General features: G+C 37.4%; 2 protein-coding genes across 3 annotated transcripts; one reads left to right on the plus strand and one right to left on the minus strand.

The window, feature by feature from the left end:
* Positions 1–5,961: 5,961 nt before the first annotated feature.
* LOC121430945 (poly(U)-specific endoribonuclease-like) lies at positions 5,962–39,808 on the minus strand. Of its 2 annotated transcripts, XM_041628381.1 has the most exons (13): positions 39,691–39,808; positions 35,533–35,638; positions 34,299–34,418; positions 32,310–32,444; positions 23,591–23,719; positions 21,709–21,837; positions 17,000–17,128; positions 16,067–16,186; positions 15,090–15,206; positions 13,252–13,405; positions 9,956–10,155; positions 8,367–8,593; positions 5,962–6,776 (listed from the first exon to the last, which is right to left on the minus strand). In XM_041628381.1, the coding sequence occupies exons 2-13, from the start codon at positions 35,621–35,623 to the stop codon at positions 6,552–6,554; spliced, it is 1,776 nt and encodes a 591-aa protein (XP_041484315.1). In that variant the 5' UTR covers positions 35,624–35,638; positions 39,691–39,808; the 3' UTR covers positions 5,962–6,551. The 2 variants fall into 2 exon arrangements, with proteins under 2 accessions (XP_041484315.1, XP_041484317.1); XM_041628383.1 differs by lacking the exon at positions 23,591–23,719.
* Positions 39,809–59,222: 19,414 nt separating this feature from the next.
* On the plus strand, positions 59,223–60,391 carry LOC121430617 (galanin receptor 2a-like). The gene has a single exon (XM_041627934.1). The coding sequence runs from the start codon at positions 59,223–59,225 to the stop codon at positions 60,330–60,332; it is 1,110 nt and encodes a 369-aa protein (XP_041483868.1). The 3' UTR covers positions 60,333–60,391.
* Positions 60,392–72,089: the final 11,698 nt, after the last annotated feature.

Genomic DNA, 72,089 nt, shown 5'->3' on the forward strand with positions numbered 1-72,089 from the left:
AGGATGCTCGTCTAACTTGAAGCCTTCAGATAGGCATTCTAACTGTCTAGGGATGATAAAATACCATAAAACAATTCATTTTTTAACCGGGCGCAAAATTACTAATACTCCTGATTTTAGTGGGTCTTGATATAGGTGAGTAGGTGACCCCCTCAGGCAGTGGGTGAGGGTGGGGAAAATTAGAACCCTATCATTTCCTGATAGATTGGACCCAAGTGAATAATAAAAAAAAAAACAATTTCGGCACAAAAATCCTGCAGGAGCTGTGTCATGATATACCGTACCACACTAATATCATCATGATAAGTTATGGCGCCCTCTAGTGTTGTAGTTAGGTTTTCACTGCATAAAATCCTTAAATGGGGTGACTTTTACATTTATTTACCAAGAATAATCATATAAATTACATGTGATGTATTCCTCTGTTATTGGACTGTACAACAAGATATATAAACTTTATTTTGTAATCTTTTTGTCCTAATTCTAGTGCCAAAAAGGGGGTAAATTATATTTTTGGGGTAATATTTTACAATTTTGGGGCATTTCGCAAAATCCGCCCCCGTATGGTAAAAGTGAAAATATATTGACATCACAAAATCATCAAATATTAATTCTTGTACACCTCAGACAACTCAAAAATAAAATTGGCGAGGAAAAGTGAGAAATAAGGTTGAAAACAATGGATTATGCTATTGGGCTTTGTACAGGCCAATATGGCGCCAAAAAGGACCCCCCACTAAGGGAAGGAGGGGTCTGAAAATTTGAACCCCATCGTTTTTGGTCTAAGGGGACCCTATTGAAGCCAAAACAACCCAAAAATCAATTTTGGCACGCTAGTCCTACGGGATGACACACCATACCCCACTAAACCCCGTACATCTATAAATTGTTGTTCATGACATTCTGTTTTAATATACTTCGTCTTAAACTTTTAGAATCCTCCTGGAGTTTTCTTCACGAACAACAATAATAAAGACATAAAGCAGTAATCTCAGATTAGATGAAGAAAATGAGCACGCAGAGATTTATTGAATAAAATAGAAAGGAATATTGAATGAGAGAAATGGCACGCCACTTGATGCATAAAACTTTTATTAATAATGCCCCTGGTAAAATCACAATATCATGGAAATTTCCAGGTTGCTTTTTTGGACTGAGCCCTAACACCGATTCCACCGACCCTGAAGAAGCTGTTTGCAGAAAGTTTCCCCCGTATTCATGACATTCTTCTAGAATTTCCTTACCTATCTGGCATTTATTTCATCTACTTTTTTTACCTTGCCACTAAGTAAGATCAACAGTTACTGCACCACTAATACATCGCGACGAGTGAAAAAAATACCCTGGAAAATCGAGTTTACTCTTTCTGTGTTTGTGGAAATTTAACACATTTCCTTTTTTTTAATTATTTGACTCGTTATATATTTCTTTTACAGTAGAATTTTGTAACAGGCCTTTCGGTAATAACGAAAAAAGGTGAGATGAATGGATATAAAGGGTGCGGAACAAGAGATCGAGAGTGAGGGAGAGATATGGCCCCAGATAGAGAGAGGGAGAGAGGGAAGACGTAAAGGGAAGTGTGTCGAAGGGGGCTATGTGGATCCGAAAGCGTTTACTCTTAATACCAACCCATATTCGTCACAAATAAAAGATCTCCGTAAGAAAATGCTGTACATGTAGATAAAGTACGTTCAGTTTAGTCGAAAAATAAAGTAAGTTGTTGTCAGGAGATTCAATTATTGAATAAACTCCACGAAAAAGATATAGCTGTAACAAGGTTGTATTATTTTCATTCTAAGGTACAGGTGTGTGCATATAAAGTTAAAAATTGACATTTTTTTGTGAATTCTGGCTACCCCTGGTACAATCATCCCCGAAACTGTAGGAGGAACTGAAATCCAGAAAATTTATTTTTTTTCTCAATTTTTCCTTGTCTTGTTTGGGTTTCTTATTCAAACCATGATTAATAGATAATACTACATAATCTGAATATTTTGAGAAAATCCAGATTCTATCCATGCTTTGCATTCACATTACCATAAAAACCTCAGACCAAGGTTTGGCATTGAGATTGAATTGATATTTCCTCATGCGTGCAATTTTAGACAACAACGAATCAAAGTAGCATAAATAATTAGAAGAATAGTATAGAAATTAAGACAGAAAGGCGGATGCTTCACACAGTTTTTCGTACATATCCGTTAAGAGGGACATTCAGAACGACTGATAACCTTTCTTGCGCGCTAAATAATCGCCAATTAAATGGTGAATATGATTTCCTGCTAGAAAGGATCACTGGTCATTCTAAACGTCACTCTTAACTTACGAACTACCTGTTTCTGACAGATTACATATTTTGATACTTATTCAAACTTAGAAATTTCTGTGAACCACACTTCTTACATTTTGTTTTTACTATTGCAGCAACAAAGATGCATATACTCTTTTTATTCTACATTCGTTCCTTCTTATGCCATTCCTAAATCCCCCCCCCAAAAAAAAAAAAACAAAGCCTGGTTTCAATTTTTTTTTTCTTCAATATCTTGCTCCTCCTCGTCTTTGAAACAAATTCCCTCCATCTCTACGAAACATTTTTTTTTTCTTTTGACCCATTTAACAAAAATAAGTATGCACATTAACATGTCTATGTCATTTATCCTTGTATCCTTTAGAAAAAGACTATATTAATGCATTTATGACTATTATGATTGCTGTTATCATTGTTAATTACTTATTATTATCATTATTATCTTCATTAATATCATATTATTATATCACCATCATCACTGTCCTCATTATTTACATTGAAGAGCAAGAGCCCTCTGCAGAAGGACTTGCGATTAAACACATGGAAATGAACCAACTTCAACTTTATTCCCAACCAACTGACCAATGAGACACACACATAATTTACCTGCACCTGATTTATAAAGGTACCTTGATGCCCTAATAATACCGGGGAGAGCCATAATGCCCCCTCCCCATGAATGCTTCGCGCGATATTTCCGAAACCGCAAAAAGATAGTGTCGCGAAATTTCATTACTATTCTTTGAAGGCCCGCGCAAGCATCGCGACGTCAATTGACTTTTTACGAAACAATGTCATACCAAAAATGGCTCATTTGTATACCTTGTGTACAAAGTCCATGGAAGATGAAATTCATAAAAGGGTAATTATTTTTTATTATAATTGGTATGTTTAATCAATTTTTGGTTTTAATTTATCTATTGAATGGTCTGTAATAATGTCCATTCGAAAAAAAACATTGAAAAACATACGACGAAAGAACAAGGAAATACATAAGAAATTCTAAAAAAAAAGAAAAGCATAAGGAAAAAAATGATTTTCGCAATATTTCTTTGTGGAAACATGCCAAATTATTGTTGACGAAACGCCGACGTACGTAGCCTACGTTTTCTCTATTATTGTGATCATCCCTTCGAACGGATCACACTATGGAGACATCCAAGATCCTGACCCCGTCTTACAAAGAGCTAGGATTTATCCAATCTATCACAACTACGAAAAGTCGGCAATGTCAACATCTAAAACGATGTTTGTTCAAAATATATTTTAGATAATATAATGTACAGTCAGACATTCATGGTTTTCTTGAAAGTTCAGTGTCTCTTTTGTTTATAAACTTGCAAACTTCCTTGGAGGGGGGGGGTGACATGGTCGGATATCCATATAGTTCGGGTTGATCAGATCAATCGTAAGTCTTTGTAGGACGAAGCGCGAAATTATTTTTCCCACCGCAGTTCCAGACATCAATATGAATATTCATGACTTTCGTATTCGGACTACGCATGCGCGTGGTCTTCGTTTGCATTGCCACCAACACCCTCAAATTATACCCTTACATTGGCCTTAGGGTTAGATCGTTATCTAAGATCCAATTCTTAAACACTTATCAAAGTGCAATTAGAGAGAAGACAAAATACTAGGATATGGGATTTATTTTTTTAAATTTTTACATTTTATTTATTATTTATAACTTTATTACAACTCTGGTCCTGTCTTATGCCTACGGCCGACTAATGCCATGGTTAGCTCAGAATTGGTTAATTCAGAACTTTACGTTTACTTTCACAAATGAGCTTGGTAGCCTTACAGTTGTAGTTTAATAGGTCTTGTCCGTATACATGTAGAACTGATAACACAATTGCATATTTCGAGCACGGGAAATTACAAATGTATTAATTTGTAGAGAAGATGCTTATCGATTAGTTACATTTTGTTGATCAAGCGAGATTACTCGGCGATTGCAAAAGCTTTTAATTGCAGAGCAGCGCGTTTACATTCGCATGCATGTTTTGCGCACAGACGTGAATTTGTGCCTGACGTTAGACGTGAGTGTAGATCAGAGTGGTCTATCAAGATCTAGATACCAGACTAGATCTAAACTAGATTTATTTAGATCTAGGATTAGTTGTATATACGGACAAGACATGTCAGATCAAGGCTACCAATCTCATTGGTCTGTCTAACGTAAGTAAACGTAAAGTTCATCAGTCGGCCGCAGTCATTAGACAGGTCCAGATTTGAGATAAAGTTAATGCCCTAGCCTAGGCTAGCCATAGCCAAGGCTAACTTGTTTGCCTTGTTATTAATGGCAATTTTATAAGTGTTTAAGAATTGGGTCTAGATAAAGGCCTATAGGGTACCGGCAATTTGAGGGTGCTGATTCATTCATGTAATATAATATAATATAATATAATATGATATATAAACTTTATATATCTATTATATTATATTACATGAATTCCTGCGCTCTATAACTTCAAGTTATAGAGCGCAGAAACTATTCCACGAAGTGTGTATTCTACTGCGCTTTATGGGACTCCTAAAATATTTGTTGAATAGATGACATTCATGGCATGCAACGCACATGCGTAGTCTCATTTTGAAGACGAAAATCATGAATATCCATATTGATGTCTGGAACTGTGTTGGGAAAAATAATTTCGCGGGCGGGGCAGTTCTTTTCATTTACGATTTTTTTTCTTCTGCCGTTAGCCATGTCGGTTTAGTTATACCTGGTTGTCGGAGGTTATACCAGCTAATTGATTTGAGACTGAAATAAATTTTAATTACAACTTTACTTCATCTCTTCGTTCGAACTTGTTATTCATTGACTCCGTCTTTCTTTGTAAGTGGGCAGGCAAGACGGCGGGTAGCCACGGACCGTCTTGCAAAGCTTTAAGTCCCGCTACAAAAACGATCGGGACGAGGCACCCTATAAAATCCCTAACCGGACTTTTCGCATTTACTACGGAGAACACTCTCTCCAACGTATCGATTCCTTTTAGAATGCAATCAAAATCACAATGGAGAGCTTAGAGGCTTTTGTCGAAAGTTGCTGGACTGGGACAGCAGATCATCCGGAGATTCGCACCGGACGAACAATTACAAATATGTCGTTGTCCAGAGTCAAGAGATTCCGATGCTGTCTCGGTCCACCAAGTTTGGACACAGGCCTCTCAGCTCCTATTGTGATTTGACTTACACTTTCAAAGGAATTGGTGCGTTGTCAGTGTTGTCCGTAGTAAAGGCGACAAGTCCGGATAAGTCTCTAGGGAAGGTTCTTGTGAATAGCCAAACTATTAATTTGGTCTCCAAATAGCGAAAATTTGAAAAAAAATACTTTATTATGAAAAAGCATCTTTGTCCCTTTTACGGACTGCTTGGAAGTTTCACTGCATGAGATTGCAGTAATAAATATCATGTTTGCGTGAACTCCAAACTTCAAACCTTGTTTTCTCCATACTTGGTGAATTTCCTCTGCATTCATTCAATTCATTATGAGGGCTGTTATAAATTATATCTTTCTAGTTCAATGAGATGCGACAAAGATTTGACTATTTACCTTTGCACAACTCTTTTTATTAGACTGAAAATTAACCTCACATATGTATTTTTGCTAATTCTGATGATAATATAAACTTTTTTCCATGACATTTCGTGTGATACTGTCAATTTAACATATGCAATGCTCTTCCATGAAAAGGAAACATGGTCCACGGATACAATTCATAAAAAAGAAACAGTTAACGTAAAATACTGACTTAATGAAGGAGCTGTACAAGTGTGACACAACACATTATGGCTGTGATCACAATGTGTTCACATTGGAGACTACAATGAAATTTTATTACACGGTGGGAAGACATTTTTTCATACTGTGGCACCTCGACAGTGTGACTGTTCACAAAGGAATCACATGGCCGCTATGTGAATTTGTAATTCACACTGTTAAAATGCTAAATTTAGCAGTGTGAAGGAAAATTCGCAATGTGTTAGGCAATGTAAACACACTATGGCACACACTGTGGAAGATTCTATTCTTTCAAATAGGGACCTCTTTCGCCTTGCCGAGGAAACGATGAACACATCATTAGTACTCTCAACATTGCAATGCTTGTAAATATATTTTATTTTCATATTTTCATTCCCCCCAAATCTTATTAATTTTTCTCCGCTTCAAACCTACCAACTTGTCTCAAGAATTTCGTTCTCTTTTGAATCACTTTGCGTTAATTGGAACGAGCTACACTACAAAGTAGGCAGATCCGATGTATCCCGGATCCCGGATTTTATAAGTTTGAATCTTGGATGGCGATCCGTCAAGTGTGAATTCGCATTGGGATCCACCTTTGATTCTGAAGCAGAAAGAAAACATGGCAAACTCAAACTCGGGACTAGCACCGATAATTACAGATCCCAGTTCCTTTACGACATTCTTCCACTCAAAGTTAAGTCCCATCTGATCAGGCTGTGAGAAAACAAAACAAAATAGAATACAAACGAAATGAAAAATAAAATATATGGGTATGAGAATTAAAATCATTACAGCGATAATGAAACTTGAATAATATTAGAATATCCAGAAACCGAAGTCAGAAGGGTTAAAAAAAATAAATGATAGCAGGAGACACGGTAAATTTAATCTAACATTGCGAGCAGATCCAGTTCACCGATAGGGGCAAAATTTATCTACATGCAAATTTTCCCGATCGACCACTATGAAAGCTGGAATTTTGGGGTTCTATTTTGCAAGTTGGGAAAATTAATCCACTGAGCTACAACACATTCACACCTATAGTAGTCATGAAATGCATCTTTACCCTTTATAATTCAAATACGGCATTTCATTTTCCGGTCGTTGGGATTTAAGTATCATAGTACCCCTCTCTCGATATCTCTTTTTTTATAACTTATTTGAAATAGCTCCTTGGGCAATTACTTTTACATAATACCTAAAGTTACATTTCCCCTACGGCGGCCGTACGGCGAGTAAAAAAAAAAACCCTGCCGTTTTAACGTTTTTTTTGTATCAGCTACATATAGGTGGTTGAATAAAAATAAACATTAAAAACGGCTGTTTTTGACTCGCTGTACGGCCGCCGTAGGGGTAATGTGACTGAAGTAAACACGGTAAATGTTAGAGAGATACCTAAAAGGATGACATCTTGAAAATGTCATTGATTGATTGATTTTATTTGACAGGTAACTGAACAAGTACATGAAAATATGAACAGTAGTGTATACCTTGACATGATTGCCCATGAAAGCCGAGATGCCTTATTTCGATTAAAAACGGCTATGCTTTAGATTTCATTTATTCAAACAAAACAGAAATTCACACTTACTTTGTTTTGAGTGAGCAACCGATTTTGATGTAAAATCATTTAATTTATGTAATTATATAAAACCCGCTTTGGGTATTTATTGTATTCTTGTTTCACAATTCAAAATCACATTGCACAGGCAAGGGTAAGACATAGAAATATGACATGTATTCAAATCAAGTGAGACATTAACAAATAAAATAAAACTTACATCACATAAATGAAACGTTTTAATAGATTGCTATACTGCTTCTCACTGTATGCATATATATATATATATATATATATATACTTTTTTTTACATATTTGATTAATATTATAAAGCACATTCTATGGTTTTCATTACTTTACACCAAAACCATTTCGGAACCAATGCATTAGTACAATCTAGTAATGAATTATGACATGCATTTTTTGGAGGAAGGGGGGGGAGGGGGTAATAAAACCAACGATATGCCTTATTAATTCTAATTTGAAACTCTTCACGGAATTATCTTTTTTTTCAAATTATTTGGAAGATTGTTTCATACTTTCTGGCATATTTGGACATTTTTTTTCTCCTCGAATGTTTCTATCTTAGGGTTGGGTAAAAATACATTTAGGAAACTTGCATTTTTAGTATAAAAACTATGACGATCAAAGACCGTTTCATATTTTGTTTGTATGTAGAAAAACATACAACACGTACTAAGAACATGCAATACCTGTGTTATTATTTCCGTGGCAATACTTACAGAGTTCTCACGTACGTAGCCGTAATAGTCTAATTGCCCTTCCTTTTCTTGGAAGTAAAAACGGAGCCAGTTGTGGAAACCCGTAACGCTAGAAGTTTTCGTCTCGCCCATGAACACGTGTTCAAATCCAGACGAATCAAAGAACGGGTCAGATTCCTTCCTACTGTAATTTCCGAACCAAACCATTTTCGCCCACTCGCGGTAGTCAGTTTCATCTATGAACTGACCTGTGATATAAACAAAAATATACCAAAAAATGTACGAATTACATAATCAACCAATTGACCTTCCAGTGCAGACCCCATTTTCAGCAAGTACGGGAGGGGTGCTGCTTAGTACTGTCCGTTTGCTGTCTCCCGATTTTTTGTCAATATCAATACCGGTACAAACGGACAAAGAAAACTTTTTGCAGCATTGTAACTTTCATTTTACTAAATCTTTCTTATTGGTTTGACATTTACAATGCAAAGCTACTTCAAGTGTAGCCAACTTATTGAATATTATCATGTATGTCCCCTTTTCGTTAGCTCGCTTTTCTCCTCCATGAAATAAAAAATATATATATATATATATATATATAAAGTAACCATTAATTATCGTATTCTATAATCAACACGGGCAACCCACAATGTCAATTATGCCAGGGGTATTGACTTATCTAATATGTGTATAAGCTTATTTAAATGCAAACAAATTGAAATAATTTAGGGAAATTGTACAGTATAATCTTAAAGAATATTTAGCGAAGAATCGGAGGCAAGTATACTATCTTTCTAAAAGGCAAGCATTTTATAAAGCTAGGAGGCGTTGCTTCCCCGAATTATTCCCATCGAAGCGTATAGCACTCTTTATTAACTTGTTAGGCTTGTTATAGTTTAGAAAGTGCCTGTTATTTGCAAGATTGGGGTCCTGTACTTGCAAGTTAATAATAAAAATCATTAAGCATTAAGTTAAATGATTTCTCAAAGGGCAGCAAGCTGAGGGACGCAGGAATGCGATAGAAATGCAATAGAAAAATAAGGGAAAATAATAACAAAATTATAATTTTTGTAGCAAAGAATAAAATATGCACTGTAAAGTAGTGACCTCGAGCCGGATCCGAAACCGGCATCGGTGGCGGCTTTAAACCAGTCTATTAGGGGCCTAAGTTGATCGTGCTGGGGGGGGGGGGGTGCCAGAAGCACATCCACGAGATATCGCTTCCAATGGTGATGGGGCGTAGGCTGGAAGCCGGAATAGGTATATCCGATAAGAAATCGTGAAGCAAACACACAACGCCGCATTGGCAATGCCATATCGACATGTCACCGGCTTGTTACACCATGTAACCCATGTAACGTTGCACGACTCTTTTTCAAGCCAATAATTACTGTGATATCTTTGATTGCTTGTGTGTTTGATGTTAGAAATTGCACAAACTTAAGATTTCACACTTTGTACCACACTGTGATCAGGCAAATGGTAAACAGCAGGACATATATATTCCCATTATGGGTTTACACACAGTTTTAAACGTATGGTGTGACCCAGACGTAAGGTCTACTGTCTGTGATAATCTCATTGGAAATTATTCATTCATTTTATATCACCTTTGTCTATGAAGAAATCTGTGGTTGCAGTCATGACGTCAGATTCGAAAACGGCATCGAGAAACTCTTCAATTTCTTCTAGTTCTTCCAATGTGTAGACCTCCTCTTGTCTTGTTTCAGAGATATAGTTGTCCATTAGAGCAATAAATGCTTGATAGGTTCGACTGGAGAGGGCAGACTCATTCAAGCTGGTGAAAAGTCTAAGGAGGATATAATACGTAAGATCATCAATTTTGTACTTCCTCTGTATTTTTAATGTAGATTATTTTTTTCATAAATAAGGAACGTTAAGAAATACCTGGCAAAAAATGTTATAGCGCATGTTTACTTCCCCCCCAATAAAAAAATGGGGGGGGGGGGCAAAACGAGATTTTGCTCCCCCCATGTGCCCTCTAAAAGTAGAAAAATTATAGATTATAAAAAGGACAAAAGTAAACGATGAAGGCACTTTTCTGCCTAAAAATTGTCATTTCCATTGTCAAAAATGAAAAAAAAATCGCCACTGACGGGGCAATTACATATCATAGTAGGCCTCGCGTCTTTGGACGAACATGTCCCTCGGTGAAATATACCTTTCATAAAACCATTTTCATTTTATTACAGTGTGATAACGTTTAACCTTCTAATGAATACATTTCAGACTAAAAACGAATGGTAAATTGAAAATGGTTCACCAATGCATGCTGGCTGTGTCAACTAACAAACGCGCGGTCGCCCAGAAACGCTCAGACCGATCCCGAAATCACTAACGCGCGTGAACGCTAGTTACTCGAGCAACATGGAATCTATGTCATGGCTGTCAAGCCCAGAAACCATAACTTCTCATGGTCGTCAATGTCTCATATACTTGTTGCCTGTGTAAGTCATCCCTGAAATAGTAAGTATAGATTAATAAAGATATAGATTTAAATTATGAAAACTTATTTCAATTATTTCATTTTCAACTAAATATAAATTGAGTTAATACAATGATAACAAGTCAGTTCCCTAAAGAGAATACCAAGGTCATTTCAACTCAATACAGACATGATATCAGAAAATTACACACAGAATAATTTTGTGTAGAGGATAATAATTTATAATTTGTGAAAATGGTGAATCCCACTCGAAAGCAACTTAGAACTATCAACTGTCCACTTCCTTCCCTATCATTTTCACTTCTTCCTCTATCCACTTTTTTTGAAGCTCCACATGGTGTACCGTCAACCACATCCGCTTTTGGAATATAATTGTTTTCTTCTAAATAATGTTCCATAATGTACATTATGAACTGCGGTAGTTTGTAAATCAGTTCATGATTATTTACAAATGAATAATTCCTGGAATTTGACATTCATCATTTCCTAGTTATGGTCACATTTCCCCCAGAAAATATGTAAAGAAAAAAGAAGATTTGAAGGATTCATCCAAAAGTGCTTCCCAGCCATACAAAACATGCAAAAGGAAACACATAAATCGAGTTATGTTTTAAACTTTAATGATTTTCAGAAAAGTTTTCAATTGTATGACATTTAAGCTTGTCATATTTCTTTTTACTCCAGTTACAAGATATGAAACGTATTGCCCATGCATGGATAATCAGGGACTATCTGCAATGCTGATGTACGAATGATTTGCATAGAATGGGGATTTAAGTGCTTATCGACGTCTGCCACGTCGAAACAGTATGACATTTTAAATTTGAAAAGACAATCATTAGAATTTCTTTTGTTTCTGTTGTTACGCTTCTTCTGCTTAAAACACTCCTTGTTCTGACAGTAATTACTTGAAACTTATGATGATTGTGGTCTCTCGCGTCGTCCGTATATGTAAATGTGTCTATTGCATGAAAAAATGCAATTTCTGGTATTTTGAGTCAATAAAAGCGTAATACGTAATTTGATTGATCAGACATGAAAACCGCATTCCTAAGCAATCGTTTTGCGCGTAGACTTCATAAGTTCTCATAAATTATGACTATAGTCTTTCTTAGTAGTGAATTCTGTGTTTAATTCTCAATAAATTTATTTTGAATGATCTTAGAAACGCAACTTTTATACTCCATTTTTACACAAAGTCCTTACCGCGGGGGTCCCACACCCTATCCCGCTTGATCGCTTCGGTATCTCACGCTGTTAAAAATATTGTGCCCCCTTCGGGATTTTGCCCCCCTAAAACTGAAAGTGTTCCGGTGCGCCTAAGCATTTTAGAACTTGATTGAATAAGTCATCGAAAGATAATTGTAAATAGGTAATGGGCTCTAATTCCAATAACCTATTTCATTGTGAAACATATTTTTTGTTTGTTTTGTTTTGTTTTATTTATTTATTTTATTTTATTACTTTTTACTTTATCTTATTGTATTTATTTTTTATTTACTTTATATCTATTTACATTTTATGGGGGGGATTCATACATTAGAGCTTCCTAGAGTCGGAAAGGTTTCGTAGCCACTGCTGAGTTATGCCACCCATGTCAGCGTTGACGCAACCCTACGCTGTGTCTACGTCGGACTTCGTAACTGTACGTCAAAACTGGGAGCCTGCCTATCTTTGTGACGCATTATGGATATCTTTAAAGGAATTTTCGATCTGTATGTTTATTTGCAAACAGTTACGTGCATTTTTCATAATTGCCTGATTGTTGTTCACATCATACAAATGAAGTTTATGGAGAAAAACAACAGCGACATAAAGGGCATGCACATTCACCAGCTGGCTTGCGGTCACCTACTATGGAAGACGATATCATTTTGGGCGAATCCACGAGCATTTGCTATTTCAGGCAACGCTAGTTGTGTTTCGGTATTTTCAGTTTCTCGCATTGAGTTTGTGCAACGTAACCAGATTATCGTGACATATTAAGCAGTCATAAGGAACGTAGAAAGCACCTAGTATAAACCATAATGTACATACATGTACCATAATCTATTGGACTTATGAGAACGTAAATAACACATTCATGCCGCGCCACGTAGTGGCCATTTTCTAAATTGTTAGTTTAGCTCTAGCAGTTTACGTCTGAAAGAGGCTAGAACGAACACTTAGGATTTTTTTCTTTTTTACTGTAATCTAAAGTAGATATGGACTGATTGCAGACGACCTTACAGTTAAGATCATGGGGGTTTACGATTCATGGCAACAGCCTCCTAGATGAGAGACTTAACGACAGTGAAATGATTCGTTAGCATGTCTTGGATGACACAGCCGTGCCCAAATTCCCAAAATATGTCTATCCACGAATACACAAGGTACATCAAGGTCTTAATTTCCCTGTCGCACTTACAAACAAATGTGCCTATGATTATCGAAACTCACGGATCTGTTGACCGGTCGACGTCGTTTCCATCATCAACTAAAGCTTGTTTATTAATGACGTAATCGCTAGGGGTCAACCTGTTGACATCGAGTGTCCACAATAGTTCGGCCAGTTGTGTGATTTCTGATTGGTTGATGGGTTTGGGTGCAGTTCCTGTCAATGAAAGTGTTGGACATGTCTTTAATGAATATTCTGAAACAACGGCGAACCCTTGACATGAGACGTAATTACTTTTCCCAGTCCCCAGTTCCCAGTCCCAATGTCCAATGAAGTGGTTTTTGGTGTACACTCTATTGATACTAGACTATATGAAAAAAAATGAAACGTTAAATGTTCTTTTACCTAAAGATATGTTTTATTATGGCGTGGAATGGGATAACTTGTCCTTTAATCTTCAAATTCGAAATCTCTTGATAATTTTAAAACGAGTATGTAAGCGCCAATATTTTATTAATGTTTGATTATTCCTCTCATAGTTCTCTCTGTCGCCCTCTCTCTACCCCCATCTCTTTCGCCTTTCTTATTTTCTCTTCGTTTTCTCTTCCTTATCATTCCTGTTCAGGTAATGCTGTGATCTTTTATTTGTAAATTTATCTTTAAATTATTTGTAATTTCTTTATAATGATACATTTGATATCATTTTAATGTTGATATTGATATCAGGACCATGGTGTAAACAGACACTGGCTGATCGATGTTATTTCAACCTGACTAAATATGTTATGATAATTAAAATGTAATGTTATCCTACCAACTGGTCATACAACGATAACATGGGACCCGTTTCATAAAGAGTTACACCTGTTGTAACTTTGCCATTATGCTATTATGGCAACTACCATGGCATCAGGGCTCAACGGCCAATCATAATCATGGTTACCGTTGTAGTGTCTATAATGGCAAAGTTACAGCAGTGTAACTCTTTATGAAACGGGTTCCAGAACTACAAAGGGATAATTCGTAGCTAAACATTTCGGTGACATCATGAGTGACAATTGGCCTAAGGCTCACAGTAAAATCTTGGTTTAACCGATTTCAGCAAGTCGGTCAACAGTTCAGTGGCATGCTCAGAATTAATCATAATGAAAGTGAATATAATAATGGATTATTTTTTCCCGCGCAGCCCATATCGCGTTACCATGTTATGATGTTATGTTTCTATGCGCTTTCACTTTGGATATTATTACCTATGCTTGAGCCAAGTAAGCCCTCTACAACGCATAAGCATTTTGATGAATCTATTCCTACATCATCTATATCTTCCGGAGATGTGCTCTGGCTCTGTGGATAAGTCTCCAGATATTGAACCACATGGTTCAGGTTTCAAATCCCACCGCAGCAATCGCGTCCTTTCCTAAGGTATTTAGCTATATTTGCCTCTCTCTACCCAGGTGTAGTAAATAGGTATCCGGTAAGAAGAAATTCATTGCATGCTTAAGTATCTGATCAGGGCAGCCATACTAAAGCCGCGGTAACAGTAAGCGGAGCTTAGAAATACTTTTATTTCAAATCGCTATATGTTTTATATTTTTATTATTGCTATAACATCATGACCTCACAAGCACTAGCGTATCTACGGGGGGGGGGGCAGTCACAACTGATCCCTGGCCAGCTGACCTTTCCTTTTTTTGCTCGTCTATTTTCTTTACTGGTTCGTAATCCTTTATTTGTAGTTGAAGACCTTTTTTTTTGCTTGTCAATTTTTTTTGGCGGAAGAATTTGCCCCCCCCCCCCCTGTGGAAAATCCTACGTACGCTACTGCTCACAAGCATTAGGTCTATATACTCACTACAAGTTTACTTCATCTATGTCATATATAATCAATACGTAGTCATACCGTTGAGGCAGATTTCATTGTAATCGAGGCAGCAATCGCCATGTGTAACACAAGCACTGTTACATTGACAAGGCTGGTCTCCGTCAAACGGGTTATCACATCTCCCATCACATGACCCTGTTGGGAAAAATACATCAAATCATAAACATACAAATGATCATGGTCGCAAACAATATACCACTGTTGACTATTAATACTATCATGTTTGATAGGTAGTTACTAATGTAATCTTATACCATGGTCACATTTGCTCTACGGGTTACCGTACCATATAGGTGGTTTGAATTGAAATTAATAAAACGGCTGTTGTCGACTCGCCATAAGGCCGCCGTAGATCAAATGTGACCAAGGTATTAACATTAATAAAGTTGATTTTGTCACTGATACCGATACTGGTAGCAATGATATGAATAGTAAAAGCAATGGCGTAAATGATATTGGCAATTTTCATCACAATACACGCACAAAAAAAATAAAGCTACTACTACTACTACTACCACCACCACTACCACTACCACTACTACTCCTACTACTACTACTACTGCTACTACTACTGCTACTACTACTACTTCTTCTTCTACTGATAATACTAATAATTCTAATAATAATCATACTAAAAATACCAATGATGACAGTAATAATTGAGTTAGTTAATAGTTACAGTAATAGTACTGGGAGTTACAAATTTCAGCACCCCGAAGGTTCACCTCCCTATGGCAGATCCAGGGACGGAATGCAAGGGGAAGGGCGGGGGGGGGGGTAGAAGGTAGTTTTATCTTTGCTTGTCAGATATTAAGGACAGCTTGAAAAGCTGTCAGGAACGACTAATGATCCTTGATTCTGCTCAATCATACATTCATATTATGTAACTGACATAGCACCCAATAGTATGTTCCAGTTGTTCGTAAATTGTATGTAATTCACGAGCAGCTTTATAAAATATTCACATGAGATGCATAGCTGTAGGGGGTACTCACCTGAGCATTCCGATACGTAATCTGGACAGCAATTGAAGTACGTGGGACATTGGTCGTTGCACTGGCATGGTAGAGATGAATCATAGTCCGTACCACACCGTCCCTTACACAAATTTAAGTCTTACCATTTGAGAGAGAGAGAGAGATGGGTACATAGTATGAGTTAAAATATTATTATTATTATTATTATTATTGAAATAATTTTTCTATTCATGCTCTCCGCTTTATTTTGGCAAGTGAGAGAAAGGTGATTTGAAGAAAAACGACATGCCCCAGATTAATTCTATTAAGATAATAAATAATTAAAGAAAATTAAGATAATGAAAAAAGAAAAAAAAATCAGAAATAGCCCACTCCTCATAAATATATAGAAGATGAAATAAAGAGGCATACCTTTGGACATGCAGTGGTGGATCTTAGGGGGGTGGGGTAGGGGTTTAATTTAACCACCCCTTTGGCTGACAAGTAAAAAAAAAATGACCTACATTTTGAGGCAAACCCCAACTCACCTTTGTTTTGTAGAGAAACCTTTTTTGTTGTCTATTTTTTCGGTACAACGACCTTCATTTTATAGGAAAGAACGCTTTTTTGGCTTGTCAAATTAGTTCTCGCTGAAACTCCCCTCTTGAAAAAAAAAGAAAGATAGATCTGCCCCCTGGCATGTCATACGGGGGTGACAGGACAAAATTGTGAGTCAGGGTTAGCCCAACTAGAATATGAATACATTTGTTAATATATTTATGAAATTCAAACGTATTAATGTTAAACAAAAATACAACAAAAATAAGTTGAAATAGTTGGATATAGTGTAAGTAAATGCTTAAAGGGTATACATACTACCTGCAATGGCATGCACATATGAAATATAACACATATCTGCTCTGTGAATAATGTACCAAATAATGGAAATATAAAAAAACATAAAAAAATTACCTTCCTCAACACATTGATCTTCATAATCATCACAACAGTTGCCGGAATTTCCACATTGGTCATCACATTGGCAAGGGAGGTCAGGATCGTAGGCAATATCGCATCGCCCGTCACACGTCAATAGTGGCGCTACACCAGATCAAATGTCAAAATAATACAAAAAAAAAGCTTTCCATTAAAATCAGTTCAGGGTCAATGACCACAAATTGTATGAATATAGAGGTTGATATTAACGATTATAATTACAAACAACATTAAGTGACCATCAGCATGTTTTCTTTATCGGGAAAGTAGCGCTTTCCGCCTCGAGGAGACCTTTTAACTGCCTTGTTCAAGAAATAATTACTCGTGAATATCATAATTTGTTTTGCATTTCTTCAAGATGCTCTTTTATATATATATATACAATAAAAACTTTATTGGCAATGAAAGCATTATCTGCAGCAAAAAAAAAAAAGTTTGGAAATCTGAGTTTGGTCATTAATTTCTCCCAGCTCCCAATTTTACACAATGCATATTAGACATCATTCAAAAGATCGTTTAATATTCTTTACAAGGATGCCATGCTTGTTATGATCATTCCATCATAAAGTGAGCAGGATTTGATAGTTTTGGATTAGGTCTGAATTGAAAAGCTGCAAAACGAGCAAAAAAAGTTGGAAATCTCAGTTTGCCCATCAATTTCTCCCAACTCCCAATTTTACACAAAACATATTTGACATCATTCAAAAGATCATTTAATTTTCTTTAAAATGATACCATGCTTGTTATCATCATGCCATCACAAAAAGAGCAGGATTTGAAAGTTTTGGATTAGGTCTGAATTGAAAAGCTGCAAAACGAGCAGAAATAGTCATGAAGGGTCAATACAGAACATGATTCTTTTGTCTGTGTCAATAGAGATGAAAATCCATTCAAATCTAGCCCCTGCTTCTTCATTTTGTTATGTTTTGTTGTGGTTTATGTAGTGATGGCTCTGTGAGATGGTTTGAGTCGTGGTTTGAAATGCCCATGCATGTCTGTTTGTTTCTTATGTGTTTGCTTGTGCAGAGGTGAGAAACTCACTCATCACCACGGAAAAAAGAACAATGACCTTCAATTTTGTGTCATTTTGCAACTTTTGAATTTTGACCTTGGCCCCCATTTCAAGCGACTGCACCTCCATGTAAACCATAATCATATCATGTTTATGGCATCATTTTAAAGAAACTCAAATGATCTATTCATTGATATTAACTACACAATTCATATTTGCTAAATCCGAGGAGGGATTATTGACAAAAGTCAAAAGAAACCGCTAATAAACTCACTCATCACCACGGGAAAAAAGAACAGTGACCTTCAATAATGTGTCATGCTGCAGCTTTTGAATTTTGACCTTGCCCCATATTTCAAGGCACTGCACCTCCATGTGAACCATAACCATATCATGTAGGGTATCATTTTACTGAGAATTAAATAATTCATTCATTGATATTAATTACCCATTGATATCTACTAAAACCGGGGAGGGATTATCGATCAAAGTATTGAAATTATCCAGTTGTTGGATCATACACTCAGAAGAGACAAACCATGCAAACGGTACATCTGGACGAGGAAATGCACCAAGTCTTACCTCAGCCGCTACTTGACCAGGGGGGTGTTTCACAAAGATTTAAGTATGACTTAGAGTCGCACTTAAATACCGGGTTGCGTACGGTATGAAAGGCTTGACCGCATTGGTCAGATCGTCTCAAGAGGACGCGCACTAATGCGTATCTATCAACGAACGTAGAGGGCAGCAATACACAAGCGTGTTGCTCTAAGGAAGGTCAACTCCGCTCGAATTTTGTGACCACTCTAAAAAATAAGGGGGACTTTTCGGAAATTTGTCGAGTTGATTTTTTTCATTTGTTAAGTTCAAATATTTTTTAATGAACAATTATTAGATCGGTTATTCTGGGTAGAAATTTTAAAAATACTAATTTTATTTTTAAAGAAATTATTTAGCTTAAATAATCATGATTTTGACATTTTTTCTCATTTTGGAATATTAAGTCTATGACGAGGATCCCTCTTATCTCTTATTTTCCTCTGCTGAATTTCGCTGCACCACTAATAAATGCATAGACAACCACCGTAATAATCGAGGTCATTTTTCTGGCCTGGGTGCGGCGAGTCTGGGCCGGTCGCGTAGCTAACTAGTGACGTTAATGATGCGCTGGGCTTCAGTCGACTCGTCATAGATCTTCTAGCAACATAGACAATGACATCTAATTTGCCTGGTCTGATTTGAAGTGCAATTGTTTCAGGGCTGATGTTTATCAACGATGATTGTTCAAGGTCAGATTTCAAATTTTAAATTGCATTTGACTTTTAAGTCTATAAATCTTAATACAAGAAGCTGAATCCCCGAAATCCGGGTCTAATTTCAACTTCGAGTCCGAGACTATGGACGGCGAAAAAAAACCCATGCATCGGATGCATTGCATTGGCTGCGCGCTGCGCTGCAGCTGAGCTGCACAGCCATGCAGGCGCTGCGTCGCGTCGAAGGTCGATAATCATTGAGCAACCAAACTTCCAAAGCCAAATTAAAGCTTGAATAAACGGCCACCTATTCACATTTTCCCTGGTTTTCTTCAATAATTTCTAAGAAAATCAGCCAATTGAGGGAAATTGATTGCAATGTTACATCGTTTGCAGAGTGCCATCATCGTTTTGCGTTAGACTTAACCTTAGTTATAGATCTAGGCCTAGACTAGAAATGGGGGCTAGATAGATTAGACCATCTTAATTTCTGATTTTGGGCAGAAAGTAGACTTGATAGACAGCATCCATATCTTAATTTGACCATTGATTCTGTGCAATCAATGTTTAAAGACTTTTACATAATTTGTTTGCCATATTGCAATTGGTAAATTTTCCTGGGCCTGCATGGCCTGGGCTTGGCTGGCAGAACGCGTATTTTTGTTTTGAGAAATTTCGAAAGTGAAAGAGCAAAGTGACTGAGCTCGTGATTTTATTTTTATGCATTTTCTAACTGAATTTTAAAGATTTCATGCCTAACGCTAAGGCCTAACGGTAACTTGTCAACCATATAATCTTCTAGTTCTAGATCTAGACTTTACCCTGTAGGCATTTAACGGACTAAAAAAATCATAACCTCCTAGCGGCTAGCCCATGCAGGCTGGCCTTAATTGAACCAAACTTAGCTTGCATGGACCAACCCTCAAATGGTCTAGATTTAGGCGTCCTATACTATAAAGACAATGTGGAATTCGTCTGTTTTGAGTTGATTATTATTTTAGTATTTTTTTATTTCTTCATAGACTATCTCATACCAACAAGTCGTGCTAGATCTATTCTAGATCTACTTAGATATCCAGTGTGGAACAACATCTTCAACAAACAGATCGAGACTGGTCAAAGCATTTGTCTACAGTCTAGTTAGACAAATAAAGTTTTCTAGATCTTTAGACTTGGGTCTATCGATCAACTAGACAGGAATAACCGTCGTTTCTGGGGATTTATTCAACAATTTCTGACATTTTACTATAATCTCCATAGGTGAGTGAGCCAGCGCAGTTCAGCAGAACAACCAAAATACAGAGACTGAAGCTTTTGGTCTATCGATCAACATGATCAAGATCTAGGTTAGATGTAGACTTCACTTATTACTGATTGGAATGTATTTCTAAATTTATAAGTTTTGGGGAAAATGGTGAAAAGAAATGATAACATACTACTGATAGATACGTGAATAATTTTTTAATACCCATTGGCATTGCTGCCGGCTCTAATAAATAAATAAATAAATGAGTCACGGACTGCAGATAAATGCTGATCGACGCCTAGCAGAACAAGTACCAGTGCTAGACTAGGGGGTTGAAATCTAAGCAGACGACGGAGCATAATGTAGCTTAAGCATAGAATGATGATGGGTTCAGCGAAGAGCCCAGAGAAAATAAGGTGGCTATATTCAATCCCGAAATGCTTTGCGAGTGGTCACAAAATCGTCTCGGCGCAAATTACCTAATAATTATAGCCGTCTGGTGAAATCGCTGATAAAAACAATCACCGATTTGGTAATGATTTTTGTTTCCTGAAACCATTTGTAAAGTTTTAAATATCAAAGTATGTTTTCATATTTATGTATATCCCTCAACATATTTTTTAATGTTATCTTTGATATCGTTGTAGTCATATTCTTTCATATTCGTTTCTTGATCACTACTAATTTGTTGTTGTATTGGATCGGCATTTGATTTCGTTGTCATGAACAATAAAATATGCGCGCAGCTCAGTTGCATGCGCGTATCGAGTTGACCTTCCTTAGAGCAACACGCTTGTGTGTTGCTGCCCTCTACGTTCGTTGGTATCTATCAATAAGATCGCGCGTTGCATATCTTGTACGCGTCGGCATTTAAGTGCGGCTTAAGTCATACTTAAATCTTTGTGAGAAAATACATACAGCAAATTCAGGAGGCCTTGTCAAAAGGTTGTGATCATTGAGACATAACTCTTGCTGCTTCAATGAATTTTCTTACGTATATATATATGTTTTACCACCGCTTGAATCTAAATAAGTCAATTCAAAGAATCTTGGATACGGTTTGATGTTTTTAGTAGGATGACGAAGCACGAAGGGGGATGATACAAATGAACTCAACCATGTATACTGGGATAAATACAGAAACGCATATATAATCTTGGGATTATTTAATTACCAATACACTTATCGATGTAATCGTCACAGCAATTATTGTACGTCTCGCATTGATCGTTACATTGGCATGCTAGGTCTGAATTATACCCATCACTGCATCTTCCTTCACATGTCGAGCCCGGGTCAACACCTAGGGATAAAGAATTACGACTTTAGATTTTAAAACACCAATAATAAGAAACAAAACCACGAATATCCCATAGGTATAAAGAATACATCATTTGATTTGACAACAAATACTTAATAATAATAAAAGACATTTATATAGCTTCATCTATCTAGAAATATTTTATTCCGAGGCGCGTTGTTATTTTTATTATCAACCCGGCTTTAACTCGAGCTGCCTTTCAGCGCTCATGCATTCAATGATAGTCCTGCCGGGTACCCATTCACCTCACCTGGGTTGAGTGCAGCACAATGTGGATACATTTCTTGCTGAACGAAATTACGCCATGGCTGGGATTCGAACCCACGACCCCCTGTTTCAAAGTCAGAAGACTTATCCACTGGGCCACAACGCTCCACTTAGTGAATCGTTTACGCAATGCGTTGGGAGTAAAGAACTGAGGCATATCAGAAACAATTTGAGCAGAAACCTGAATCTGATTCCACTCTCATTTTCAGATAAATGAACGAAACTACAACCACAAAGCAAAAAAAGCCGTTTCTTTCTTACGATTTGGTCTCCAACCCCCCCCCCCCCCCCCCCCCAATGACATAAATTTTACTCTTAAGTACTTGGTCTCAAATCGAAAAAGATATTTCATTTTATTAATGTTAAATGTATGACATTAACCTATTCAAATGTTGTCATATCTGGCTCTAAAGACGTGTTTCCTTTTTGTTGGAGACACTGCATATTTGAGTCAAGACGATAAGGTATATGTAAGTTTTTGTGTGAGGCACTAATAATTTAACCCAAGATGCAATGGTTACGTTTCGTTTGTTAACCAGTCAGACTGCATGTCCCTACATGTATGCTAAAGATAAAAAAAGCCATATTCATCCAAATTATCCCGTGGCTGAGTCTTTCTCCCTGCAAAATCGCGTGAACCATGAAATGTTCTTTTCATAAACTTTTCCTTCTTTAACCTCAGGTCAATTCAGATATCATTGCACAATCGAATAGAGTTAATATTACTCTTTCATATTGGTCATTTGATTTGTATAAAATATTTCTATGAATACATGAATTCCGGGACTGAAAATGCGCCTCAACAGTGAATTTTCTTAATCTGCTTTTTTATTGCAAATTGTGCAAAACCTTGTTTGGAGCCTCAATGATATGCATTATTTTCAACATAAAATTGACATTATGTACTTTCTCACGATGTCACATTTTGATCGGGTCAAGATCACACTTTTCCAAACCAAGCAGATATCTAGCATTTTGGAAAAGTATGATATCCAAAGTTCTGATTGGCTGGATAAGGTTTCAAACCAACAGGCGCGGGTAATTTGAGGAGATTACCACAAGGGGAATGTGGCATTTTAAACAACTTCGAATGGCAAGCATGATGTTTTTTGTCTCATGGAAGAATTGTGCGCTCGAAAAGCAGATCTATAGGGCCTATAACACAAAATTCAGCAATGCTTGTAGAACAGTTTTCTATGTTTGATTCTATTGGCTATATTATACAATCGAAAAAATTGAGTGTATGATTAATCGCTTGTGTTACCGGACCCTAATGTCGAGTCCCCAAGGTTTGCGAAATCTCGTCATTCTCAGGGGAGGGGGGGGGTCTATTTTTGCATCCCTTAACATGAAATATAATCATGTACTCTGACGCACATAATGTGTGTAAACGCATACGTGCACGTGCACACACCTGTACATACACATAAATGAACTCATGTGGACATAATATATTGTGGTTAGTTACCAATACATTTGTCAATGTAATCGTCACAACAATTATTGTAGGTCTCGCATAGATCGTTACATTGGCATTCCAGATCTGAATTGTATCCATCACCACATCTTCCTTCACATGTCGAGCCCGGGTCGATGCCTTTGAATAACAATATCGTGATTGTGGATTAAAATGAATCACAAAGAAAAAAAAGGAACAAAAACATGAATTAGGACAATAATGCATGGATAAATCAATTCTAAGTAGGCAGTGGATATATAATCAAAGAAGCAAAATAGTTTTTATTCTTGTTAATAGCAAATTATGATAGTCCGAATATTCCCGACATCACTCATTAAAAAAAAACATGGAATACAAGTCCGTACTTCTGCGGATGCGCATCTATTAGTACTGCGCTCTTTGATTCGTTGATATACAGAGAGAGAGAGAGAGGTGTTACTCTCCACAAACCTTTTTTTTCCTTTGAAATAATTATTACGATTTCGAAATTTAAACATGGGATAAATTCGCATTGAAACAATTGAGTGCCGAGTCAGGTAGTTCACGTGAGCAAGTCTTACATGAAGTAGCCGATAGTCGCTTGAGTGTGCATAGATATTTATTTGTCCTTCACGATCGAGGAATACTAATATTGATATCCCCGATTTGCCTAACAAAACTTGAAATTTTGTTTCGCCTGTATAGTACAACGGTACTATCATGCGCCGCTTTTCCGAAATGGCGTCGTCAAAATCATTATCTAAACCGAAGGTACGTTTTAGAACTGTTATCGTAACTTCAGAAATATAAAGGTATATATTATGAACCTTAGACGTGAGGGCAATCAAGTATCACACATGATTTTGTATTAGTTTCGGATCACATGCTGACGGTCAGATGGCAGTCAGGGTCAACTGAACTCTAAAAGTGCTGGGGTGTCACCTGTCAACATTGACATCTATCAAGGTATGGTGTTTGAAATGCCATTTTAACTTTGGAATTACTAGTTCTATTTCACGAAACTGTGTAATCGAGTATCATTTTACAATCAGACATGAGTTGCGCTAATGGACAAATGTATTTTTGGCAGGCCAATGCCATGGTATTCAAGGATAACAGACTTACGACTTTATCATCAAATGACACTTTTTTTTCCTGATCGTACTTGTCATGCCGCTATATTAAAATGCGAGACTACCAGAGGCGTTCAACCTGTTTAAGGTAAAAGATTTCAAATGTTTAGGACACAAAACCTTACTCGTTAAAAATAGAGTACTCTCTTCCTGAACATATCAACATAATACAAGGCATAATCGATTTTGTATCTCGTCCACTTATGAAAATAACCAGAAAAAAATGGTGTTTTGTGAGGACAGCATCATAATTGTATCAACACTTCATTGTGAAATAAATCGGACGGATTAAAATTTTTCATAAAAGAGTCTTGCAAGTAAACTTTAATATTGACCTCAAAGTGAACTTTGACCTTACCATGGGACCTCCAAGTGCAACATAACATTTAGGTTTCTAAAGTACACCTACCATCCAAATTTGGTTGAAAGTGAATTGCGGTTGCGGAGTTAATATGTATCATAAGAGAGTCTTCCATGTAAACTTTAACATCGACCTGAACATAACCTTTGACCTTTCCATGTGACCTCCGACTGCAGCATAACATGCAGATCCCCTAAGTGCATTTACAATCCAAGTTTGATTGAAAAGTGACTTGCGGTTGCGGAGTTACATGTATGGTGACATTATTGTTATGCGAATGAAAAATAAAAGGAGAAATGTGTAGGGAAAACACATAAAAGCACAAAGGAAGGCACTTGGTTGTCAAAATATTTTGTACAAATATGTTGTTTTCAGTAGAATTAGAATTATGCCAGAAGACACATTCCTGATATATGTGCATGTTATTTGTGCGTGCGTGAGAGGTGTTGCCAGGCCCCCGAAGCTACCGCCATTTTGTTTAATCCATTAGAAGCTAAAATAAGCCCCCATTAATATTAATTTCGTACGATGCTCCCTCGTCAACTGTGGTTTTGTACGTGTATTAGACAATACGCACACCAGCGCAATGACAAAGGTCAACTTGGCAAATTTATTAATGTATTCATTTTGTTACGCGCTCGTGACGCGAAGGGTTCAGCGAATCAAGCAAGCGCAAATCTGAGACGATACGTTGCGCTTTATAAAGTATCGATATCACAAGCGATATCACTTAAAAACAAAACAATCGGTTTGTATTACGTCTTATAGGCCTATGCTAATTTCTAAAAGGGAAGATGAAAAGAGTAGATCAAGTCGCGATTAGGTAAAAAGGTGGAGGTGGGGTGGGGGCAAATCATGGTTATTACAATGATGGTATTCATTTTCACTGGTTGAGTATGAATACTGAAAAAAATAACTTTCACCACTAAAAGAGTCATTTCTTGATACAAATTTAATTTGGAGAAGTAAAAAAAAAAATCTTCATGGATCCCCGTGCCTGCTTTCTTCTGGCGTCCGTTTCATAATGAATTACACTGAGCTATTTAAACATCGCTATTGTTGTGATAACTGTGGGAACCTTGATTATGATTGGTATTCGTAGTTACCATACTTGTAACTCATGATGAAACGGGCCCCAGTTTATCATGCTCAATATATTTCCTGTCCCCTTTATTCTCCAGCATTTCTTACTCTGTTTTTTTTTCCATTTAATCATTTTTCCACCATGTTCTTTTGTGCCGCCCTTCTCCTACATATGAAGAGCTCACTTTTAAAAGGGGTTAGGTCCATTTTTAATCAAATTTGATTTTTATGTCTTAATTGATTTTTAGTAGCTCTATAAGATGATACCATAGAAAAGTTGAAATTCCCATAAAAAAGTGAACTAAAAAAAGAAAATTCACTTTTTTCAAAAGGGGTTAGGTCCATTCATAATTTTTCTGGAAAATAATATCTTAAAAAATATGAAGATAAGTAGATTTCTTTTATACCCAATTTTGAATTTCTAATGGTAGGGTATCATGAAAATTCATTTTCGCATAAGAATATTGCAATATGGGAGAATTAAAAAAAATGATTTTCTTGGAGTGGCCCTAGCCCCTTTTGCAACTTAACTTTTCATATATTTCCTTCTTATTTTCCCACTTGTTATCTGTCTCCTGGTTTCCAAAAATCTCGTCTTATTTCTCTTCCACCCCTTTTGTTCCTACTTCCAACACCAGCTCTCTCACGTACCCCCTCTAAATTATCTCTTCATAATTATGTGCCCCTCCATTTCTTTCTCATCTCTTTTCAACCCACTTCTCATCACTCTTTCCCTCTCTCGATCTCCGTCTCACTTTGAATTTTGCCAATTCCAAATCCCTTTCATTTTAGCTCAGTACAAATACTATATGAACACAAATGAAAGACATGAAGGAATTTTCTGGTTAGTGGTGAATTTTATTAATTATCCAGAAAAAAAATCACATTATCAGAGGATTAAGCTTTACCTTTTTCTTAAGCGTATGTTAATAGTTTGAACCAAAATAAATATGTTTTTGTATGCTGGGGGGGGGGGGCAAAATTCCCCCTACTTTTTGAAGCACTGAAAAGTGCCTTTTTATGCAAGAAAATGCCCCCTCACGAACGTGTACTGTGTCCCTTTCACCTGATGAGAACCTGTTTTAGGTAATACCAATTAGTGCTCTTCCTTATATGCAATTTTTCACCCAAAAATGCCCCCCACGTGTTCTGTGCCCTTCCATCTGAGAGCCCGTTTCATGTAATACAAAGTGCCCCCTCGCCTTCTTGAAAGTGCCCTTTCTTGAATCACTGCCCCCTTTTACCCAAGAAGGGCGCTTCTAAAGAATTTGTTCTGTGCCCCTTTCACTTGAGAAGGATCTGTTTTATGGTCACCATGACGAGTGCCCTTTGAAACAAGAAAACAATATTTTCATTTCTATAATATACTTCTGAAGGAAATCATGTGTGCATTAAGTTTAATAATTCATGTGAGTGGGGTATATAAGCAGGTTCGTACAGATGGAGGGGGGGGGGGGCTTGAAGGACTCTTGCCCATAGGCGGTGGAAGCGGTGGGATAGGGGGACCTGTCCCCCCTAAATTTGAGGTGGGGGACAGTCCCCCCTCCTAAATTTTTTGTTGAGAATCTTTTTTTTTTGCTCGTCAATTTTTTTTCCTGCGTCCCCCCTAAATTCAGGTAGACCCCCCCCTTAAAATTGTTGTGCCCCCCCTAAAATTGTGGTTGACAACCTTTTTTTTTGCTGGAAATTTTTGTGGTCCCTTCTAAGATTTAGGTGGATAAATTCAGGTGGACCCCCCTAAATTTTTGCCTTCCGCCGCCAATGCTCTTGCCCCCCCCCAAAAAAAAAAAAAATCACGACCAAGGGGAAAAAAAGAAAAAGGAAAGCAAAGGGTGAAATATATCATTTTGAATATTTTGTCGAAATCTATCACAAAATTGGATATTTGTTTTTAAAATGTCAAAATTTTGCTTGCTCGCAACTTTTTAAAAATTTCACATAAAACAGCATTTTCCCTGTGCCCCCCCCCCCACTTTCAAGCAACTTCAATCCGCTGCTCCTATTTGTATGTTTATAGCTTCTCTTTTTGCAACCAATTTTAATGAAAATCAATAAGAAATTTCATACGTCATGAATTTGGGTTGTGATAATTTTTTTTTTTAATTGGACTTGGAAAAAAAAAACCTTTTCCATCTTCATCACGTGGTTCCTAAGTCTTCAATGTTGAATAGTTGGATTTCTTGAATGAAAACATCTGTTACACCAGTCCTGCAGATTGAAAAAAATAGAGAAAGAAAATCAATTAAATTGTCATGATTTATAAAACAAATGTTTTAAGAAAAGTGAGACTATGCATAGGTATATATGTTTCTTCAACACCTACCATAGGAAATCTTACTTCTAATTATAAAGTTGTACTTCTATAAAGCATATCACTTAAACATGTTCTCTGCAGTTTACATACCACTCTCCATTCTAACTACATGTACTCTTCGAAAAAATGACAGAGATTTCTTGTAAATATGAATATATAAATTAACATATGTAAATTATATGAATAGTCAGAATTAAAGTTGATATGTTTTGTTGCACAGAACATTTTGATCTGTAATTGAAAACGACACTAACTATAATCTAGAAACAAAATTGAAATGGGTTTTTCAAAGGCAGGTCTATTTGTTGCCAAAAAAATGTGAACAACCTCCATTATCAAAAATAATCACTAACTAACTCACTCACTCACTCACTCATATAACTGCTGTAGTTTGTATTTCTCTATGTGGTCCAGGCACTGTTCTATTAGGCCTACTTCACCAATTATTTATCATCATCAATCACCTCCATGGAAATTGTCAAATTGCATCATCCTATTAGACAAAATGTAAAACCAAAAAAAAATCGTAAATCTACAAATATGAAATATGAATATCACACTAAAGAATGAATAAAATGAATTTTATAAAATATAACTCATGAAAAATAAATATTGCTTTGTTTATAAACAAATAGGAAATAAAAAGGCAATTTAATTACTAGTAGATCAAGGACATGTCCTAATTTTATAAATTTGCCCAAAGTACATAACTTTTGACATTGGTTCGACTTTAGACTCAAGAGCCTGTATATTTAAGAAGTGTATGTTCCGTACAGATCCTACCTCTTTGTGGCTCAGGTTATTTTTATTTAATGTAAACATGGTTAACATTCAATGCATGTAATGTATCTGTAACTTTGAATGGGTTAGTTTAACTTTTATACCTGGATGAGAATCTGCAAAATGATGCATGCACTTATGATCATCATCTTGAACCATATAGGTAGACCTCTATACTGTTTTTCTTGTCCTTCAAACTCAACCTGTTTTTCTTTTTCTTCATGCAAACTCAACCTGTTTTTCTTTTCTTCAAACTCAACCTGTTTGTGAAAGAAAAGAGAGTACAATAATAAGAAGTGATATTTTTCATGGCCGTATGTATAGGGGAGGGATTTGGGTAAGAGATGAAATGTGAAAACCTTCATCAAAAAAAGAATTGCATGACATCCTTCAATTTTATTTTATAGAAAATGCACAAAACGGCCATAGGTAATATTGGTTACTTCTGGCCCTCGCTTTCTGAATTTTAGGTTTCTCTAAATTTTTTCAAATGTCTGCCCTCCCCCTAAAAAAGAAACATCTGCATCTTTTTATTTCCGAATCTTATTTCATTTGACTTTAACATAATTTCATCTCATGCACTAGGTCTAGATCTATTTGTAAGAAAGTATAGATCTAGTCCAAGACTCAGAGCTGTGCAAAAGCATTCGCGTATCTTAATTACTCGTAGGTCTAGATCTACATAGTAACGATGGACTCTCAATCTATCTAGACCTAGAAAGTAAAGCTTTGGTTCTAAACTGAGATCTAGGCCTATATGGATTTGATGTCTTTTATTCCTGGCTAAAAGTTTAAAATTCATTGCCATTATTGACCAAGATTAGATCTAGTCCTTGGTCCACTGACACTGACAGGCATACTCGTACATGTAAATGGAGTCGTTTAGGCCCAGACCTAGATCTAGGCCTAAATTACAGACCTAGATCATAAGCCCTGGGCCTGGGGTAAGTGTCGCGGGTTGGGAAAGTATAATTTAGATGACTCGATTTGAATTAGGTTGGCCTAGAATTAGAAAGCATCGATGAATAAAAGTGAAGTACCGTAGGCCTAGATCTAAGTCTAAAATAATATTAATAGGAAGCAACAGTAACACTAGGCCTAGATCCTCTGTTAACCAAGTTAGAAATTAGATCTAACGTTAGGCCTATCTAGATCTAGCCTATTGATAATAAGACAAACATGCATGCAGAGCAGCATATTATTTCGTATACAGGAATAACCGTCGTTTCTGGGGATTTATTCAACAATTTCTGACATTTTTTTTACTATTCGTGAGTGAGCCAACACAGTTCAGCGGAACAACCAAAATAGAGAGACTGAAGCTTTTGGTCTAGGAGTCTAACTATAGACCCTATTTATAAATAACAATAAGTTAAAATGGGTGGGGGGCTAGATGAAGAAGCCTGAAGTTATGCAAAATAAATTTGATATCTGAAAGTAACTGAAAGTGAGGATTGACACAATGACAGGCAATATATCTTCATCCACACTCCACTTCACAGTTTATTCCTGACTGGGTTTCGATCTACTGAAGATAGATGCAGATCTCCCTCTAGATCTAACGTTACAGTGTACAAAAAGAAGCTTCATTCTTCTTGCTTTAATCAATCGTGGGTTGATCCTTGTTAATTGGAGGTGAACCAAATCGGCCCGAAATTCTCTCGATGCCCAATCGGCTAGGAGCCCGTACAAAATACATGTGGTTAACACAGCGGCATAACCGCAACACTGCAAGCAACATACAGGCTGCACTGGGCGACGATGACAATCTAACTTCAATTTCAAAGACCAAATTCTGCTTTCCTTTAACAGAAGAATGATATTAAACTCTCTAATTTGGTAGAGAAATAACCTAAGATCACAAAATACAGTGTGAAATTTGTAAATAGTCCACTGAATTCATGTGGTTATATCAATTTATACGTACTCACCGGAGTGTTCGTAGGTCCATTTTTGTGTGGAAAGAAAAGTTTCAGAATGAATAAATTAGATGACGTAATGAGGTCAAATGAATAATTACTTCTGTAACACGATACCACTAGTATCGATGACAAAGAATCGGGGAAATCGCGTATTAATGACGCTCTTAGCCAATGACAAGGCCGGAATATGAATATATTTACGCTCATGAATGTCAATGGGGGCTTATTTTTGTCTTCAAATGATCGCGGTAGGCGGAGCCTAATCTCATTTGTTTTGTGCTGAACGCGCGCGCAGCTTTCGGTCTAGTAATATATTATAAGGTCTTTGGGTGTTGCATCCGCAGGTGTTTGTTAGCAAGGTTAAGTGTTACAGTGGGATGTGTGAGTGCTTGAGGAAGGTCCATGCTAGTACCTTATGCATGCATAAGGATTTGGTAGGAGAATGAATGAAAAGCATATGGCATAAATACAAAGGAATCAAGTAAATAATGGCTGGCTCCCTTCGAACGCCAATGCATGCATGCCACGATGGGTGAGGGTGTATGCACGGGGTGTTCGACGTGCCAGCAATATGATTAACATTGCAGGACTTAAAGGGGAAGTTCACCCTGACAAAAAATTTATTGTAAAAATAGCAGAAAAAAAATAATGAAAAATATTGACGAAGGTTTGAGAAAAATTCATCAAATAATTAAAAAGTTATTAGAATTTCAATTATTTGATTTGTGACGTCATATGCGAGCAGCATTCCTACATAGCGAATGGTAAAAAATCAATGAAATGTCATTTTCTCAGAAAATTGAAAATGTTTTTCACTGTACCTATTGTATATCAATAGACAAATCATTTCACACCCGATCATGAATAGAAAACACAATTAAGTCATCAGGAACCATAACAAATTTGAAATTCATGCATTTTATATTACATAACACACGAAGCAGCTGCTCGTTTATGACGTCACAAATCCAAAACTTTGAACTCCAATAACTTTCTTATTCTTTAACGGATTTTCCTCAAACCTTCACCAATAATTTTTACTATTTTTTCTGCTATTTTTACAACAAAGTTTTCTTCAGGGTGAACTTCCCCTTTAATGGGTGTTAGAGGATAGTCGGGGGGGGGGGGGACTCTTTCAAAGAGCACCTTTGCTTACCACCATCACAGAATTGAGAGTAGTCATCGCAGCAATCTCCATAGCTGACACACCCACTATTACACTGACAAGGTTTCCCCGACAAGAACAATCCACACAGGCCCTCACATGAATCTTCAGCTACTGGTGTAGTATCTGTAGGAGGTAACGGGCATAAGATATATCAAGTTCATGTAAATAAAGTAGGTATACCAATAATGATGAAATAATATCACCAAATTTCAGATTACGTGCAAAAGCGACCAAAATATCAAACGCGTTATTTTATTGATTAATACGCGTTTGCGCGCGTCACATCAGCGTGATTCTGACCAATGTGACGATGCGTACGTTAGGAGAAATTTCAAACACGGCATTTGGTCAGACTTTTCTGAAATCTTTGTGTAATGCTTCAATGTGATACATGTGGATCTACGAAAAAATATCCAAGAATCGTATTTTTTTCGTCGGTATGGCGTGTTACAACCGAAATGTTGTCGCAGAGAGTAGCATGCGTTCGTGTGACATTTTGCATCATTATACGTATTACCGGTTGTAACAGTGCCTTCAAGCGAACGCCACGTCACCATCAAAGCAATATTCGTCTTAAAATTTATTTCTTTTACATATTCAATCCCTTTTTCAATCTTGCGTTTAGTCTATCGATTTAATTAGCCAAATAAAATGACATTTCTTTTATTAAAGTAACTGGTAAAGGTAAAATGAGAATCTGATATGGTAAGTTGAAAGATTCTCTTGATAGCACATTTGGTTTGTCCATGATAGCGAGTTTTTGACGAGGACGGAGAAGATCGCAATGGACAGCTGCAACGTCTTGGTCGAAAGTCGGTGAACAGGGACAGGAGATCGACGTAAGACTCTGCGCTGACGAAAAAATGCAAAACAAAAATGAAGAGTTTCATTCCAAAAGGGACTAAATCGACTAAATTTGATTTTGCGATAAAGTGTATATGTATCACGTTAGACGTATTAATCGGATGGACAATATTTGCCTTGCAAAAGAAAGTGAAAAAGATATACAAATTATATTACTTAACATAAATTCATGCATTTAACGTTCTAGGTACATGTTCTGGATACAATTTATAACCATCAGTGCAGATTTTTTTTATAAAATGATAGAATTTTATTGTTTTTATGAATATTTTGGGGTGAACTTCTTTTAAGAGTAAAATATAGAAACTCATCGTCTTTTGAAAAGCTGAAATAAATATATTTTGATTTTTAATGGTTAAACATTAGGAAAGATTCAAAATGCACTGTGCTAGCAATATTTATGTGAAAATGTTTATTTAACAATATTAAACATGTTTAAATGAGCAAAAAATGGACGTTCGACTTAGATCTATTCCAAAAGGAGCTAGATCCATGTAAAATGGAATTAAGAAAAAAATTAAAAGTTTATATTGAATGCTAGGTTTTTATAAACATAATTCAATTGAACTTAGATGATTGCACTATCATTTTTTAAAGTAAAATAGCAGGGAATAAGGGAATGTGGTAAATTAGAAAAAAAAGTTGCACAAAAACGCTAAAAGTGGATTGAACCCCTTTTGCTATTTTGGAATAAAAATCTTCATATGTCGTTTGTCCTGAGTCCACTGGGAAACTGCTGGGTTTTTTTTTTTTACCGATTTTCGACGAAGAATGTTTTCTCATGAAGGGCTTTTGACACTATATCTTCTATGTTGCAACATCCGTCCCCGTTGCTTTTGCTAAAACTCCTGTCTGTTGGTTTGAAGCTTTTTTTATGATACTGTCATGGGTTGACAACACATATCAATAAATTCTTGCCGATCGGAACGGTATTTAAATCATATAAGACAACGTCACTAAAAGATTTTTAGAAATAATCAGAGTGCCAATCATTGTCAATGCAAAATATACATAATGGGTTTTCCTGAATTTCTGCTTGTAAACAGGGTGAAATGACTGATACATATACACAAGGGAGCAACGCCATGCCAAAATAACTAAATTGTCACTTACCAACGCAGATAAAGTAGAAATCCAGACAGCAATCCCCAAATAATTCGCAGTTATCCGTGCACTGGCATATGTTGGTCAAGTTGTAGTGATCAAGGCATCTGTCTTGGCATGTGTGTGTTCCTTCCATGAACAAAAAATGAGAATATGATAATCAGGCGAGTTCATTATGTATGTGGTGCAGTCAAGCCCCTTTCACGATTGGGGGTGCGAATGCTTTCAACCGTTGGGATAATGTGCATCATATTGTGACTAAAACGATCGGAAATGATCCCACGAGCAATCGTAAAAACCCTCGGCTAGGTTTCCGAATCTACATGACTTAGTGCATAACTTAAAAGTATAGATAAGAGTTCAGTTACCATGATTTTAACACGTTCGTCAACAATGCAGCAACGGTATTTGAATTGGGGTATGGCTACAAGAAATTTAAAGGCTAAAGCTAAACCGCTCGCTATAGGATTTCTGTATCTTACATTTGGGTTTCATACAGGGACCATTCGGCTCCATTAGTAAAATGGGATAAGCGATATGAACAGTCATTCAAATCTTATTCTTAAGACCATAGGCGATCTAGTTTAAATAAAACCTCATGTTTATATGTAGGCCCTAGTCAAGAACAGACCTCCCCCGTCAAAATCACAATAGAGAGTGATTCATTGGTATTTGTAGTATGTTGCATAATATCGCTTTACAATGAGGCCGAGATAAGCGAGAGGTGTAAAGACCTTCCTCACGGAAGGGGGGGGGGCTTCAGCCCTCACCCTTTTTCAAAACCGTGTACAAAAAATGTAAAACGTGAAAATATAAAATGTGATATTTTGGATATTTTGCATTGTCAGCCCCCCCCCCCATTGAAAACAGTTCCGCGGCCCCTGATTCGTAAGATATGATTTTATACATAGTTAACAACCTGCGTGTCTTATCATGGTTATTGGGGTTTTCGCCCTGTGCCATTGCTTGCCCCAACAATGTTTAAGAATTTAAAAGAAAAGAAAAGAGATTCTCCTCAATTCTTTGTCTCATTACATCGTACAGTATCAATACACACAACGTTTTGATCTTATTTCTACACACATCCGCCCGACTTATTATACTCGTCGCTAAAATACCTAATTTTGAGATTAAAAATCGTTAACGCAACGCAATCTGAGAATAATGACTAACATTACGTCTACAGGGACCAGGGTTCCTGTTCCTGTACTGTTGCTTTTGTTGAATCACATAGATACCCTACCTGGTGTAAATGTTATACCCAAGACGGTTGGAAGAAAAAACAGGATATACAATGAGTATTTCATTGTGTATTGAGCTTCAAACCATGGCATGATAGATACCGTTTCCTGTAAGGAGATGCATGCAAATAAACAAACGAATAGATAAAGAAGGATGGATGAAGTGTTTGACCATGCAGTCGCAAATCATGTCTAAATGAATAAAAGCGTATCCGGACATCTACCCCCTGGACATCTACCCCCGGACATTCACCCCCTTAGGACGAGTACCCCCTAGGACAAGTACCCTCTAGGACATCTACCCCCGGACATCTACCCCCCGGACATCCACCCCCCGGACATCTACCCCCCGGACATCTACCCCCCGGACATCCACCCCGGACATCCACCTCCCGGACATCTACCCCCCGGACATCTACCCCCCGGACATCCACCCCCGGACATCTACCCCCGGACATCCACCCCCTTAGGACAAGTACCTCCTAGGACAAGTACCCTCTAGGACATCTACCCCGGACATCCACCCTCCGGACATCTACCCCCTCATCTTTAAATTGATTTTGAATTGATAAGATATATATTTCTGCTCGTCTGTGAGCGATCATAACGAACGAGCAATTTGACAAAAAATGTCAGGGGGTAGATGTCCGGGGGGGGGGGGGGTGGATGTCCGGGGGGGGGTAGGTGTCCGGGGGTAGATGCCCGGGGGGTAGATGTCCTAGAGGGTATTACTAAATATGATTCGCATGAATTTACGATGAAAACGCATGTCGTTGAAAATGGTGTCTTAATGATCAAAATGAGCTATATGATTGAAAATGCACTTCAATAACTTCAATGTACAAGTAAACGTTGCCACACCAGAACAAGTCATAAAGGAACAAAGTTTACATTATTCATGGTATTTTTCATATCATATCATATTAAACACATTTATGTGTATAACTTTATCAACATTATGAACATGCAAAATATAGATGGGCCCTTGAAACACAAGCGATAAAACGGGACTTCGTTCTGTTTGTATATTTGTACTTAACAGCAAATCAACATTCCCGTCAAAGCCTTGCTTAGTGATAATATAAGAGCGTAGATTAAAATACGGAGACATATTTTTCTTTTGGTCATTAATCTACGACAGCTCCCCCAAATATTTTATCTACATGTATGAAAGATATAACATTATCAGGGATATGCAAAATATCTATATGCCCATAGAGGAAATGGTGACTATGCACATGCCGTAAATGTACATGTACGCTAAAATAGTTGTGGCATTGATGCACTATTTGCCAATAAATGCTTAACTGAACTATTTTTTTTCGACAGTCGAACATTCGAGTTCAATAAAGCGTTTATTGGCAACAACATGAATTGTCACTTATATTTTGTTATTTTATTCGATCGAATACCTAACAGTGTAATAATATTTTCCAACTGTATATATATTAACGATATAAAGACAGGTCAACCCATATAAATTCAATGAAATACGTTCCATGTGAAAGTTTTTGAAAATAGGGCAGGATTCTCACTAATTAAAAGGTATTCCAATCGATATTTAAAAGTAGGCGTTACACAAGACATTTCTATTTCAAAACTATCCTACATTATATCAGCCATTAATTATGGCATTTTGGCATGGGGTTGTGCAATCCAAACATAATTAAAAGGATACTGTTGTTGCAGAAGAAGGCCCCTAGACATGTTAGACTAATCTTTTATACTCATTTCAGATCATTCCAAAATTAATACAATTAAACTGAATGATTTATATCTTTTACAACTCGCCAAATTTATGTATAAACTAGTAAAGATGATCTCCCCTCATTTTTCTTTCAAATATGTTCTGTAAAAACTCCTCCATACATGATTACCCAACGAGACAACGTAATTGTTGTCACCTACATGTACCCCATACCCGTACATATATTAGGAAAAAACTATTGAACCAGTGTATTGAAATTCACTGCCCAATGACTTTAAATAATCACAAAGTATTAATATTCTAAAGCGCAAACTTAAAAAAAATACAACACCAACAAGTCAAGCTAACATATAACTGTAACTAAAAGTATTAAAACAAAACTATCAATGAATTTTCCAAATATTATTCATTCTAAATAATGTCACTACAGTGCATAATGACTTGTGTGTATACCTGTCATGTTCCTCCTTCCATTTCAGTTCTATTTTCACCATCCTTTTCTCCCTCCCTCTTTCCTTTGCCTCCCTTTTGCCCTCTTATAATTTTTACTTAGAATTTGTCATTATTATCGTTATCATTACAATTATCTCAATTACTTTCCATTTTTCGCTGTCGCTTATTCTCTCTACTTTGGTATTTTGTAGATTACTTATTTTAAGCTCGTTTTCCGTCCGTCTTTGGTGTATCGGTTAGTATTGGAACTAAGATTAGAGAATTGCCTTTTTTACAAGCTCTGCGTTTCTAGGCAAGTTCCTCCTCCGGTAGGTTATTTTAACTTCAATATTTTTATGAAATTTCTTTTTGAACTTTATGTATTATTCTGAACATGTACTTGAAATGTTACTCCGATTAAGTTATTTTGTTGAACGGAAATAAATAAATCTAAACTATCACTCATATGGTTAAACAATTTCGTAGTCTTGAATAGTGTCTTGCTGGAATGTCAAATAACTCGTATGCTGTATCGACATTTGCATCTTGATAATAAATCTATAATTTAAAGATTTGAATGTGAAAATTGTAGAAACCAGGTCAGTGACACAATGATGATTCTGATAAGAGATTTGCAAATACGTTTACCCTAACTCTTAAGCCTAAAGTACAATGGTAGTTTAACGCATGGTTTTGCAAATATATAGATCTACTTAATCAAGCTGACAATCTCGGGATGTCTATATAATTTAGAGCCATCAGTAATGATAAATATTCTTGACGGAGCGTAACATGTGATTGTTTCTATTGGGATTATCACCTAATGATCATTATAAGGTCTAGGTTCATGGTTTATGCAAATATCTCTTTTCTTTCTGGCTCAAACTTCAAATAAGTCAGTTTAAATCAAACAACTGTGTTTGCATTGGTTATAAAAGATCAGTGCACTTAGAATTGATAAAATAGATAAAGCATTGTAAAATTCGATACATTGACCTGATATTAGCACAATATGATTGCACGAAAGGACTGAAATTTTGAATTTCTTAAACGAACAGAGGTTATAGGAAGACTGTGTAATGGATACAAAACAGATTAAACGGGCTAAATGTGTATTGGAAAGTTTCATAACACTAGTGCTTTCCATGATTAATTTAAAGGTGTAAGAAAACATAAATATATCCGTGTATTATTTAGATAATTAGAAGTTGTTTAATGACGTATTTATATGTTTACATTTTCTTGTATGTTCTTGTATGAAATTAATATTTATATCTCAATTGCGTTGATCAGTTCAATTTATAGGCTGTGGGTGATGGGGTGGAGGGGGTGGGTGAGCGTTGCTCTTGACATCAGCTGTACGGAGTCTCTATATTTGCATGGATTGAAATGTATACTATTGTGTTGGTCTGAGAACACCGAGGGCAAGGATAATTTTTCTTATAAAAATAATCAAACAGAGCAAAACAAAATAATGAAAACAGACGACGTGGGGACGTGGAGGAATATGTTCCAATGTCACCCACGACTCTGCTGAGGCACACTTTACTACGCTATCAGAATAACAACAACAACAACAACGACGACGATAATGATAATGATAACGATAATAATGATGACGAAGATGATGATGACAATGATAATGATGTCAGTAATAAGACATTGGGAATACATAGAAAAAATCTGAATGTAATATGGATAATTAAACAGCATCAATCACCAACAAATATTGAATAAAAAAGAAATAAAAATGAGATTGGTAGCAAAATGTATTAAGGGAAGTCCCCTCCTCACCTTTTCTTCCCCTTTACAATCCTATTTTAAAACACATGATCACTTAATAGCCAATGAATGTCTGCTCCGTTCATATTTCAAAATATTTACAAAACCTACGAAGTTATCTAAATTTAATCAACTTTGAATTTAACATGTTTACTTGAAGAACTGTGTGTCATTATTACGGTTGTCAAGTCTGCAGTATGCCAAAATAAAATGACAAATTTAGTAGTCTAATACTTACTTCAATAAAATATCCCAATCTGAGTCGAAATGAAAAATGCCGAGATTTACCATGTACCACAGTTGCTTACTTCGACATGGAACTGATATAAAATGAATGCTATATCTGCAGGTCTTCAGATTGTCTCAAAGGTTTATTTACCTTGTTCAAGGAACCCGTATTGTATAATACATTCGTGGGGGCACTGATTTACTTAGGAATTTACAGGGAATTCACATGTTCGGGACGTTAGACACAGAGTTTCGTCACGTGAAATGACGGATTTTCGGGATGTGGTGAGCACTAAATGTCATTTTACTAAGAAAACGTCTATTACAAGAATAAAATGGGGAATTTCGTCATAAAACTGGTTATGACGATATCAAATCATTCAAACATTCCAGAGATATTCCCTGCGTTATGATTTTCCGCTTGTTTATTCATGTATTTATTCACATGTTTATTCATATGTATATTTATGTTAAAGTGTCCTTGTTCATGAAACATCATACTGCAAAAAAAAACTATCGCACGTGAGCTTGTGGGCGAAACTTTTGTCAAACATTAAAATCTTATCGAACGGAATGAAAGCAGACTTCTCGACATGGAGATCAAACTAGAGAGGAAGAAACGCAAGTTTAGTGCAGTTCATGGAAGCATCAACAGATAATCGACCAATTATTTTCTAAGTTGTGCAACTACAAAAAATAGAGCAAAAGCTATAAAAATGGATAAGGTGAAAATACTAAAAACAACATCCAAGAAGACTTGACGACAAGGACCAGGAGATCTACAGAATAGCCTACAAGAGTGAGCAAGTGAAATCTGCATGGACAATAGATGCTATGTTTGCCCTACTCAAAACCACTGGCAAGGATGGAAAGAATATTATAAAGCGGATCACAAGCGCCCATGTATTGGATATTATATGAAATTGCTTGTTATTTTAACCAGTGTCTAGTTAAAAAGGAAAGATTATATAAAAGGTCGGTGAATAGTAAAGTTCACAAGCTGGGTGAAAAGAAAGTTCAGGAGCTGATGATGACATGTATTCAAAACCACTGGCAAGGAAGGAATGGAAGCTCATCACAAGCGTCCATGATTTCAAAATTGAAATTACTGGTGATAATAGAATTTAATAATGTTTCTTTCTTTATACGTTGTTGACACTTCAATTTATCACTGATATGCAGAGTTATGTTAGTGTCATAATGTGTGAAAGAAATTAATGTTTGTAAGTCGGGCAATCACCTATATGTAGTACAAAGTGAAGGTCAAATACAAGTTATTACGAAATTGTACAGATCTAGTAAACCTATTAAATAGAAAAACATTATGTATATGTATATACATGTAGCAATGGTCTTTTCAATTATCATAGATAATATAGGATTTCCAGCCCTGACAAAAAAATAATTACGTGATATAAATGGTCTTTCATTAATAGATCTAAATCTAAATAACTTCGTTTGTACAAATTATGAACTGCTTTGTTGGATCACCTATATATAAATAAAACACAAATCAAAGCAAACTGATTTATAGGATGTTCACGGATATTACTCAGGATATTTGCATTTGTAAATAGAAGCGGTCACAAGGTTAACATAACAAAAAAATAGAAATAAAATATAATTTGATACAGAATGTGCTGTAGTGCAGCAATAAGCATGATAAGAGAGTACATGTATTTTAAATACCATCCTCTGAGCAAAAGAAAATTGCTAATGTATTATGTGTAAATGCCTGTCTCGTTGAAACCTGCAAACGTTATACAAATTTACTTCCACGAAAGAAAAGACAATAATTAAAAATTATATGCACAGCCTGCAAACGTTTCTTGAAACAAATGATCCCAAAGCATGTTTATAACACGTTAGCCACCGGGTGGTCCTTTTCATGCAGGACCAACACTTGCCTAAGAAAGATACATGGTGTACCGTAAAACCTACTACACTAGTGCACCGATCATAATGAAACAGGTAGAAGCTATTTGGGTTTCCCTCGCAATTACCGAGTAATGAATAGTTTTCCCCTTTAGGAATTATGCGTGCTATGCTAGAATATTTACAAAATACAGATACAAATTCTAGAATGTAAAAAAAAAAGTTACAATAATGTTCACAAGATATTGCTATGATCAGTGGATGATGAAATGAAACAATTTATTTCTAACGAATAACCGTGGGTTAGCGCTAAAAAACCCCCGGAAGACTCCAGTCGGTTTTTCAGAATAACTCAACATAGACGACCAGGACAAACCTTGAATTTTGCCAACTAATTTCCCTCATACATTTTCCGCAACATCGGGCACTTTGCAACTCATGTCGTGTTGCAAACAAAAAATGAAAAATAAATTATTCCCATGACCATGATGCCATTGTTTTAAAATTATGCATCACCTATTCTTTTGCGATTGTTTGGTTATTTTACGTTACGCATTAGGGATTCACCCTCTTTGAAAGGGAATTGGGCCGGAATCAGTAGCAAGTTCAGTTAAATCTGTTAAATCTATATCAAATCGAAAGCGACTAAACACGAAAACGTGATAATTGAATAATGGTAAAGTGAAGGTGAAGCTCCTTATATTCCGTGTATGATTACACACACATTCATTTTTCAGGATTTTCCCACCTTTTCAGTAATTCATTAAAACAGAAACTGCTGAAGTGGTTTCTTTAAGAGCTGTTACAATAAGTCTCTTCGCGTGCTGGGTTCGTTTGATCACCCCCCCCCCAAAAAAAAAATGCTCGCTAAGGACAGTTTTAAAAAAGAGGCATGAGTAAATGGAAATGTTTGTACTCACAAAGCACATATTCAATAATCTGAAATCATTATTAACAGGTTCAACAATAAAAGTCGCATTGATTTGAACAATCAGATAGTGTGTATGAAATATAATTATAAAAAAAGTTTTCACCACGAACAATTACTCATTTGTATTCATACTGATCCTACGCTAGCAAAAGGTTAAAAGGCAAATCGCTCTTTGTTTGTTTATTATTCACAAGGCACTATTTTGTGCAGAGCACGATTTTATTTCGTATATGAACTTCGGTGTAGATACATTGTCATTATTGCGAATGCACCACTATCAATGGATTACAAGATAAATTAACCCATAATTTTTTTTCTCCAGATTTCAAAGGATATCATATACTGTGAAAGATATAAGAAATAAAAGAACGAGTGAAATATGGTATCTGTATTCATATCCATATAAGAAAGAGGGTCAATGAAGCTGCGAAACTTTTTGTTTTCTTCCGACAGACACACACAAACAAAAATCAGTTCCGGTTAGGCAGGCGGGAGAACTGTTCAAAATAATTGCTTTTTATTGCACTTTCCGAGGGGAACATTATCCAATTTAAAATAGTTAAGCTCCTGTAAGATATTTGATTCACCATGAAGTAACCGATTGCCTGATATCATAACCACGATAACAGCGGGGAAAGTGATGAAATTCGATTTGGATATGAATGGAGTTGGCAAGAATAAAAATCGATTTTTAGGCCCATGAACTAGGCAAAGTATATTCAATCATAAAGCGTTTTTAAAATATCAATAAATAATTTTATTTCTTTGAGTTTTTCTTCAGTGAGTCGATTCCTTAAGTGTATAATTATTTGACTGTCGGTGAAAAGAATAGGAAATAAACTGGCGCAGTGGAAAATCTAATATACTGCTTATTTTTATCGATATATTTTTTTTTCAAAAAAATTATGGATTTGGACTGCATAAACATGAATTGAAATTACCACCACCTCCCCCCCCAAAAAAAATATATATATATATAGATATATCAGATAAATATAATATGTAACGTGTGATGAGCAAACAGCATCACAAACTTACTATAACACAATTAATATTTCTTGGACTATATGGCAAGTCTTTAAACCACAAGAAAAAGGAGTAAGAAAAAATAAGATGAATTATACAAAATAAGTAAATTGTTTAATTTAGTCAACTTTTGATCGCACACGGACTGTAACTTTTGACTACTTGATCATAAAATATAAACTCGGCAGGTATGAAAAGCAGGAAATGAGATACATAGGGAATCAGAGAAAGTGGAAGGAGAGAGTAGATGTGGGGGGGAGTGTATGTAGATAGGTAAAGATAAAGCGAAACAAAAATGGGGAGAATGAGAGACAGAGATAGAGAAAGAGAAAACTAAAGTTCTAATAAACATAACTCTTAAAGGTTAAGTCCACCTCAGAAAAATGTTGATTTGAATCAATAGAGAGAAATCAGACAAGCACAATGCTGAAAATTTCATCAAAATCGGATGTAAAATAAGAAAGATATGACATTTCAAAGTTTCGCTTATTTTCAACAAAAAAGTTATATGAACGAGCCAGTTACATCCAAATGAAAGAGTCGATGACGTCACTCACTCACTATTTCTTTTGTTTTTTATTGTTTGAATTATACAATATTTCAATTTTTACGAATTTGACAATCAGGACCTCCTTGCATGAAGCACAAAATGTTAAAATAATGGAACTCCACGTGTTTAGGGAGGAATGAAACTTCATTTTACATGACAATGATGAGAAAATCTAAATATTTCATATTTCATATAATAAAATACAAAAGAAATAGTGAGTGAGTGATGCCATCAACTCTCTCATTTGGACGTAACTGGCTCATTCATATAACTATTTTGCTGAAAATAAGCGAAACTTTAAAATGCCATAACTTTCTTATTTTACATCTGATTTTGATGAAATTGTCAGTGTTGTGCTTGTTAAATTTTTCTCTTTTTATTCAAATCAAGTTTTTGTTGGGGTGGACTTGTCCTTTAAGGAAAAGTAAAAATTAAAGTATATTTATATTTATTTATTATTTATTTATTTATTTTGTTTTATTTATTTTATACTGCAGGGTAGGCCTGTTCAGTTCTTAAAACTGCTTTACAAAGGCGCCCTGCAGTTTAAAATACATGTCAAGATAAATATAAAATATATCATCAAAAAACATTCAACGTCAAAAATACAAAATACAAACTATTTAACATCAGAAACAATTAACATAAAACAATTAAGAGTGGGAAGTGACAATCTAAACATACAAGTACATAGCATTGTAAATCAATGGAATATTATTTCGCTCTTCATCAATTCGTATGAAAGGCTTTGCATAATTTTTTAAAAACTAACAAGGAGGTACACGTACAGGCTTGTAAATTTGAAGGAAGTGCATTAAATAATTTGGGTCCGAAATATGCGAAAGATTTTCTTTTATATTCAGTTCTAGCTTTGGGAAGCTGAAGGGGGCATCGCAAAGAAAACCGTGTCCTGTATTTCACGGGCCGTTTACATACTAAAGGTTTTAAATAATTTGGAACTAAATTGTTCATTATTTTATATACAAAAACACAATACTGATATTTTATACGCTGATCTACTGATTGCCACTTCAGTGACTGCAACAGAGATATTTGTGATGTATTATAATCTTTTTTCAAAAGCATCCTGGCATATTTATTTTGAAGTTTTTGTATCTTATCTAAATGTATTTTTGCACTGCTTCCCCAAGATGTACTACAGTAATCAATGTAAGGTAAAATCATAGAAAAGTACAGCTTCTTCATGATATCAAAGGACAGTAAATGCTTAATCCGCCTTATACAACCTATTGCTCGAGATATTTTACAAACGATATTAGTAATATGTTCACACCAAGTCAAGCCCGGATCGAGCATGACACCTAAGTATTTAATCTTTTTTACATTTTCTAATTGTATGTTCCTGAATTTCACTGGCAAATGAGCACGGGAGTGACGATAGGAAAATATGGAATAAAGTTACTAACAGTTACTTTATGAAATACGTATATTATTGACTTTGTTTATTCTTGATATTTCGAATAGAATGCGAAAATAACGGGATAGCCTATTAATTTGAGATTGATTTAAATAATAAGTTATATTTGACATTGATCCAGATTATTAGTATGTTGATATGCCACTATAAATCGATGTCTGTAGCAGAGTGGGTGAAGGCATACTAAGAGCATAATGATACAACCTTTCTTCTTTATCATTGAAAAAACCCCATCTATGAAATAAGATGATCAGTTGGGGAAAAAATAATATAATGAAAATGAAGGGCAAAAACGTGACAATATAAATATATTGTTGTTTGCTCTACCATACAAGGCCAAAAAATAAAGCGGGTATTTGATAAAGAATGAATAAGACATAAAATTGTGAAATTCAGAACGGTTGTAAAAAGTCAAAATCTTATTTATTTTGAAATAGATGAATGGCCTGAAAATAGTTATGTAACTTTCTTCGGACCCTTTTGCGTGTTTTTTCCTTCTTATTAAAGTAGTGATGTATTGATTCCTGCAGTGAATAACCGAGAAAAAAAGAAAGAAATAGCGAGTGCGTAAAGATTTCGTGTTCAAGATTATATCTCTGTTCGTGCCATCAAGACATCTCATTGAGTTACTAGAAACCCAAGCCGAAGCCATTCGAAGTTATTGCAAATGCATAGTATTTCAGAGGGTTTCAGGTCATGTCTTGAGAGCAAAATTTGATGATTGCTAACTGGTGAATAAACGGTTCTGTAAGGCAATTTCTTTGAACTACTACCCTTTGCTCTTATAAATATCAGTGCAGAAGCAGGTGAAAGATGGGAGAAATTATTTGCTTTATTCTGCTCCTCTTTTTAAAGAGCTACGTTGGACAGACGTTTTCTGACAGTGACGTTGGGCAGGAATGGCTAGATTGGATGCAAGACACTTCTGTGGATACTTATACTGACTTTTGGACAGAGCAAACCGAAGGATCGGTTCAAGATTCAATGAATGACTATGATTATTCTCTTAGTGAATCCACGGAAGAGAATGGGGATAAGAATGTCGTATCGCCTGCTTCGATGTCCTGGCTATGGCAACCGATACCCTGGTCATTGTGAGTCATTTTACAGATGATAACTGCACTTTTTGGTATCTTTGGCAACTCTCTTGTCATCATAATCATTTTCCAAAGACGAAAGAACAGTAGATCCACGGACACACTGGTTGGCGCCCTGGCAGTTGCCGATCTTATCACATCGATCTTTATGGTGCCACTGCCACCAACAAATCGAGTGCCTTCGACTGCACTCGGCAATGTTTACTGCAAGGTAGTGTACACATCAATGTTCATGTGGGTTTCGGTTTCTGCATCTAGTTTTACACTCACCTTCATACCCATTGAACGCTATATTGCCATGGCGTACCCATTCCGTTGCAAAGAACTTCTAGCTCCAAGACGAATCTCAATTGCCATAATCTGCCTCTGGTTCACCACTTTCATGTTGAATTCGTTCCTGTTTTTCATCTTGACAGCTGACCCATACGCAGCGCACTGTAGATTGATGTACCTCAAAATGTTCCAGCTTGCCAGGGCCAGGCATGCCATGGGTATGTTCCTCCTCCTAATTGAGTTCTTCTTTCCAGCAATCCTGACAATAACATTTCAAGTCCTTACAGCACATGCATTGCATCGCCAGGCACGACTTCAACTAGGTGAAGCGAAACAGTTTGACAGATTCAATTCTTCCACCCGACATCTCATCGCCAAGAAATGCGTCCTGCAAACACTATTCATCGTAGTTTTGATCTTTCTGATCTGCTGGGACCTTCTAAGACACTCCAATTTGGGTTCGCTCTAGGAATCGTTCCATATTCATACCCTTATAGCCCGTTTAACCGCACTCTTGCAATCATAGGGCTTTCGCAACTCATGCGCCAACCCTATCATCTATACTGTTCGCTACCCTGAATTCCGTACTGCTGTGCGAGGGCTCTTCACCAGAGCTCAGCTCACAGATGCTCCATTATTTGGAGATAGGGAAACTAAGTAACATTTTGAATGAAGCAATTCATTACCATTATTATGTTTCGCTTTTTAGGCTGGCACGTGCATGAATGCCAGCGATGATTAATGATAAATATATGCTATTGTAAATATTTCACTTTGTCAAGGAAATGACAATGTTTATTTCAACTTAATGTAGTTTAAAGGGTACTAAAATGTTTAATGTTAAATGAATGGGGTGTCTGTAAATTAAGTGGAAGATATTGTCAGATGACAGTTGTGCAACTATACGGAGGGCAATGGGGCACGTATCTCTCCTCCACCTAACCCGTCCACTGGCAAAAAAAAAACAGGGAAAAGGAGAAAAAGAGGGGGAAAGAAAGAGAAACGTAATGGGAGAAGAAGAACCTTTTGTGTACTCTATTATATTCCATATGAAATATATTATATATACATTGTTTAATAACTTCGTGAGCCATTATAAGCTTAGGGCCTATGTGTTCATCACTCCTGGTGCTCGCAATGTCTGTTTAATGAGATGAATAATCTTGTTTAAGGGGATTAAACGGTACCCCGTTTTCAAGTCGTTATACATCAAATGTATTCCTAGCACTTCAAGTTTTTATTATTCTATGTAGTGACATTTGCCTTTTTTTCATGATTACTTTTAAAAGTGATTGCCCCTTTTAATATCTGAACGAAAAACATTTCCAGTCCATCCCGTTCATATGTAGTAGATTGGTGAAATTTATCTGCTCTTCATTAATTCTAAAAACAGTCCTTAAATGTCCCCTTTTCTGTTCTTAATATCACAAATTTGCTGCCGGCGCTTCGCGCTCGCAACATTTATTTAGTGCAATACGCATGGTCTTAATGAGTTCCAAAATACAGGTCTTAGAATGTACCTCTTAAAGATCTGAATTTCAAAATTCTCGCAATATTTGATTAGTGAGATACGTATCATATTCATGATTACAATGACTACCCAAAGTGATTCATGTGCTTAGGTGGTGTTGGGTGTTTATTCTAAAAAAAATCAGCCATCGCTTGCCACCCGCATTAAATGACCTGATGGTGAGATATTCATGCTTTTCATGAATTCTTTAAAAAAAATCCTTAAAATGTCCCTGTTTGTGGCAATGAATACAAAAATTTGGTGATATACATAAAGGTTTATTGGCACAGTCCTTGAAAAGTCTCTTTTAGGTTTGCTGGTGCCCCCATCCCCAATGCCGTGACCCACGATACGCCACTAGTCAGTGAAAGTCAATGGCAAAAACTAGCTCCCAACCAACGAGATGGACGATTTTTAACTAATAATGAATTGTCGTCAATAAAGATTACCTACCATTTCATGTAACCTTGCTTGCATGAACTGTTTTATCATTATGCCAAAGTTTCAAGAAAAGATCTCAATACAACAAGGCTCAGCTATAAGATGCGAGACAAAAATGATGAAAACAGCTCAATCATATTTGAATATTTGCGCTTTTAGCCGTCCATACTATGCTGGGATGATTTGGCTGAAGTTAGAGGCCGGTAATGTATACGGATATGTTACGCCCCTAAAACTCAGGATGTTGCCTAGAGGACTCCATTATGATGGTTTTTTCTATGATTTATTGTCATTTCACCATGGAGCCTAAACAAGCATGCATCTACATCTCGACGGTTGACACAGCACTGCAGAGTGATCTAACCAAGATCGATGCATCTTATTGAGTATTTTCCAGTTCTTGACAGCACGTGCACTTCATCACCAGGCACTACTTCATCTCAGTGAGTCCAAGAAGCCTGACAGATCTAACCCATCTAACTCACCACCAAGAAACGTGTCCTAATAAGTGTTCTTCATCGTGGTTCTACTATTTATGATTTGCTGAGGACCGTCTAAGACTCTCTACCATCGCTTTAATCTAGGAATCATTCCAGATTCCTACACTTGCCGCCTTTTAGTCGGGCTCTAAATGTACTGGGTTTCTATAGCCTCTTGACATCTGAGCTGAATTATATATTCATGAAGAACATCTTCCTATTAAGTCACGAATATTACCGGTCACCTATATCAAAGCTGTTTCGTCCGGGGTTCGAAATACTAGTAGTCCACTACTACTATGCAGGGGATTCATTTAATTGCGGGACACTAAAGGGGATATAACTAGCAAAATGCTACAAGTAGTGGTACTATACTACTACTACTACTACTAGTAGTAGTAGTAGCAGTGACAGACCCATCACCGTCCCGAAACTTCCGGGAGATCGGCCTGGTCAGATTCGAGTCAAGGGGAAGCACCAACTAAACAAGTCGACTCCAAGCATTCCTCACTGCACCGCAGAGATCGATAATCGACGCAAAGTGGAATCGCATGAAAGATTGTATTTGTGTCCATATCCTGTGGGTAGATTTACAAACACATCTCGTCCTTTAAGTGCAGATTTAATTTCATCAACTTTCAAATCGACTTTAATTTTAGAGGCATATTCAATGCTTTTCAATAAACCCCTCAAAAAAAGTTCTGCAACTCAAGTTTGAGTGCTAATAAATTTCTTAGTGAGCCATCATCATATGTAAAAGTTGTACCATTTGAAAGTATGATTATTCCTCTTTACAATCATGTGTCATTTGTAATGCTAGTGTTATCATGAAATACACACACATGATAAATATGCAGCAATGTAAAAAATGAAATGTTGCAAAATTCGTTGCCATCTCATGTTTGAGTTCTGCAACTCAAACTGCAAGTTTGAGTGCCAATAAATTTCTTAATGTGCCATCATCATGTGTAAAAGTGATATCTTTAGAAAGCATGATTATTCTCCTTTACAATCATGTGTCATTTGTAATGCTAGTGTTATCATGGAATACACAGACATGATAATACGCAGCAATGTTAGAAATGAAATGTTGCAAAATGCGTCGTTTCCAATAGCGAATTTCCAATTGTTTTGAGGATGGACCGAGTGCAATCACTGTCGCCGGCCGGCCAGCATGGTGGAAATTCTATAGAAAAGGATACTCTTGTTAGAAATCAATGCACTTTGCAACATTTCACTTCTGACTTTTCTCAATGTTCATGGTGACTGCATATTCCATGATTACATAATCACAGCAAATGGCATGTCATTGTAAAGAGGAATAATTCAGCTTTCCAATGAAACCAGTTTCATCGTTTATACTTCATTAACCAAAGAGATATCATCCCCCAAAACTGAGTTGCGAAACTTTTTTTGAGGGGTTTATTTCGTCGTCTCTCTCCGCCAAGAATCCACGGATCGCCATTCAAGATGAGCTCCTGAATATTCAGTATGACGTCATAGCAGTCCGCGCTCTCATTGGATATTTTCACCGACGAGTTTTTGGTCGAAATATTGGTAAAAACAATAAAGAACAAAAGAAAATTGGTGAAATACGGCTCAGATGTCAAGGGGCGCTGGATCGCTGCGCTCTGCTTCGCTATATCCCTCGTTTCGCTCGGAAAGCAACCGCCAGGGCCTCAACAAAAAGCTAAGGTTTCTACAACTCTTGCGCCAACCCTATCATCTTCTTCACCATGAAATGAAGAGTTCTGAATGGCTGAATTTAAAAAAAAAAAAGCGCGGGTAATTTAAAGAGATTTCTACGTGGTGAGTGTGACCTTGCAGAGTCCCAGTGTGGGGAACATTGGAATTGGCGTGGGTGTGTGGTCTCTAAACCAATCAGAGCGCAGTATGCTTGTTGTTGAGCTGCTAAATGTCCTTGGCCTATGAAAAGCTGGCAGCTGACCCATCTAAAATTATAAAAAAGTGACATTATATCAAAGCTTAGATCTTTTTATAATCATAATAATAGTCAAAAAAATCATTTGGGCTCTAACAGAAATTAGGTGTAAAATAACAACTTTCGTTGCACGAAAATAATTATTTAGTTTCATGTTTTAGATCAAAACTTTCCCATACATGTATATTACACCATCTCTTTAAAAATCGAAACACATGGCCTACAATAATGATTTTCTTCTTTTTAAATTACAATTCAGAACAAAAATGGCCGATCGAGACGGGGGTAGAAGGAGAGAACTTTTCGTTTTTTTTTGAGGTTCCAGTCTGTGCCCAGATGTCAGAAAAACTGCCACTCGTTAGACCTTCATCCATACAATCGTGGTAAGTGCTTGATTTCTGTTTTATTTATTCGGAGAATTATTTTGACCATACTTAACGCTTGTCAGGTGAGTATGCCTTTACACGTAAGATCCTGGGCTCCCGCCCGCGTAGCGGGTGGGAGTTCCCTGGGTTAGGATAAAAGAAGCTACTTTTTGAGAGCTTGCCGACTGACTGGTAATGTTCATCTAACGCAACAGTACGGGAAACACGGAGGCTGCACGGGCCTAATCACAACTGGCAGGCCAAAGATATTCATTGCTCAATTTTTTAATTTGATATTGCTGATTGACAAAATGAATGAATATGACTGACAATCCAACACTGATTCTAGGGAGGGTACCTACCGAACTTACTTTTTCCAAATTGGAAAGATATTTCACCACTATTGAACTGTATTTTTACTGGAGGAAGAATTAGGGTCATTTAACTCTCTCAAGTGATGATTTTGGTCCCGTCAGGTGTAGTCTTCGTAAATGCTGATTTATTTTTAAAATGAGCCGGTCGAGGTACCCTTTTCTGGTCAGATATGGAATGTCAGACATTTATTCTATCCACTGGTAGTAAACACTCAACCCTCGAATTTCCTCCTTATTTTTTATGAATTCTTTTTAAGTGCCACTTTAACACACGAGTCTTTGGGAAATGAATTAGGCCTGTGAGCCCTATAGAAGACTTTAGGTCTATTACAAGGGGAATTCCCTAGTGGATGAAACACCAGCCAAAACTCTTCAGTAGCAAATTGTTTTCACTCGTATGTATGTTTCAATCATCAAGAGGTCCAAAAACTGAACTTAATGGTTATGTGTAAGGCCAAAGAGGGGGTATTTCAGGTAACAAATTGTGATTAGTATATCATCTGTGTTTGTTTCCCGAGGCTAGGCTTTGTAGTCTAACGTTAGACTCTAACCTTAGTCTCTGACTCTGCGTTGCATGTTTTCGTGTGTTTTTATACACCAACGAGCACTGTTGTGTTTGTGTATAGCACCCATTACAGGATATTAAACATTATCAATTGCAATTGTGAAATTGGTTTATGGGGAAGGGATGCAGAACAAAGAACTTGATTTAGAGTTTGACTGAATAGTGGTGGATTCAAGAGGGAAGTGGGGGTGGTAGAGAAAAGCATGGTAACTGTCGGGTGGGAGGGAAGCTGAAAATGAGTGATACTGCTATCTTGTTCTAACTTTTACTTATTTCTTGCCAGACTAGCCCCTATTCTTTAGAATACAAGCCATCTACCCCCCCCCCCTCTCTTGCACCCCTTGTCATAGGAAAATGAGAATGGATAGTATGCTTGTATGTTAATTCTCATTTCTTTTTATTGTTATCTCATTTAACTCTGGTGAATCTGTTATTTAAAATTGTGGGCAGTAATTGCATCCAGATATGCACACTATGCATATCTATAATTTTGCATTACATGATGTTGGGCCCTACATTGCATCCATGGTTGTGCTACATACAGGCAGGTAGGATGTGTGTAAATCCATAGGGCACTAGACATATATGAGTAACATTAAAATTTGTCATTACATAACACATATGTATATTTCATGCATTTCTTTGGGATAAAGTGAGTGTACAGATGTAAAAGTAATGCCAGAAAGGTACATTAAAAAGAGACCTTCATATGCCAAATAATATTGGCTGCACGGGCTTAATCACAACTGGCAGGACAAAGATATTCACTCGAGCCAACCCATTGCTCAATTTCTAATTTTGATATTGTTTACTGACAGAAATGAATGAATATGACTGACAATCCAACACCGATTCTAGGGAGGGTACCTACCGAACTTACTTTTTCCAAATTGGAAAGATATTTCACCACTATTGAACTGTATTTTTACTTGCGGAAGAATTAGGGTCATTTAACTCTCTCAAGTGATGATTTTGGTCCCGTCAGGTGTAGTCTTCGTAAATGCTGATTTATTTTTAAAATGAGCCGGTCGAGGTACCCTTTTCTGGTCAGATATGGAATGTCAGACATTTATTCTATCCACTGGTAGTAAACACTCAACCCTCGAATTTCCTCCTTATTTTTTATGAATTCTTTTTAAGTGCCACTTTAACACACGAGTCTATGGGAAATAAATTAGGCCTGTGAGCCCTATAGAAGACTATAGGCCTATTACAAGGGGAATTCCCTAGTGGATGAAACACGAGCCCAAACTCTTCAGTAGCAAATTGTTTTCACTAGTATGCATGTTTCAATCATCAAGAGGTCCAAAAATTGAACTTAATCGTTATGTGCAAGGCCACAGAGGGGGTATATCAGGTAACAAATTGTGATTAGTATATCATCTGTGTTTGTTTCCCGAGGCTAGGCTGTGTAGTCTAACGTTAGACTCTAACATTAGTCTCTGACTCTGCGTTACATGTTTTCGTGTGTTTTGATACACCAACGAGCACTGTTGTGTTTGTGTATAGCACCCAATACAGGATATTAAACATTATCAATTGCAATTGTGAAATTGTTTTTTTGGGAAGGGATGCAGAACAAAGAACTTGATTTAGAGTTTGACTGAATAGTGATGGATTCAAGAGGGAAGTGGGGGTGGTAGAGAAAAGCATGGTAACTGTCGGGTGGGAGGGAAGCTGAAAATGAGTGATACTGCTATCTTGTTCTAACTTTTACTTATTTCTTGCCAGACTAGCCCCTATTCTTTAGAATACAAGCCATCTACCCCCCCCCCCTCTCTTGCACCCCTTGTCATAGGAAAATGAGAATGGATAGTATGCTTGTATGTTAATTCTCATTTCTTTTTATTGTTATCTCATTTAACTCTGGTGAATCTGTTATTTAAAATTGTGGGCAGTAATTGCATCCAGATATGCACACTATGCATATCTATAATTTTGCATTACATGATGTTGGGCCCTACATTGCATCCATGGTTGTGCTACATACAGGCAGGTAGGATGTGTGTAAATCCATAGGGCACTAGACATATATGAGTAACATTAAAATTTGTCATTACATAACACATATGTATATTTCATGCATTTCTTTGGGATAAAGTGAGTGTACAGATGTTAAAGAAAAGCCAGAAAGGTACATTAAAAAGAGACCTTCATATGCCAAATAATATTGGCTGCACGGGCTTAATCACAACTGGCAGGACAAAGATATTCACTCGAGCCAACCCATTGCTCAATTTTTAATTTTGATATTGTTGATTGACAGAAATGAATGAATATGACTGACAATCCAACACTGATTCTAGGGAGGGTACCTACCGAACTTACTTTTTCCAAATTGGAAAGATATTTCACCACTATTGAACTGTATTTTTACTGGCGGAAGAATTAGGGTCATTTAACTCTCTCAAGTGATGATTTTGGTCCCGTCAGGTGTAGTCTTCGTAAATGCTGATTTATTTTTAAAATGAGCCGGTCGAGGTACCCTTTTCTGGTCAGATATGGAATGTCAGACATTTATCCTATCCACTGGTAGTAAACACTCAACCCTCGAATTTCCTCCTTATTTTTTATTAATTCTTTTTAGTGCCACTTTAACACACGAGTATATGGGGAATAAATTAGGCCTGTGAGCCCTATAGAAGACTTTAGGTCTATTACAAGGGGAATTCCCTAGTGGATGAAACACCAGCCAAAACTCTTCAGTAGCAAATTGTTTTCACTCGTATGTATGTTTCAATCATCAAGAGGTCCAAAAACTGAACTTAATGGTTATGTGTAAGGCCACAGAGGGGGTATATCAGGTAACAAATTGTGATTAGTATATCATCTGTGTTTGTTTCCCGAGGCTAGGCTGTGTAGTCTAACGTTAGACTCTAACATTAGTCTCTGACTCTGCGTTGCATGTTTTCGTGTGTTTTGATACACCAACGAGCACTGTTGTGTTTGTGTATAGCACCCATTACAGGATATTAAACATTATCAATTGCAATTGTGAAATTGGTTTATGGGGAAGGGATGCAGAACAAAGAACTTGATTTAGAGTTTGACTGAATAGTGGTGGATTCAAGAGGGAAGTGGGGGTGGTAGAGAAAAGCATGGTAACTGTCGGGTGGGAGGGAAGCTGAAAATGAGTGATACTGCTATCTTGTTCTAACTTTTACTTATTTCTTGCCAGACTAGCCCCTATTCTTTAGAATACAAGCCATCTACCCCCCCCCCCCCCCCTCTCTTGCACCCCTTGTCATAGGAAAATGAGAATGGATAGTATGCTTGTATGTTAATTCTCATTTCTTTTTATTGTTATCTCATTTAACTCTGGTGAATCTGTTATTTAAAATTGTGGGCAGTAATTGCATCCAGATATGCACACTATGCATATCTATTTTGCATTACATGATGTTGGGCCCTACATTGCATCCATGGTTGTGCTACATACAGGCAGGTAGGATGTGTGTAAATCCATAGGGCACTAGACATATATGAGTAACATTAAAATTTGTCATTACATAACACATATGTATATTTCATGCATTTCTTTGGGATAAAGTGAGTGTACAGATGTTAAAGAAAAGCCAGAAAGGTACATTAAAAAGAGACCTTCATATGCCAAATAATATTGGCTGCACGGGCTTAATCACAACTGGCAGGACAAAGATATTCACTCGAGCCAACCCATTGCTCAATTTTTAATTTTGATATTGCTGATTGACAGAAATGAATGAATATGACTGACAATCCAACACTGATTCTAGGGAGGGTACCTACCGAACTTACTTTTTCCAAATTGGAAAGATATTTCACCACTATTGAACTATATTTTTACTGGCGGAAGAATTAGGGTCATTTAACTCTCTCAAGTGATGATTTTGGTCCCGTCAGGTGTAGTCTTCGTAAATGCTGATTTATTTTTAAAATGAGCCGGTCGAGGTACCCTTTTCTGGTCAGATATGGAATGTCAGACATTTATCCTATCCACTGGTAGTAAACATTCAACCCTCGAATTTCCTCCTTATTTTTTATGAATTCTTTTTAAGTGCCACTTTAACACACGAGTCTATGGGGAATGAATTAGGCCTGTGAGCCCTATAGAAGACTATAGGCCTATTACAAGGGGAATTCCCTAGTGGATGAAACACCAGCCCAAACTCTTCAGTAGCAAATTTTTTCACTAGTATGCATGTTTCAATCATCAAGAGGTCCAAAAATTGAACTTAATCGTTATGTGCAAGGCCACAGAGGGGGTATATCAGGTAACAAATTGTGATTAGTATATCATCTGTGTTTGTTTCCCGAGGCTAGGCCATGTAGTCTAACGTTAGACTCTAACATTAGTCTCCTACTCTGCGTTGCATGTTTTCGTGTGTTTTGATACACCAACGAGCACTGTTGTGTTTGTGTATAGCACCCAATACAGGATATTAAACATTATCAATTGCAATTGTGAAATTGTTTTTTTGGGAAGGGATGCAGAACAAAGAACTTGATTTAGAGTTTGACTGAATAGTGATGGATTCAAGAGGGAAGTGGGGGTGGTAGAGAAAAGCATGGTAACTGTCGGGTGGGAGGGAAGCTGAAAATGAGTGATACTGCTATCTTGTTCTAACTTTTACTTATTTCTTGCCAGACTAGCCCCAATTCTTTAGAATACAAGCCATCTACCCCCCCCCTCTCTTGCACCCCTTGTCATAGGAAAATGAGAATGGATAGTATGCTTGTATGTTAATTCTCATTTCTTTTTATTGTTATCTCATTTAACTCTGGTGAATCTGTTATTTAAAATTGTGGGCAGTAATTGCATCCAGATATGCACACTATGCATATCTATTTTGCATTACATGATGTTGGGCCCTACATTGCATCCATGGTTGTGCTACATACAGGCAGGTAGGATGTGTGTAAATCCCTAGGGCACTAGACATATGTGAGTAACATTAAAATTTGTCATTACATAACGCATATGTATATTTCATGCATTTCTTTGGGATAAAGTGAGTGTACAGATGTTAAAGAAAAGCCAGAATGGTACATTAAAAAGAGACCTTCATATGCCAAATAATATTGGCTGCACGGGCTTAATCACAACTGGCAGGACAAAGATATTCACTCGAGCCAACCCATTGCTCAATTTTTAATTTTGATATTGTTGATTGACAGAAATGAATGAATATGACTGACAATCCAACACTGATTCTAGGGAGGGTACCTACCGAACTTACTTTTTCCAAATTGGAAAGATATTTCACCACTATTGAACTATATTTTTACTGGCGGAAGAATTAGGGTCATTTAACTCTCTCAAGTGATGATTTTGGTCCCGTCAGGTGTAGTCTTCGTAAATGCTGATTTATTTTTAAAATGAGCCGGTCGAGGTACCCTTTTCTGGTCAGATATGGAATGTCAGACATTTATTCTATCCACTGGTAGTAAACATTCAACCCTCGAATTTCCTCCTTATTTTTTATGAATTCTGTTTAAGTGCCACTTTAAAACGCGAGTCTATGGGAAATGAATTTGGCCTGTGAGCCCTGGAAACATATATGCACGACCATGTCCTTCCTGTATAATAGGTCTCCTACGTCACCTGCACAAGCAAATTGACGAAGTTACCTGAGCATCGTTTTAAATGGAGCCGTACGTGTTGTGTATACCAAGATAATTACAAAGACGAGCCATTCAATGAAATATACGGTAAAATTACTGTCAAAATGATTGACCTTTAAGTTGCCAATCATAGAACGGCCATCATAAGCTAATTACAATTTCAATTTTGCTTCTGACACGCCTTCAGTTAACAGTATTTTACAAGATCCATGTGTACGTTGACCCTAAATGACCTGTGATCTTAGTCATGTGACCTGAAACTCAGGCAGGATATTTAGTAAAACTTGATTAACCTTATGGCCAGGTTTCATGAATAAGGTTCATATACTTTCAAAGTAAGCTGTCATTTCAAAAACTTAACCTTCGGTTAGGATTTGACGCCACCGTTGCCGTCGGAAAACCGGCGCCTATAGTCGAGATAGTCTCACTCTGCCATGTAGATGAGACAAAAACGTGACACTGTGAATATATTGCTGTTTGCTCTACCATACAAGGCCAATAAATAGAGCGGTTAATTGATAAAGGATAAATGAGACATAAAATGGAGAAAATCAGAAAGGTTGTAAAAAGTCAAAATCTTATTTCCTTTGAAATAGATGAATGGACATGGAAATAGTTATGTAGCCTTCTTCGACACTAATGCGTTTTTTCCTTCTCATTAAAGTAGTGATGCTTTGATTTCTGTAGCGAATAACCGAGGGAGAAAAAAAAGAAATAGCGAGTGTGGAAAGGTTTCGTGTTCAAGATTATATCTCTGTTCGTGTCATCAAAGACATCTAATTGAGTTACTAGAAACCCAACGACGAAGCCATTCGAAGTTACTGTAAATGCAACGTATTTCATAAGGTTTCAGGTCATGTCTTGAGAGCAAACTTTGATGATTGCAAACTGGTGAATAAACTGTTCTGTAAGGCAATTTCTTTGAACTGCCACCATTTGCTCTTATAAATATCAGTGCAGAAGCAGGTGAAAGATGGGAGAAATTATTTGCTTTATTCTGCTCCTCTTTTTAAAGAGCTACGTCGGACAAACGTTTTCTGACAGTGACGTTGGGCAGGAATGGATAGATTGGATGCAAAACACTTCTGTGGACACTTATACTGGGATTTGGACAGAGCAAACCATTGAAGGATCGGTTCAGGATTCAACGAATGAGTCTCAGGATTATTCTCTTATTGAATCCACGGAAGAGAATGGGGATAAGAATGTCGTATTGCCTACTTCGATGTCCTGGCTTTGGCAACCGATAACCTTGTCCTGGTGGGTCATTTTACAGATGATAACTGCACTTTTTGGTATCGTTGGCAACTCTCTTGTCTTCATAATCATTTTCCAAAGACGAAAGAAGAGTAGATCCACGGACAAACTGGTTGGCGCCCTGGCAGTTGCCGATCTTATCACGTCGATCTTTATGGTGCCGCTGCCACCAACAAATCGAGTGCCTTCGACTGCACTCGGCAATTTTTACTGCAAGGTAGTGTACACATCAATGTTCATGTGGGTTTCGGTTACTGCATCTATTTTTACACTCACCTTCATAACCATTGAACGCTATATTGCCGTGGTGTTCCCATTCCGTTGCAAAGAACTTCTAGCTCCAAGACGAATCTCGATTACCATAATCTGCCTCTGGTTCACCGCTTTCATGTTAAATTCGTTCCTGTTTTTCATCTCGACTGTTGACCCATCTGCAGCGCACTGCAGAGTGATTTATCCCAGAAGGTTCCAGCTTGCCATGGGTGTGTTCCTCTTTCTGATTGAGTTCCTCTTTCCAGCAATCCTGACAATAACCTTTCAAGTCCTTACAGCACATGCATTGCATCGACAGGCACGACTTCAACTAGGTGAAGCGAAACAGCTTGACAGATCCAATCCTTCAACCCGACATCTCATCGCCAAGAAACGCGTTCTGCAAACACTATTCATCGTAGTTTTGATCTTTCTGATCTGCTGGGGACCTGCTAATATAGTCTACCTTGCTTTCAATCTAGGATTCATTCCCGATTCATACCTTTATAGCCCGTTTCACCGCGCTCTTTCAATCCTAGGGTTCTGCAACTCATGCGCCAACCCTATCATCTATACTGTTCGCTACCCTGAATTCCGTACTGCTGTGCGAGAGCTTTTCACCAGAGCTCAGATCGCAGAGGCTCCACTATTTGGAGATAAGGAAACCAAGTAACATTTTGAACGAAGCAATTCATTGCCTTTATTAAGTGTCGCTTTTTAGGCCGGCACATACGTGCCAGCGATGATTAATGATAAATATATGCTTTTGTAAATATTTCACTTTGTCTGTAAATAAAGTGAACGATAGTGGTGTAACAGTAATGTGACAGTGGTGGAACTATACGGAGGGCAGTGGGGCACGTATCTCTCCTCCTCCTTACCCGTCCACTGGCAAAAAAAAACAGGGAAAAGCAAAAAAGAGGGGAAAAAAGAAAGAGAAACGTAATGGGAGAAGAAGAACTTTTTGTGTACTTTATTATATTCCATATGAATTGTGTCATATATGCATTGTTTATTAACTTCATGAGCCATAATTATCTTAGGGCCTATGTGTTCTCCACTTCTGGTGCTCGCAATGTCTGTTAATAAAATGAATAATCTTGTTCAAGGGTATTAATGTTACCCCGTTTTCAGGTCGATATACACCAAATGTATTTCCTAGCACTTCAAGTTTTGTATTATTCTATGTAGTGACATATGTCATTTTTCATGATTTCTTTTAAAAGTGATTACCCTTTTTAAGATCTGAATGAAAAACATTTCCAGTCCATCCCGTTCGTATGTAGTAGATTGGTAAAATTTATCTGCTCTTCATGAATTCCTAAAACAGTCCTTAAATGGCCCCTTTTCTGTTCTTGATATCACCAATTTGCAGCTGGCGCTTCGCGCTCGCAACATTTATTTAGTGCAATACGTATGGTCTTAATGGGTTCCAACAAACAGGTCTTAGAATGTACCTCGTAAAGATCTGAATTCAAAATTTTAAGCTCGCGCTTCGCGCTCGCAATATTTGATTAGTGGCATACGTATTATATTTATGATTACAATGACTACCCAAAGTGATTCATGTGCTTAGGTGGTTTCGGGCGTTTATTCTAATAAAAAAAAAAATCAGCCATCGCTTGGCACCCGCATTAAATGACCATGGTGAGATACGTATGCTCTTCATTAATTCTTTAAAAAAATCCTTAAAATGTCCCTGTTTGTGGCAATAGATACAAAAAAGTTTTTGATACACAGATAAGCTTATTGGCACAGTCCTTGAAAAGTCTCTTTTAGGTCTGATGGTGCGCCCATCCACTGGTCAGTGAAAGTCAATGACAAAAACTAACTCCCACCCAACCAGATGGACGATTTTTAACCTATAATGAATTGTCGTCAATAAAGATTACCTACCATTTCATGTAACCTTGCTTGCATGTAACCGTCGAGACAGTGGCCTGGAAAGTTATGCCGTATGATAATCAAGAAAAACGAAAAAGAAGAGCCGTTTATTTTGTGAACTGTTTTATCATTATCAGGCGCGCCGGAACACTTTCAGTTTTTTGGGGGGCAAAATCCCGAAGGGGGCTCAATATTTTTGACAGCGTGAGATACCGAAGCGATCGAGCGGGAGAGGCTATGGGAAACCCCCCCCCCCCACGGTAAGGATTTTGTGTAAAAATGGAGTATAAAAGTTGCGTTTGTAAGTGCATTAAAAAATAAATTTCTTGAGAATTAAACAGTCTTGGAGTTCTTTTTGCTCCTTCTGTTTCCTCCCTTCTGACCCAGCATGGTGTTTCTTCATGACCTGGGTCGCAGTTCCAGCAAATTACGAGCCTTATTGCAAACGAAATTGTTTCAAACCAATGTAATATAGGCCTTTTAAAGACTTTAAGATGACAAACATGACCGTACGCAGACGGGGGCCGCCGATCGAGAGGGCAAAATTCACAAAATTCACCAAAAGTGTGCACAAAATCCTTCAATTTTATTCTAGAAAATGCAAAAGCTCCCCCATCACAAATCCCCTCGCTCTTACGTTTCTTCGAAAATTTAGGTCTTGCAGCCCCACCCACTCCCGGGTTTTTTATTTTTTATTTTTGCAAACGTCCATGAATAACAAAATAACCAGAGAACATAGCTGCCATCTCGATCTGATTAGTAACAGGTAATGGGAAGAAGTTTTGGAATCTAAAATACATAAGTGCTATATATGAGCTGAAATAGTATCAGACAAAACGCCTTCCAATCATGCCAATGAAAAGGAATAGAGGAAAATACGGGGCTGTGAAAATATCTTAAGATTTTTTTTTATAGTAGAGCAGTACTGTAACGCTTATTTTTTTTTCTTTTATATTCTTTACATTTTTATTCATATCTCGGATAATATGAGTCCGGTCAAGAAGACACTTTCACAGATGATTTTATTTTTTTCATGTCTAAACATTATCTCTAAGTTGCTTTCGAGTGGGATTCACCATTTTTACAAATTATAAATTATAATCCTCTACACATGATTATTCTGAGTGTAATTTTCTGATAACATGTCTATATTGAGTTGGAATGACCTTGGTAGTTTCTTTAGGGCACTGAATTGTTATTATTATTATTTGTTTGGCATCACCTGTGCCTGGGAGGCGAAAAGCAAACTGAATCACTATGATCCACAGGTCTCTCCTCCCGATAAAACTAATTGGGGGGGGGGTGCAGGTGGACCTCGACACCGGGGTTTCCCCCTACTCTTATACGAATAGTGCAGGGGTTCTTAACGTGCAAATTTGGTGACTCTCCTCTACACGGGGCCTCCATTTAACGTCCTATCCGAGGGACGGAGTGTTTTCCATTGAAACATAGCCTGCATCTATGAAACATGGGAGAGACGTTTACACACAACGCACTGACTTCAGTCATCCGCCCAGGGTGGACTCGAACCTACGATCTTTGGTTCGACTTCGATGGGCAGACGCGTTACCGACTGAGCCAACACCGCTCTCTTGTTATCACTGTATTAACTCAATTTATATTTAGTTGAAAATGAAATAATTGAAACAAGTTTTTCGAGATGTTATGGTTTCTGGGCTTGACAGCTATGACATAGATTCCATATCTTGCTCGAGTAACTAGTGTTCACGCGCGTTATAGTGATATCGGGTCCGGTCTGAGCGTTTCTGGGCGACCGCGCGTTTGTTAGACGACACAGCCAGCATCATAGAATTATAAACCTATATCATTGGTGGACCACTATCAATTTGCCATTCGCTTTTAGTCTGAAATGTATTCATTAAAAGGTTAAACGTTATCACACTGTAATAAGATGGAAAAGGGGCTTATCAAAGCTATGTTTCACAGAGGAACTGTTCGTCAAAAGACACGAGGCTTACTATGATAATGTATTTGCCTCGTGCAAATTTTTTTTCATTTTTGACAATGGAAATGACAATTTTCAGGCAGAAAAGTGCCTTCATTTACTTTTGTCCTTAAATAATTTATCATTTTTCATCTTTCAGGGGGGCTAGTTGGGGGGGGGGGGCAAAATCTCGTTTCCCAAAAAAGAATTTTATTTGGGGGGGGGGCAAGTGCCCCCCCGCTTCCGGCGCCCTTGATCATTATGGTCTGAGGCTTCGTTTACGAACAGCAGAGTGACAGTTCTGGAAACAGCAAATACAGTCATTTGAACTAATAAATGAGCGAGAGCAACGTTGTATTTAGGGGATAAGCCCGTCAGTCATAAGGACCATAAGTCATAATACTGACTGGTCATAAGGACCGCTAGTCATAACGTGTAAAATCCTATACCCAAAAGCTCGCTAGTCATAATAGGCAAAAGGGGTCGCTAGTCATAAGGTCATAAGGACCATGGGTCATAAGGTCCGATTTTCATAATGCAAGATAAGGGTCGCTATTCATAATGGACCATAAGGGTAATTGATCATAAGGATCGCTAGTCATAATCAACAACGAGGGTCGGTATTCATAATACTAGATAAGGGTCGCTAGTCATAAAAAGGAAGAGGCTACATTAATCATAAGGGTCGCCAGTCATAATAGGTGATGAGGGTCGCCAGTCATAATACTAAAAGGGGTTCGCCAGTCATAATAAGAGATGAGGGTCGCCAGTCATAATAATGGATGAGGGTCGCCAGTCATAATAGGTGATGAGGGTCGCCAGTCATAATAGTAGAAGGGGTTCGTCAGTCATAATAAGACATGAGGGTCGCCAGTCATAATAATAAAAGGGGTTCGCCAGTCATAATTGTAGAAGGGGTTCGCAAGTCATAATGGTAGATGAGGGTCGCTATTCATAATAGTAGAAAGGGTTCGCCAGTCATAATAATGGATGAGGGTCGCCAGTCATAATAATAAAAGGGGTTCGCCAGTCATAAAAGTAGAAGGGGTTCGCCAGACATAATGGTAGATGAGGGTCGCTATTCATAATAGTAGAAGGGGTTCGCCAGTCATAATGGTAGATGAGGGTCGCTATTCATAATAGTAGAAGGGGTTCGCCAGTCATAATGGTAGATGAGGGTCGCCAGTCATAATAGGAGAAAGGGTTCGTCAGTCATAATAATGGATGAGGGTCGCCAGTCATAATAACGGATGAGGGTCGCCAGTCATAATAGGAGAAAGGGTTCGCCAGTCCTAATAATGGATGAGGGTCGCCAGTCATAATACTAAAAGGGGTTCGCCAATCATAAAAGTAGAAGGGGTTCGCAAGTCATAATGGTAGATGAGGGTCGCTATTCATAATAGTAGAAGGGGTTCGCCAGTCATAATGGTAGATGAGGGTCGCTATTCATAATAGTAGAAGGGGTTCGCCAGTCATAATGGTAGATGAGGGTCGCTATTCATAATAGTAGAAGGGGTTCGTCAGTCATAATAATACATGAGGGTCGCCAGTCATAATAATAAAAGGGGTTCGCCAGTCATAATTGTAGAAGGGGTTCGCAAGTCATAATGGTAGATGAGGGTCGCTATTCATAATAGTAGAAAGGGTTCGCCAGTCATAATAATGGATGAGGGTCGCCAGTCATAATAATAAAAGGGGTTCGCCAGTCATAAAAGTAGAAGGGGTTCGCCAGACATAATGGTAGATGAGGGTCGCTATTCATAATAGTAGAAGGGGTTCGCCAGTCATAATGGTAGATGAGGGTCGCTATTCATAATAGTAGAAGGGGTTCGCCAGTCATAATGGTAGATGAGGGTCGCCAGTCATAATAGGAGAAAGGGTTCGTCAGTCATAATAATGGATGAGGGTCGCCAGTCATAATAACGGATGAGGGTCGCCAGTCATAATAGGAGAAAGGGTTCGCCAGTCCTAATAATGGATGAGGGTCGCCAGTCATAATACTAAAAGGGGTTCGCCAGTCATAAAAGTAGAAGGGGTTCGCCAGTCATAATGGTAGATGAGGGTCGCTATTCATAATAGTAGAAGGGGTTCGCCAGTCATAATGGTAGATGAGGGTCACTATTCATAATAGTAGAAGGGGTTCGCCAGTCATAATGGTAGATGAGGGTCGCTATTCATAATACTAGAAGGGGTTCGCCAGTCATAATGGTAGATGAGGGTCGCTATTCATAATAGTAGAAAGGGTTCGCCAGTCATAATAATAGATGAGGGTCGCCAGTCATAATAATGGATGAGGGTCGCCAGTCATAATAGGAGAAAGGGTTCGCCAGTCCTAATAATGGATGAGGGTCGCCAGTCATAATACTAAAAGGGGTTCGCCAGTCATAAAAGTAGAAGGGGTTTGCCAGTCATAATGGTAGATGAGGGTCGCTATTCATAATAGTAGAAGGGGTTCGCCAGTCATAATGGTAGATGAGGGTCGCTATTCATAATAGTAGAAGGGGTTCGCCAGTCATAATGGTAGATGAGGGTCGCTATTCATAATACTAGAAGGGGTTCGCCAGTCATAATGGTAGATGAGGGTCGCTATTCATAATAGTAGAAAGGGTTCGCCAGTCATAATAATAGATCAGGGTCGCCAGTCATAATAGTAAAAGGGGTTCGCCAGTCATAATGGTAGATGAGAGTCGCTATTCATAATAGTAGAAGGGGTTCGCCAGTCATAATGGTAGATGAGGGTCGCTATTCATAATAGTAGAAAGGGTTCGCCAGTCATAATAAGGAATGAGGGTCGCCAGTCATAATAGGAGAAAGGGTTCGCCAGTCATAATAATGGATGAGGGTCGCCAGTCATAATAATGGATGAGGGTCGCCAGTCATAATAGGAGAAAGGGTTCGCCAGTCATAATAATGGATGAGGGTCGCCAGTCATAATACTAAAAAGGGTTCGCCAGTCATAAAAGTAGAAGGGGTTCGCCAGTCATAATGGTAGAAGGGGTTCGCAAGTCATAATGGTAGATGAGGGTCGCTATTCATAATAGTAGAAAGGGTTCGCCAGTCATAATAATGGACGAGGGTCGCCAGTCATAATAATGGATGAGGGTCGCCAGTCATAATAGGAGAAAGGGTTCGCCAGTCATAATAATGGATGAGGGTCGCCAGTCATAATACTAAAAGGGGTTCGCCAGTCATAATAGTAGAAGGGGTTTGCAAGTCATAATGGTAGATGAGGGTCGCTATTCATAATAGTAGAAGGGGTTCGCCAGTCATAATGGTAGATGAGGGTCGCTATTCATAATAGTAGAAAGGGTTCGCCAGTCATAATAAGGAATGAGGGTCGCCAGTCATAATAGGAGAAAGGGTTCGCCAGTCATAATAATGGATGAGGGTCGCCAGTCATAATACTAAAAAGGGTTCGCCAGTCATAATGGTAGAAGGGGTTCGCAAGTCATAATGGTAGATGGGGGTCGCTATTCATAATAGTAGAAAGGGTTCGCCAGTCATAATAATGGATGAGGGTCGCCAGTCATAATAATGGATGAGGGTCGCCAGTCATAATAGGAGAAAGGGTTCGCCAGTCATAATAATGGATGAGGGTCGCCAGTCATAATACTAAAAGGGGTTCGCTAGTCATAATAGTAGAAGGGGTTCGCAAGTCATAATGGTAGATGAGGGTCGCTATTCATAATAGTAGAAAGGGTTCGCCAGTCATAATAATGGATGAGGGTCGCCAGTCATAATAGGAGAAAGGGTTCGCCAGTCATAATAATGGATGAGGGTCGCCAGTCATAATACTAAAAGGGGTTCGCCAGACATAAAAGTAGAAGGGGTTCGCCAGTCATAATGGTAGATGAGGGTCGCTATTCATAATAGTAGAAGGGGGTCGCTATTCATAATAGTAGAAAGGGTTCGCCAGTCATAATAATGGACGAGGGTCGCCAGTCATAATAATGGATGAGGGTCGCCAGTCATAATAGGAGAAAGGGTTCGCCAGTCATAATAATGGATGAGGGTCGCCAGTCATAATACTAAAAGGGGTTCGCCAGTCATAATAGTAGATCAGGGTCGCCAGTCATAATAGTAAAAGGGGTTCGCCAGTCATAATGGTAGATGAGAGTCGCTATTCATAATAGTAGAAAGGGTTCGCAAGTCATAATAATGAATGAGGGTCGCCAGTCATAATAGGAGAATGGGTTCGCCAGTCATAAAAATGGATGAGGGTCGCCAGTCAAAATACTAAAAGGGGTTCGCCCGTCATAAAAGTAGAAGGGGTTCGCCAGTCATAATGGTAGATGAGGGTCGCTATTCATAAAAGTAGAAGGGGTTCGCCAGTCATAATGGTAGATGAGGGTCGCTATTCATAATAGTAGAAAGGGTTCGCCAGTCATAATAATGGATGAGGGTCACCAGTCATAATACTAAAAGGGGTTCGCCAGTCATAATGGTAGATGAGGGTCGCTATTCATAATAGTAGAAAGGGTTCGCCAATCATAATAATGGATTGGGGTCGCCAGTCATAATAGAAGAAAGGGTTCGCCAGTCATAATAGTAGATGGGGGTCGATTTTCATAATAGTAGAAGGGGTTCGCCAGTCATAATAAGGAATGAGGGTCGCTAGTCATAATAGGAGAAAGGGTTCGCCAGTCATAATAATGGATGAGGGTCGCCAGTCATAATAATGGATGAGGGTCGCCAGTCATAATAGGAGAAAGGGTTCGCCAGTCATAATAATGGATGAGGGTCGCCAGTCATAATACTAAAAAGGGTTCGCCAGTCATAAAAGTAGAAGGGGTTCGCCAGTCATAATGGTAGAAGGGGTTCGCAAGTCATAATGGTAGATGAGGGTCGCTATTCATAATAGTAGAAAGGGTTCGCCAGTCATAATAATGGACGAGGGTCGCCAGTCATAATAATGGATGAGGGTCGCCAGTCATAATAGGAGAAATGGTTCGCCAGTCATAATAATGGATGAGGGTCGCCAGTCATAATACTAAAAGGGGTTCGCCAGTCATAATAGTAGAAGGGGTTCGCAAGTCATAATGGTAGATGAGGGTCGCTATTCATAATAGTAGAAGGGGTTCGCCAGTCATAATGGTAGATGAGGGTCGCTATTCATAATAGTAGAAAGGGTTCGCCAGTCATAATAAGGAATGAGGGTCGCCAGTCATAATAGGAGAAAGGGTTCGCCAGTCATAATAATGGTAGATGAGGGTCGCCAGTCATAATACTAAAAAGGGTTCGCCAGTCATAAAAGTAGAAGGGGTTCGCCAGTCATAATGGTAGAAGGGGTTCGCAAGTCATAATGGTAGATGGGGGTCGCTATTCATAATAGTAGAAAGGGTTCGCCAGTCATAATAATGGATGAGGGTCGCCAGTCATAATAATGGATGAGGGTCGCCAGTCATAATAGGAGAAAGGGTTCGCCAGTCATAATAATGGATGAGGGTCGCCAGTCATAACACTAAAAGGGGTTCGCTAGTCATAATAGTAGAAGGGGTTCGCAAGTCATAATGGTAGATGAGGGTCGCTATTCATAATAGTAGAAAGGGTTCGCCAGTCATAATAATGGATGAGGGTCGCCAGTCATAATAGGAGAAAGGGTTCGCCAGTCATAATAATGGATGAGGGTCGCCAGTCATAATACTAAAAGGGGTTCGCCAGACATAAAAGTAGAAGGGGTTCGCCAGTCATAATGGTAGATGAGGGTCGCTATTCATAATAGTAGAAGGGGTTCGCCAGTCATAATGGTAGATGAGGGTCGCTATTCATAATAGTAGAAAGGGTTCGCCAGTCATAATGGTAGATGAGGGTCGCTATTCATAATACTAGAAGGGGTTCGCCAGTCATAATGGTAGATGAGGGTCGCTATTCATAATAGTAGAAAGGGTTCGCCAGTCATAATAATAGATCAGGGTCGCCAGTCATAATAGTAAAAGGGGTTCGCCAGTCATAATGGTAGATGAGAGTCGCTATTCATAATAGTAGAAAGGGTTCGCAAGTCATAATAATGAATGAGGGTCGCCAGTCATAATAGGAGAATGGGTTCGCCAGTCATAAAAATGGATGAGGGTCGCCAGTCAAAATACTAAAAGGGGTTCGCCCGTCATAAAAGTAGAAGGGGTTCGCCAGTCATAATGGTAGATGAGGGTCGCTATTCATAAAAGTAGAAGGGGTTCGCCAGTCATAATGGTAGATGAGGGTCGCTATTCATAATAGTAGAAAGGGTTCGCCAGTCATAATAATGGATGAGGGTCACCAGTCATAATACTAAAAGGGGTTCGCCAGTCATAATGGTAGATGAGGGTCGCTATTCATAATAGTAGAAAGGGTTCGCCAATCATAATAATGGATTGGGGTCGCCAGTCATAATAGAAGAAAGGGTTCGCCAGTCATAATAGTAGATGGGGGTCGATTTTCATAATAGTAGAAGGGGTTCGCCAGTCAAAATGGTAGCTGAGGTAGATGGTAGATTTTGCGTATTGACCTTCAACCCACTACATTTAGCAAATGAATCCAAAATATTTAGTACATTACAGAAACTGGCAGCTGCACCATTGAGAAATAAAACTGTGTCATCCGCATTTTAAAGAACTTTGTATTCTTTTAAGCCAACATAAATTCGTTTGGCAGAGTGTGAATTTCGAATTAACAACCCAAGACTTTTAGCGCTTAACAAAAACGAATCTTAATGTCATTTGCCCATTGACTATAACACTAGAAAATGCATTCTGATCAAGTATTTTTATTCATGTCATGAAAGATTTGCCAAATTTAAAAATGGAAAGCGTTTTAAAAAAAATCATGAAAAATCAGAAATCAGGAATATGTTTCTTCTCAATATACACAATTAAATAATACAAAATTTTCCTATTTTCACCAATAAATCGTCCAGACAAGAATCCTGATTGATTAACATGAATAATTATATGGTAATACTTTTTAAAGTCTGTGAGCAATACAACTTTACAACAGTTTACAAACAACATTCAACAATGAAATTGATCTCCAATTTTTGATGAAATGTCTTACTTTGTCACCTTAAGGAATTAATGTTATCAAGCCATTATTGTTTGTGAGATGGATAATTTTCCAGAAATATAAGCATAATTCATACTTCGTACCAAGAATATACCTAAGTCCTGAAAGAATGCTTTAAAAAAATCAGTTGTAAATCCATCTCGTCCAGGAGGCTTATTATTTTTCATATTTTTTTAATGCAAAATCAACTTCACTGTAAGATATTTCTCCTTCTAAAGAAGAATCGTCTTCCTCTGTAAGACTATGGAAACTCTCTTCTCTAATAAGATAAAAAAAAGTTCTTCAGCATCACTATTTCCATGATATTTATATTTATATAACTGTTCATTATATGACCCAATTTCTCTTAAGATGTCTGTTTGTTCTTGCAATACTGTACCATTATCATGAATCAATTCAACAAATGTTGAATAGGGGGGGGGGCGGAATTTTTTCAGACATATTTTCCCCGATCGGCCACTCGAAGATGATTTTTGGTTTCTTTGAAGGGGTAATCCTAATACTCACTTCTTAGCTTTATTCCTATGAATAAACATTTATAGACAATATCATCTTTATTTATATAATGTGAGCGCGAAGCGCGAGCTAATTTTTTGGAAATCCTTTGTATTTTTTCTGAAAAAGATGTGCATGCAAATGAATAACTACTACGAACGTGAAGCGCGAGCAGAAATGACTGAATGGCTGATTTTGTGGACAACTCTCCATTTGTTTTGTACACATATTTTCAGATTTTCCCCTTTATTTTACATATTTCACATTATCACCTCCTGACCTTGACATATATGGTGTGGATTATATTTTCCCATGACATATGTTGTGCTCAGAAGGAGGCAAGATGCAACTTGAAAGATAATGAGGAAATTCTGAAAATTTGTGTACAAAACAAATGGAGAGTTGTCCACAAAATCAGCCATATTGAAGCACGTTTGCCAATTTAAGGATGCCCTTAGAAAGTACAACAAGAGTTTTCAAACTGCCATAACTTGCTTATTTCATAACCGATTTTGATGAAACTTTTTTTAAATTGATCCTTTCATTTTACTCTTTCAAGTAAAATTGCTTTTCTTCTTGGGTTTTGGTTTCCTTTAATATAGCGAGCGCAAAGCGCGAGCAGAAATTGTTAATATAATATATTAAAAAGAAAACAAGGAAAAATATATTTTTTGAAATGGAAAAGGAAGGAAAGCGGGAAGAACGAAAGAAAAACATTTGAGAAAGAACAAATCATTCTGAAATAGACCTATATAGTGCAATAGCATGATGGGAAATAAATTAAAAGATGGCAAACAATAGCGGGAAATGAAGGTAGAATGGAATTATTCAAAAGCTAAATTGGAAAACAAAGAAAAGGGACAAGAAATAAAAACTTAATAACACGACCGGGCTGACGAGGATAGAAAATAAAGAGCGAGAAGAAAGAGGAACTGCATACAACATTGTGCTATTAGCTTGCTAAATTTTATGCAAAAAAAGCTACCGGGGCTTTGCCCCAGACCCCAAGCAGTAGGGGCTCTTCATCTATGACCTTCAAATGGCTCTATTACGCCCCCCCCTTTAGGG

The sequence above is a fragment of the Lytechinus variegatus genome, chromosome 17, assembly GCF_018143015.1.
Source record: "Lytechinus variegatus isolate NC3 chromosome 17, Lvar_3.0, whole genome shotgun sequence".
NCBI lineage: Eukaryota > Metazoa > Echinodermata > Echinoidea > Temnopleuroida > Toxopneustidae > Lytechinus > Lytechinus variegatus.

Bases quoted from the DNA above. Each gene is read 5' to 3' on its own strand.
- LOC121430617 (XM_041627934.1), top strand. From the start codon at position 59,223: ATGCAAAACACTTCTGTGGACACTTATACTGGGATTTGGACAGAGCAA.
- LOC121430945 (XM_041628381.1), bottom strand. From the start codon at position 35,623: ATGCCATGGTTTGAAGCTCAATACACAATGAAATACTCATTGTATATC. The intron at 34,419-35,532 runs GTAGGGTATCTA...TGTTCATGGAAG, and splicing joins GGGTATAACATTTACACCAG to GAACACACACATGCCAAGAC. The intron at 6,777-8,366 runs GTAAGTATTGCC...GTTTTCTCACAG, and splicing joins GCTACGTACGTGAGAACTCT to CCTGATCAGATGGGACTTAA.